This window comes from Notamacropus eugenii, chromosome 6 (assembly GCF_028372415.1).
Source record: "Notamacropus eugenii isolate mMacEug1 chromosome 6, mMacEug1.pri_v2, whole genome shotgun sequence".
Lineage (NCBI taxonomy): Eukaryota > Metazoa > Chordata > Mammalia > Diprotodontia > Macropodidae > Notamacropus > Notamacropus eugenii.
This window is the reverse complement of record NC_092877.1, coordinates 196,117,810-196,189,898: the sequence shown is the minus strand read 5'-3', so window position 1 is coordinate 196,189,898 and position 72,089 is coordinate 196,117,810. Positions and strand designations below refer to the sequence as shown.

Genomic DNA, 72,089 nt, shown 5'->3' with positions numbered 1-72,089 from the left:
TCACAAATTCTTTTTATGATACAAATATGGTTTGACACCTGAACCAGGAAGAGTCAAAACAAAGAAAGAAAATTATAAATCAACTTTAAATAGGATTTTAGCAAAAAGAATATAGCAACTTATCACCAGAATAATACATTATGTTCAAGTAAGACTTATACCAGTAATGCAGGCTGGTTAAATATTAGGAAAACTATTAGCATTATTGATCATATCAACAACAAAACTAACAGAAATCCCATGATTATCTCTATAGATTCAGAAAAAGCTTCTAACAAAATGCAACACACATTCCTATTGAAAACACTGGAGAGCCTAGGAATAAATGGAACTTTCCATAAAATAATAAGCAGTATCTACCTAAAACTTCAGCAAGCATTATATGCAATGGAAATAAGCTAGATGCATTTCCAATAAGATCAGGGGTGAAACAAGGATGTCCATTATCACCACTATTATTCAATATGATACTAGAAATGTTGGCTGTAGCAATAAGAGAAGAAAAAGAAATTGAAGGAAGGCAAAGAAGAAACTAAGTTGTTACTCTTTGCAGATGATATGATGATATACTTAGAGAATCCCAGAGATTCAAGCAAAAAACTACTTGAAATAATAAACAACTTTGGCAAAGTTGCAGGTTACAAAATCAACCCACACAAATCTTCTGCATTTCTATATATTATTAACAAAGCCCAACAGCAAAAGATAAAAAGAGAAATCCCATTTAAGCTAGGGTAGACACTATAAAATATTTGAGAGTCTACCTGCCAAAACAAATTCAGGGACTATATGGACACAATTACAAAATATTTTTCACACAAATAAAGTCAGATCTGAATAAGTGGAAAAACATCAGCTGTTTGTGGTAGGCCGAGCCAATATAATAAAAGTGACAATTCTACCTAAAGTAATTTACTTCAGTGCCAACCCAATTAAACTAAATTTATCTGGAAGAACAAAATGTCCAGAATATGAAGGAGACTAATGAAAAGAAATGCTAGGGAAGGTGGCCTAGCACTACCAGATCTGAAATTGTATTATAAAGCAGCAATCATCAAAACCACTTGGTAATGGCTAAGCAACAGAACAGTAGACAAGTGGAATATGCTAGGTACTCAAGACACAGGAGGCAATGCATATAGCAATCTACTGTTTGATAAACCCAAGGACCCTAACTTCTGGGATAAGAACTCACTTTTTGAAAAAATTTGCTGAGAAAACTGGATAACAGTGTGGTGGAAACTAGGCATAGACCAATGCCTGACACCATACACAAGAATAAAGTCCAAATGGATATATGATGTACGTATAAAGATTGATACTATAAACCAATTAGTGGAGCAAGGAATCATGTATTTATCAGATTTACAGAGAATGGAAAATTTTTTGACTAAACAAGAGAGAGAAAACATTAGGAAGTACAAAATGGATAATTCTGATTACATTAAATTTAAAAGTTTTTGCACAACCAAACCCAATGCAGCCAAGATTAGGAGGGAAGCAGAAAACTGGGAAAGAAGTTTTGCAACCAGTGTATGTGATAAAGGTCTCGTTTCTAAAATATATAGGAATAGTGGAAGATGACTGAGGTTGTGGTGCTCTTAACATGAGGCTTGAACTGCCATACATTGAACATCCCCAGACCATCGGTTATTTACACCCCTATGATGCTCAGGCCTTTGGGAGTGTATCTTCCATGACTGGACTGAATGTAGCTACAGAGCCTGCGCCCTCACCATCACCACTATCATCTGGGTGATCTGGCCATCTCACTGGATCTTGTTGCTTTATTTAAAGACGCTGGTATTTGAAAGGTCTACAGCTACCACATATGTATGCTATAAAACTACCCTACTCTTGATCAGTGGGCTCCACATATAAATCAGGCCCTTTCTGTGGCTGAAGAGACCCTGCCCCCAAAGAAAGCATCTACTCCATTGATATTACAAGGATCCCTACAACTTCCTTAGTCAGAGTTTGATGTCTGCAAGCCTAGGTCACTCTTGAAATGGGTAGATCAGACATGTGATCAGTAGTAAGCATTTGCAAAAGGCTGTTGTCCCCAAGTGCGTCAGACACCTGGCTTCAACCATTGGAATGACAAGAAAACCCAGGTCTCAATCCCAGTGAGAAGAAATCAAGGTTCGAAGGGAACGACTGTACAAAGCTGTAGGCAACCCATATACTGGCGTCTCTGACCAGTGGAAACCAGGATTCGAGGCCGTTGACAGTTCTTGACTACTGGGGTGAATTTAGGGTTAGAATTGGAGGGTTAGGATTAGCGTTCTAGCTGTTCTCCACCCTGGGCAACCCTCTCTCTGGGGTCTCTCTCTGCAGAGGAAACCGTATGTAGAGGGGGGATGACTGCACTTGACTACAGGCAGCCTAGACCCTGGAGTTACCCCTTTTCTTTTGGAAACCTTGGCACTTCCTGCTCCAGTGGGTTGGAGTGCACAGCTACAGAGTCAGGGGGCACCTGGGGTAGGAAGGAGTTGGGAATCCCAAAAGAAATTTTCTGGTTGAATGAGTAAATGTACTCATGCTGCCACCTTGCGGTTGAATATGCAAACACTGTCTATCAATTGAATCCATTCCAAAAGGGAACTATTTACTTCATGAGCCAGTAGGATTCCTGTCTCAAAAGGTTTTCAATCTATATGAGTGACAGATTGTTAGGGTTGTTGTACATGGTATTCTTATGTATAAAATTGTAAGTTTTCTTAGGAACATCTAGTTCTTTGAAAAATTCTATTTGTATATTTTACTGTATTATCATTAAATTCCCTCACCCTGTAGACCTCACCCTCTCCAAATCATGATATTTTGGTCATTTTTCTTTTATCCATCCCTACCATGAACTTCACCATCAATGAGCAAATTTTTTTCAAACTCTGAAACCAATGCCTTAAATACTTGAATACATCGTCTAGCAAGACAAATCCCCCTATTGGCCATGTCTAAAAATATCTTTTTCTTACTTCATTTTAAATTCCTCATCTTTTGATAAGAGGAGTGTGTCATGTTTCATTTTCAGTCTTCTGGATGTGTGATTGCTCACTGACTTGACTAGAGATGTAAAGTCTTTCAAAACAATTTTCTCTATAATGACTTTATCATTATGGAAATGGATCTGATTCTGTTTCCTTTCTTCTGTTTCCTTATTTCATTGAAATCTTCTCAATATTCTCTGAAATTGTACCTTTTGTCAATTCCTTTTGCATAAGAATATTCCACTACAATATTAAGGTACAATTTTGCCATTTCCCAATAGTAATGGCACTACATTAGATTCCAATTTAGGCTACATGAAATAAACAACTACAGATATTATTGTAGATATGAGTCCTTTCACTTACATTGATTTCTGTGGGGTATAGGCCGAGAAGGAGGTACCTCCACATATGATATTCTGGGATTCTAGAGATTCCATTAGGAATAATAGCCTGCACCATAATCAATCACCTCAAGCTTTACTTGCTTCTAGTATATGGGAGCCAAGTTTAATATCAAGGGACAGATTCAGGTTTCATAACTCCTCTGCTTGGAGTTTTTATAGGGTCACCCTAAGTACAGGATGTTAATCTGGTGCTAGGGCTGAATGTGATCTTTTCCTCTTGTAAATAGCATAGCAGTACCTGGGAACTTGTGAATCCTTGCTGATTAGCAAATAAGGATTTAAAGCTGAGAAACTCAAAGTCAAGAAGGCAGAGGTCTGTGTCCACAAGAATGAAGTTTTCTAAAATGCATATATGATGTAAAGATAGAGTTGAGTGAGTGAATGGAGACAAAGGCACTCACCAGCAGCAGGATGGTTTGGATTGCCCTGATCTTAAGGAGGTTCTGGAAGAAATGGAGCAAATGGGATTTTGTCGGACTGGCTTGTAATTTCTATGCCAAAGAAATATCATGTAGCCACTTCCACAGGCCATGAGCCCCAAACACACAGCATCAGGAAAAGAGAATATGATTGAAAGCAGGATAGCTTGATATCTTGGATCAGATACATAACAACAAAATTCAAAATGTTGAACTTTAATGCTATTCCCAGTGTGCCTTGTTCCTTTCATTCCCAAAGCAATGAAGACATTTAAAAGTAGGTGGAAAGTCCAAGAAAAGAGACTCGAGTGAATTATGTACTTTGAAGCTCTAGTTTTACACTGTGCTAAACTGAAACTTCTAGGAGTAAGGGTGATGGCCTGAAAGACACTCAGGAGGCAAGTCATGGTGAGGAAAAGACCCCAGGATACTCTCTGAAGGGAGAAGATGATTTTATACTCAAGATCATCAAGGAAATTCTTCAGAACCAAAGTTGGCATTATCTGAAGGACTCCTTTAGGGAGAAGTACCAAGCAGTAGGCCAAGGTGATCTCAGTGAGATTAGTCCATGGGTCTCAGACTGTCCAGTGAGATATATGAAGATGAAGAGAGAAGTAAGAAAGGAATTCCCTAGGACCCCAATTCCTGTCTGAAAGAAGATGATACTCATAATTTCTCATTAATATTCATGTTCCTATTGTCTTGAGGAGAAGAAATGAGACTACAGTCAGAGGGAACTGTAGAAAAACACAGACAGTGAGCATTTTCAAATATTCTCCTCACCCCCTTGATTTCACTTGATCCTGTTGGGAATGCCTCCTTCAGGTCTTTACAGAGATGTTCTCACATACCTTTGCCCTACAGGGCAGGAAAGTTGGTGTTAGGGGTAGGATGTTGTTCTTTTAAATTCTACTCATTTGGGAAATGGTTCATGACATATTGAACTAATTATCTATATACAGTTACAGTCTTACCACAGACAAGGGCTCCCAGTGACCATTCAGGGACAGGAGGGAGACCTGTGGTGTCAGGAGCATCAAACACAACTTCCTGGAGGGGCTTTGAAGACACTTTTCTAAACCAGCACTGGGAATCAATCAAATAATCAGTATTAATAAATCAGTTAACAAATATTAATAAAACTACTTATGTCCCAGGAATTGAGCCAAGCACTGAGGGTAGAACACAAGGGAACCATCTCTGCCCTCAAGGAGTCTAATGAACTAAGAAAAGGGTCACTATAGAAACACATAAAATGAACTGGCATCACTGTGCAGGGAGCTGGATTACATCAGGGAGATCTTCTTCAGCCAGGAGCACCTACAGAATCAGGGTGCAAAGGGCTTCAAGTCTCTTACAATACCAGGGTTTGTTTTGTGCACATTTGTGTGTATTTGATTTTCTGTGGAAATGCACTCGCTGTCAGAAGTTCTTAGCAATGGTTGGCCCTCATGAGATCTTAAATGTTTGGTGCACGGATAGATACGCCAATAAATATGGTATGTATTTCTGCACATGTAAAAGGAAAGAGGGGACAGGAAGAGAATGAAAATCATCATCTGTTTCCTTCTCCCTTTTCCCTAAACTACTCTCTTTAGTTTAACGCTTCATTGCCCTTCACGTAGGATACTCAAACAACTTTTGTAACTAAAATTTTTATTTTGCTTTCCTGCTTCATCCTCCTCCTATCATTGAAAAAATAAAAACAAGCCCCTTGTACTCGATATGCATAATCGAACAAGACAAGTACTCACAATGGGTCATGTCCTTAAATGTACAATTCACTGTGTATCTTGATTGAGACAGTGGGAGCATTTCAATAGCTTTCCAAGGGAACTCTCCACCTCATCTTTTCCCTCTCTATTTCACGACACTTCCTTGTTCAAAAACCTTCACTACCTCCTAATGGTTATAAAGCAAAAATGTCCACAATCATTCCTCCAATTCCCTTTCCTATCTTGTTTCATTTTATCCCCTTAATATAATCTTCATTTATAGCAAAATGACTTGTTAACTTTCCTTTGTAGACTTTCTTGTTTCCACTCCTGTGGTCCCCTTCTACAAGTGATGATTTCCTTCCCTAATTCTCCATTTTGAGGAAGCCTCAGGGTAGCCCTCTGTCCAATCTTTTCTTGATTCTGATTATCCCTCCATAGACTTGACCATCATGCCCCTGCTGCCTTTTCACCTTCTAAGTTCTCTTAATTCCTGTGGCCTTCTCATGCTGAAAATTCTCTCTGCCCCTTTGGTCCCCTTCTCCCATTAAAACCTCCATTTTGAGGAGGACCCCAAGATGACCACTATTTCTTCTCTTGACTCTCTGTACTCCATCACCATGCCTCATCTGCCTTATGACTTCAAAAGTTCTCCTCACCCAAATAGCCTTCTTATCCTTGAAGTTCCTTCTGTTTTCCAGTCCCTTCCATTGGTTAGTTCCTCCCAGAACTTCCACTTTGAGGAGGGTTCTGGGCCAGCCATTCTTCATTCCTCTCCCAAATCTGCCTCTTATTTTTCACTCCCGTTATCCTAGTGAATAATCTCAGTATCCTAATGAGCACCTTCCTGCCCCACTATGCAGCTTTTCAAACACCTTCTCTATATTATGTTTCCTAAAGCATATGGTTTTTTTTTTCAAAATTTGTGATCAGAATAGCCCATTTTATCTTGTGTTATACTTTCTGTCCCTTGTTTGGTTATAGATTCTTCTTAAATTGTAAGATACAACTGGTAATTTCTCCCCTCTGCTTTAGTTACTATGTGACCTTTTATATGTAAATCCTATATCTTTTTTTTTTATCTTATCTTTTTGTATGGTGCATGGTAATGGCTTCTACCCAATTCTTTCAAGTTGCCTAGCATTTTTTGTTTTTATTTTTTTGTAGCATAGTGTGTCCTTATTACAGAAGCTTGTGTCTGGGTTGTTGGAATACCTGACTATTGTTTCTCTGATCAATATCTCTACTTCTTTAACTGTTATCAGATAGCCATGGTGATTACTTATTTGTAGTATAGTTTGAGATCTGGTCCTGCTAGATCTCTTTCACACTTCTTTTTTTCATTTTTACCTTGATATGCTTGACCATTTGGGATTCCAGATGAATTTTATTGTACTCAATCCATAAATAACCATTTGGTATTTTCATTGGTTAGGTAAATGAATTTTTGTTGTATTTTCATTCATTTTGTACAAGTTTAATTTTCTTACAAATAATATATCTCCATTTGTTCAGATCTGCTTCGGTTTTTGAACCAATATATGCTGAATAAACATCTAATAAGCACCTACTATGTGTCAGACACTGTGCTAAGCACTGGGGATACCAAAGGAGGCAAAAGACAGTCAGTACCTCAGGTAGGTTCCCATCAATTGGAGGAGACAATAGGCAGACAAATCAATGCAAAGTAAACTATATATGGATAAGTAAGAAAGAAGCTTTCTACAGAAAGTCAAATTTGAGTTAGAAGGGAAATAAAGGAATTCAAGGAAGCCAGGGAGGTCGGCAATCAGAGTGAAGGAGAGTGTTACAGACTTAGGGGAGAGCCAGAGAAAGGACCTGGAGTAGAAAGATGAAGCCTTCAGATTGTGGATCTGCCAGGAGGTCAGTGCATGGGGTCAAAGAGTCTATCTTGAGGACTAAGGCATAAGTCTGTCTTGGGGATCAACTGGAAAGGTCAGAGGGGACAAGGTCCTAAGTGGCTACAACTGCCAAACATACTATTTTGTATTTTCTCATGGAGGCATTAGAGAGCCACTGGCATTCATTGAGTAGGTGGGAGATATGGTCAGACCTGTGATTTAGGAAAATCACTTTAGTGGCTGGATGGATGAGAATGGGAAGGGACTTGAGTCAGATAGATCCACCACCAACAGCTACTACAGTAATCAAAGTGTGAGGTGATGAGGGCCTACTCCAAAGTGGTGGCAATGTCTTAGGAAAGAAGGAGGAATATTAGAGGGATGTTGCAGAGGTGAAATCAATAGGCCTTGGCACCATATTGGATATGAGGCAGGGGAAGAAGCGAGATAATGAGGCACCCAGGATGACTCCTAGGTTGTGACACTGAGGGAATGGGAGGATGGTGGTGTCCCTTATAGCAATGGAGAAGGGGGGAGGTGTAGGGGAAAAGATAATATGTTCTATTTAAGACACCTACTGGCCATCCAGTTTGAGAGTCAACAGGAGATGAGAGATTGGAGGTCATCAGAGACATTGAACTAGGACATTGAGAATCATCAGCATGGAGATGATCCTTAAATGCATGGGAACTGATGAAATAGCTAAGTAATGTAGTATAGAAGAGGACCCAGGACAGTACCCTGAGGGAGAGCTACAGTTAGAAAGCATGATGTGGAGGAGGATCTAGCAAAAAGGAAAGGTCAAAAAGCTAGGAGAAAATCCAGGAGAGAATGGTGTACTGAGAAACTAGAGAGTACAAAGGAGAAGAGTAAACACGTGTCAGAGGCTGTATAGAGGTCAAGGAGCAGGAGGGTTAAGAAAAGCCCTTTGGGTTTGGCAACAAAGACATCATGAGTGGCCTGGAACAGTTTTGGTGGAAGGATAAGGCCAGAAGCCACATTGTAAGGGGTTAGAAGAGAGTGAGAGGAGCAAAAGTAGAGGCCACTACTATAGATGGCCTTTTCAAAGAGTTCAACTACAAAGGAGCCAAGGTGATACAGGATGGAAGAATAAAGAAAGGGGTTTTCAACTTAGAGGAGGCACAGGCATGTTTATAGGATATAGGAAATGAGCCAACAGAGATTGAAAGTAAGTGAAAGTTTGGGGATGACAGAAGGGATAATCTGTTGGAGGAGGTGGGATGGAATGGGGTCATTTGAATAAGTAGGTGGGTTATCCCAGGCAAGGAGTAAGACTACTGCATCATGTGAGATAGGAGTGTAGCTACAAGAGGCACCTAAGTGACAAGAGATGAGGAAGAGAGGAAAAGAATGTATTGGTGGTAAATGGCCTTAATTTTTTCTGTGAAATATGAGCCAAGGTTCTCAGCCATGACAGTGAGCAAGTGGTTTTTGCTGTAGTTATATAATGCTCAGGTGTATTTTGGTAAGTAGACTACTTCATATTTTATTCATTGTGTAGTTATTTTACATAGAACTTCACTTTCTATTTCTCCCTAATGGGTTTTGTAGGTAATGCATAAACATGGTGTTGATTTATGTACATTTATTTTGTATCCTGTAACTTTGCTGGAGTTGTTAGTTGTTTCAAATGATTTAATTTTTAGTAAACTTTTTCTGGTTTTCTAAGAAATCAACACATTATCTTCAAAAAGTAATAATTGGGGGCAAGGTGAGAGGCAAGATGACAGCACCCTTCACCTAAATGAAATTTACTGACATTCTCCTCCAAAAATCTTTAAATTAATATATCAAATCAAATTCTGGAACAACATAGCTACAAAGGGGGTGAGATATTTTTTATAGTCCAAGACTACTTAGGGGGTGAAAAGAAGTAGGGTAGTCCCCAGAGGAGGATGAAACAGCAGGAGCAGAAGTTTTGGGTGCTCTCAACTTAGAAATAATAAAGGCATTGAAAAACTGAGTAAAAAGAAATTATAGGAGAATGCTGAGATGATACTGGCATAGGATCAGCATTTGCAAATGTATTTTTTCATATGCATTTCTGGATCATAGTTTAAGGGCGGAGAAGAGTGCTTGTGGTCATTTACCAAGAAGCAGGAGACATGGCAGTAACAGAACAGGAAGCAACACTAGAATTCACAGTCTTAGGGAAGCAAACCATCTGGTCTAGGTCCTTCTGTGGTAAGAGGATCAATAGTACTTACAGCTGCAAGGGAGCATGGTCTTTTTCAGGTAAAGACCAGAAGAGAGGAAGCACACCTCTCCCTGCCTTGCACGACCTCAGAAGAACTGAAAACTTTCAGATGCTCAGCACTTAATCTGAAAAAATAATAGAGAAAGAACAGACTAATGAATTGGGATGCAATTAAAAAAACTAGAAAAAGAACAAACTAAAACTAAAACCAAACCAAAATTGGAAGTCTTAAAAATTAAAGGAGAGCATAATAAAATTGCATGCACAAACCACAGAATTAATAAATACTGCTAGGAGTTGGTTTTATTAAAAAATAAAATGAACCATTAGTATATTGGATTTAAAAAAAAGAGAGAACAAAATTTCTAGTATCAAAAATGAATAGGGTGAATATACCACTAACAAAGATGAAATTAAAACAATTATAAGGAGTTATTTTGTCCAATTATAAATCAACAAATTTAACAATTTAAGTGAAATGGAAGAATATTTACAAAAATCCAAATTACCTGGATTGACAGAAGAGAAATTAGAAGATCTAAATTGACTGAGTTTTAGCAAAAGAAGTTGAACAAGCCATATGTTGAGCTTCCTAACTAAAGAACACCAAGGCCAGACAGATGTACAAGTGAATTCTATAAAACAATTAAAGATTAACTAATTCCAATATTAAATATATTATTTGGAGTGATAGCAAAGAAGGGATCCTCCAAATTCCTTTTATGAAACAAACATGCTATTGATATCTAAACCAGAAAGAGTGAAAACAGAAAGAAAATTTTCAACCCCTGATCCTATGACCTGGACAGCTGAGGCTGGTCAAGTTTGTGGAGGGACGGCACTCACCTAAGATGGGGGCCTGTGGCTCCCAGAGGCCATTCCCTCTGACTCCAGGTTTGGGCCAGACCTCCATCCTCTGCAGACTGAGGTGGGGAGGGAGAAGGACCCACGGAGTAAATATCCTTCCCTTCCCCTTTCTAGGCAGGAGGCTGGTCTACAGGAATTTACAGGTGAGGACCTGCCCTCAGGGGAAAGACTCCAACCTACGGAGGGAGGGTCAGGCTCTAAATGGGGAGACTACTTCCCTCCCTCTCTTCTGCGTTCTCCCCTCCTGGGATCACAGATGGGATGAGAGCAGTCGAGGCCTCAGTGACCCCTGAGTCAGAGCTCTGCCTCCACCTGCACCCCACTCCCCAACACACACAACAGACTGACTGATGTAGGAAGGAGGAAAGCCAGGGATCCAGGGAATGACCAGGGGAAGCCAGAGACTGGGCACTTGGGAAGAGGAGGGGCAGGGAGGGTCTGGGAAGTCAGGGACCCTGGAGGGGTAGCTGGGTCATGGCATTTAACTAGGAGCCCGGGGACCTCCTGGGACCCCTGGAGAGCAGAGGAGCCAATGCCTGAGATCCAATGGGGAAAGCAGTCTAAAAGTCAGGGTCTGGATAAAGGAGGCAGACAGGAACATCCTAAGTGGGGTCCTGGAGTGGGAGGAGGAGCTGAGCTGCGGGGGGGCAGGGCAGTGAGACAGGACATGTGTGTCCATACAGGGCTGCACCAGGGGAAGGGAGAGTTCTGACTCTGATATCCAAGTTTGGTCACTGGGGTGGGTCCTTGGGCTAGGGGAGGGCTAGGGAAATGTGACACCCAGGACTGCTGAGGGACTGAAAGGGGAACTTTGGGGTCCCCAGGGGCAAAGTTGGAAGGTTGGAGAGGAGTCACTGAGGGTCCAGAGAGGACTCGGGAGTGGATGGGGGGGCAGGGGGTAGTCCAGTGTCCAGGCCCAGGGAGAGGCATGCACCTAGCAGACCTGCCCAAAACCTACCAGGAGGCTTATGTTTTGTCCTTCATTCTCAAGGAGGACCATGACATCAGGATGATGACATGACTTGCAGTTGACTTTGACTTGCAGGAGGGAGGGCTGTGCAAGGTCACCAGCTTCACTTTCTCCTCCTGAGCAATCTGAGTCCAGTATCCTGATATTTATCAGAAAGACTGGAGATGGCCCAGAATGCAATGGGAGACCCTGGACCTTTCAGGCTAACGTCTTATCACATTCTCACTGAGTGAGATACACCCATTCAATGACTAGGCTTCTTTAAGTTACTCAAGGGATGCCCCTTTAATGAAAAAAAAAATCAAAATGGGAGGAGAAGACCCTCAAGGTTTCTGGGTAAGAGAGAAGCAATGACTACTTAGTTATTACATCCACTCTGTGCTAGGTGGGTGGGGACTTGCTGTCTAGTCTATGCCTCCAGAGTGACCCACCAGGAGGTCAGAAGAGGAGGAGAGCCAGGGGCACTGGCTTCTGGGAAACAGTGATGTCAGCTCCGGACTTCCCACCAGCCCACTCTGGGAGGGGCCTCCTAGTCCCAAGAGTCCCGCCCCTCCAATCAGGACCCAGTGGCAAGTGCTTAAAGGGACCCTGGTCCTCACTAAGCAAGTGGACATCACATTTTCCTCAGGATCTGAAATGCCCCCTGCCCTCCCAGGGCCCTATTGGTGGAGCCTTGGATGCCTGATTTGACAATCTGGAGACTGAGTACTTAGACATTCTCAGGGCACTGTACAAAATACAGAATTCCTTCAGTTGACCTATGGCCCATAACCTCAAAGAAGCCAAAATGAGATGTCAGCAGCACTGGGAGAACAAGGGAAATCTCCAAGACTAGGTGGTCACAAGATTGATGGGCTGCTCCTACGACAACTCCAATTCTGGTGGGACCTAGACAAGGGATGAATTGCTCTTATCCTTAATATCACCTGATTGAGTAGATATGGATTACTAAATGATTGGATTCTAAGAATTGCTAACAACACCCTTTTAAAATCATCAGGAAGTGACTCATACTGATTAGAGTTGGAGAAGAGGTCCTTAATGAATCACCTCTTTCATACTGTATATAGGGACAGCAATAATATTGGAAGATTACCTGGAAATGACAAAGCTATTCAGAATAATGGGAAAATTCAGATTGATTGGCAAACACTTGAAAATGCAAAAGGCCATCCACCTCCAGATTCAGAACTCATCTATACATTCTATATGGCTCTCTCTCTCTCTCTCTCTCTCTCTCTCCATATATGCACATGTGTGGGTCTATGTAGACATACAAGCATAGCAACACACAGGTCCCTTTCCATACATAATGTTGGAAGCCGATGTGAGGTTTGGAGAGAGGAAGACCAGTGCTTACTCAAAATGGAATGAAAAAAAATCATCCGAATGTTCTCAAAATTCTGACAATCTTCAGGGCTTTTCTTGTTGGGAAGAACTATCTGCGTCTGCAAGAAGGGGGAGCAGAAAATGTTAAATAATGACAGTAACACTAACACAGAAAATGCTGACCAACCTCCAGGGGAAAAATGTGAATAAGAAAACTAGGCATGATTAAATGTGGCAAGCAAGGACACGTCCCTTCTTCAATCCAACTCAATGATAAAGCTAATGGCACTCTGGGACACAATGAGAGCCGCCTCAACAGAGCCTCACTGTAAGGCATTCACATTTCCACCACACAAAAATTAGCGCAGTAGTTACAACACTGATCCTGGAGTCAGGAATATCTGGGTCCAAGTTACGCTTCAGGCTGTGTGATCATGGCTAAGTCACTAGACCTGTCTGTGACTCAATTCTCTTGGGTAATGGCACAGATGCATTGATACAGATAATTGTACGTATGCAATGGAGGTAATTTTCAATCAATTAATAAAGATTTCTTGGGTGCTTACTATGTTCCAGGAACTGAACTGGGCCCTGGGGATGCAGGAAGAGGCAGAGGCCAGTCTTGCTCCCAAGGAGCTCTCAGTCTAATGGCAGAAAGAGCATGCAACAAATACATACAAAGTGAGCTATATACAGGATACATAGGAAATCATTAACAGAGGGAAGGCACTGGAATTAAGACCAGAATTTCTCCCACTCATGCATCATAGCTCCACATCTTCCACAGCCCCATGCCCAAAGTTATTTACCCTATTACTTCAGTAGCATAACGTCACTATGGTAACTGACTCCTCCTCTTCTTGCCTATTTCATTTATCCTAATTAGACCTTGGGCTATTTCATATTAGAAATTAGAAAACTGATCCGCTTATTACAAGCCTCAAATTTGCCAGCTACACAAATGTTGATACCCTGGACAATCATGTTGGGTAAAACAAACAAACAAAAAACCCTGGGGTTGGATGGAGCGGGAGGACCCCGAGTACTGGGAGTGGAACATGGGGAACTTGAGGGCAGGTTTTCCTAGTGGGCCTGGAGAACCTTCGCGGCTACTTCAATCATAGTGTGGGCGGTGAGTGACGGGGGAGGGGCAGCGGGGTCCCACCCGAGGCCCCTGAGGATGGGGAGGAGCCCCTTGGGGGGTGGAGCCCGAGATCAGCCAGAGTCCGTCCATAGTGACCCGGGTCGGGGGCGGGGCAGGCGTCCACACTGTCCAGTGCATGTCAGGCTGTGAGCTGTCCTCCGACCTCACCTTCCAGTGAGGGTTTTTCCAAGACGCCTACGACCCCAGGGAATTATTTTTTTGGAAATTATCAAGGAAAACTGCCCTTTGCAACTGACCTTTGCCTCCAGACCCACCCTCTGCCAGAGTGACCCGCCACACTGCCCCCCATGGGGAGGTGACCCTTTAGTGCCCGGCCCAGGCTTTTTACCCTAAGGAGATCTCCCTGACTTGGCTGAGGGATGGGGAGGAACAGGTGGGAGAGAAGGAAGGAAGGAAGGAAGGAAGGAAGGAAGGAAGGAAGGAAGGAAGGAAGGAAGGAAGGAAGGAAGGAAGGAAGGAAGGAAGGAAGGAAGGAATTTTTCATGGGTTTCTTTGGTTGGGAAATCGACTTGACATCCCCCAGGGTGCTGGTGGTGCTACCCTGTGATTTCAGTTAAAGATGCTTTTCTCTTCATGTCATGATTTTGATTGATTTCAGGACACGACATTTTGTACAAACCCATTGTCTATACATTAGTTCACTTAAACTTCCTAAGCTTAATTAATTACTATTAATAGATATTTATTGTCCCCATTTTAACAGAATCTTCACTGCACATACAGAAGCTCATTTAAACTTCACAGGTCTATGAAGCGTTATTTTCATGTACATATTTTTAATTACTCCTGTTTTCTAGATTTTGGAGGCCCAGGCAGATGAAATGACTTCCCCTGAGTCACATAGTAGGAGAGAATCTAGACAACATCTCAGTTCAGGTTTTTCTGTCTGGACAAAGATATGTTGCAGCTTTTGATCTGACCCTCAATCATACTTCTAGAAGTAAATGAATACTTGTCAGGTAGATTGTCGAGGGTATTTTTATTTCGGGCAGTGAACAGAGCTCTGGATTTGGAGTCTTATCGCCTGTGTTCAAAGCCTTGCTCTACCATTCATACTGCCTTGTGAGATCTTAGGCAAGTCACAGCCTCCATGGACTCTAAAATAAGGAGGCTGAATTTGATGATCTTTAAGGTCCCTTTCATTCCAAATCCAAGGAAGTACACCTCACCTGAGATTCCTTTCAAATCTGATACACTGTGGTTCATTGATTTCTGAATTTCATCAATCAAACAACATTTATAAAGCACCTACTATATACCAGGCACTATACAAGACAGTGGGAATACAAAAAGAGGCAGAAGACACTGCCTGCCCTGGAAGGAGCTCACATTCTAACAGAAGAGACTACGTGCAAATAACCATATATAAAGCAAGCTATGTACAGGATAAATTAGGAATTAAGAGTGGAAGCACCCTGATTAAGAGAGATCTGGCTAGGGAACCATCCCCAAGTCCCCATAGTCAGGTTGATCTTCATTCCTAGAGGGAGGATCTTCTCATAGGAGTTTCCCAACTGAGAAGAAAACAGTGGTATGGACAAAAACCAAAACCCAGCTTCGTTCTGGGGTGCACACACTGGACACACTTTAGAAGTGCACATTGGGGGGGCGGAGCCAAGATGGCGAAGTGAAAGCAACGACTCACCTAAGCTCCTGGAAAAACTCCTCTGGATATCTCTGGGGGGAGAGTATGACCAGACTTTGGAGGTGTAGAATCCAGTGGGTGACGGACTTTGACGGATTCGGAGCCCAGGCTGGACCGGAGGGTCCACGGGAGGGATCTGTTCCGCGGGGGTAAGACCCTGGCGCACAGCACAGCGCGGTCAGCGCGGCAGGGCGGAGGGGACCAGAGGAGCCCGAGAGTGGCGGGCGAGACCAGCGGAGCAGGAGATAAGCCAGGCCGAGCCAGTGAGAGCTGCTGAGTGCCAGACATCAGCACAGCAGCCCTTGAAATCTTCAGCCTGAAGACGGACTTCGGTGGGTCACTACTTGAACTTCCAGGAACTGGGATGGCAGAGTGATCAGTAAGTGCTCTCTCCTCCCCCCTGATGACCCTGAGGGAACCATAAAATTCTTCCCCAGATTAATCCTGGATCAGTGGGAACAGCAGAAGGGGGCGGGTGGTCTCATAACACCAGAGGCTGGAAAAGTGGCAAAGGGGGATTCTTCCTACTGTGGTGGAGGCGATCTGGAGGGACAGACGACCCAGGGCAGAGAAAATTCGCACTGAGACCCAGGCAAGCCTCAGAGCCGGGAGACGAGCCCCAGGAGGGGCGGGAACACGCGTTAGCTTCTAGGCGTGCCCGAGCCATCCAGGGGAAAAGGGAAGACAATAGGGAAGCTGGGATCACCATCCCCTGACCTTGCCTTTGCCTCAAGTCAGCTGAGGAGATATCCTGAGGACAGACCACCCCTCCCACATACCTAACAAGCTAACCCCAGGGTTGATCGGGGAAACAAAAAACAAAAGCCTGCTTTTAGCCTAGACACACATCAGCTCAACTTAAAGATCTGTACCTTCTGACTGAAAGAACCAAAAGCTACAACACTCAGCCAACATCATGAATCGGAAAAAGCAGACGAAAAGTGAAAAAACCATAGAATCTTTCTATGGGGATAAGGACCAAAACACAAACACCAAAGAGGTTAGAGCTGAGACTGTACTTCCATCTGAAACCTCAGATGGGACTATGAATTTCTCGCAAGCACAACTAGATTACCTGGAACGTCTGAAGAAGGATATAAAAGAAAAACTGGCCAATGATTTTAAAACTATAAAAAAAGAATTCACTGATGAGAACATCACCCTGAAAAAGAAAATTGAAAAAATGGAAAAGGAAGTTCAAAAATTAACTTGAGAGAATAATTCCCTAAAAAGAAGAGCTAATCAAAAGGAAAAGGAAACCCAAAACCTAATTGGGAAAATTGATCAGATGGAAAAGGAAACCCAAAACCTAACTGGGAAAATTGGTCGAATGGAAAAAGAAGTACAAAAATTAAATGGAGAAAATAGCTCCTTAAAGGGAAAAATTGGTCAGATGGAAAAGGAGATGGAAAAGCTAACTGAAGAAAACACTGTGATGAAGATTAGAATTGGGCAAGTAGAAACTAATGACTCAATGAGGCAACAAGAATCAGTCAAACAAAATCTAAAGAATGAAAAGATAGAAGAAAATGTAAAATATTTAATTGGAAAAACAACTGACCTGGAAAATAGATCCAGGAGAGAAAATCTAAGAATTATTGGCCTGCCAGAAACCCATGATGAAGAAAAGAGTCTGGACAATATCTTCCAGGAAATCATCAAAGAAAACTGTCCAGAAGTACTAGACCCAGAGGGCAAAATAGTCATCGAAAGAATCCACCGTTCCCCTCCCGAAAGGGATCCCAAACTCAAAACCCCAAGAAATATAGTTGCCAAATTCCAGAGCCATCAAGTGAAGGAGAAAATACTACAAGCAGCCAGAAAGAAACAATTCAAATATCAAGGACACACAGTCAGGATCACACAGGACCTTGCAGCTTCTACATTAAAAGATCGAAAGAATTGGAACCCAATATTCCATAAGGCAAAGGAGTTGGGACTTCAACCAAGGATCAACTACCCAGCAAAGTTCAGCATAACATTTCAGGCAAGGAGAAAGTCATTCAACGAAATAAGGGATTTCCAGAGCTTCCTGACCAAAACACCAGAACTCAATAGACAATTTGATCTTCAAATGCAGGTCTCCAGAGATTCATAAAAAGGTAAACAGAGGGGAAAAAACAAAAACAAAAACTTGCTACTCAATTAGGGCAAACTGTTTACCTCCCTATAAGGGAAGATGATACCTGTTAATCTTGAGAACTGTGCAGCTATTATGATAAAAGGGATATATGTAGAGGGAACGGGCATAAAGTAAATGATGTCATGTCAAAAATATGATTTAAGTATGAGAAGGGAATGTAATAGGAGGTGTGGAAAGAAGGAAGCAGAAAATGGCAAATTATATCACAGGAAGAAGTACAAAACTATAGTAGAGGGAAGGAGGGGAGGGAGATGAGCATTGTTTGAGAGATACTCTCATCTGATTTGTTCAAAGGAGGGAACAATAATCTTAAGTAGATAAGCCTAACTAGCTCTATAGGTAGTAGGAGGGGAAGGGGGAAGAAAGGGGAGGGTGGCTAAAAGGGAGGAAAGAAGCAATAAGAGTAAAGGGAACTAAAAGGGAGGGGGGTCAAAAGAAGGAGGGGAAGGCTGCAGGAGGAGGGGGAGAAAAGTGAATACTATTGAGGAGGGGAAGGGAGACGGGAGAGCTAAAAGCACAAATGGTGGGAAAGAGGTTGGAGGGAAATACACAGATTGTAATCATAACTGTGAATGTGAATGGAATGAACTCTCCCATAAAACGGAGACGGATAGCAGAATGGATTAAAAGCCATAATCCAACAATATGCTGCTTACAAGAAACACATTTGAAACGGGGGGATACACCTAGGATAAAGGTCAAAGGATGGAGCAGAATATATTGTGCTTCAGCTCATGTAAGAAAGGCAGGAGTAGCAATCCTAATCTCAGACAAAGCAAAAGCAGAAATAGATCTACTCAAAAGGGATAAGGATGGAAACTATATCCTGCTAAAAGGCACCATAGACAATGAAGCAATATCATTACTAAACATGTATGCTCCAAGTGGTATAGCATCCAGATTCTTAGAGGAGAGGTTGGGGGAGTTGAAGGAAGAAATTGATAGCAAAACTATACTAGTGGGGGACCTCAACCTCCCCCTCTCTGAACTCGATAAATCCAACCTCAAAATAAACAAGAAAGAGGTTAAGGAGGTAAATAAAACTCTGGATAAGGTAGATATGATAGATCTTTGGAGAAAATTAAATGGGAATAGAAAGGAATATACTTTTTTCTCAGCGGTACATGGAACATTTACAAAAATTGACCATGTACTAGGACATAAAAATCTCACAATCCAGTGCAGAAAGGTAGAGATAATCCATGCATCCTTTTCAGATCATAATGCATTAAAAATTACATGTAATAAAAGGCCATGGAATGAGAAACCAAAAATCAATTGGAAACTAAATAATCTAATTCTAAAGAAGGGTTGGGTTAAAGAAGAAATCATAGAAACAATCAACAATTTCATTCGAGAGAATGACAATAGTGAGACAACATACCAAAACTTATGGGATACTGCAAAAGCAGTTATTAGGGGAAGTTTTATATCTCTGAATGCTTACATAAATAAAATAGAGAAAGAGGAGATCAATGACTTAGGCTTGCAGTTGAAAAAGCTAGAAAAAGAACAAATTGAAAATCCCCAAGTAAATACCAAATTAGAAATACTGAAAACCAAAGGAGAGATTAATAAAATTGAAATTAAGAAAACTATTGAATTAATAAATAAAACCAATAGTTGGTTTTATGAAAAAACTAATAAAATTGATAAACCTTTGGTCAATCTGATTAAAAAAAAGAAAGAAGAAAACCAAATTACTAATATTAAAAATGAAAGGGGTGAACTCACCTCCAATGAGGAGGAAATTAAAACAATAATTAGAAACTACTTTGCCCAACTTTATGCCCACAAATTCGATAATCTAAATGAGATGGATGAATATTTTAAAAAATAAAAATTGCCCAGATTAACAGAAGAGGAAGTTGATTACTTAAACAACCCCATCTCAGAAAAAGAAATTGAACAAGCCATCAATGAACTCCCTAGGAAAAAATCTCCAGGGCCAGATGGATTCACAAGTGAATTCTATCAAACATTTAAAGAACAGTTAATTCCAATACTACATACACTGTTCTTGAAAATTGGGGAAGAAAGAGTCCTCCCAAATTCTTTCTATGATACAAATATGGTTTTGATACCCAAACCAGGAAGAGACAAAACAGAGAAAGAAAATTATAGACCAATTTCCCTAATGAATATAGATGCAAAAATTTTAAATAAGATTCTAGCAAAACGAATACAGCATCTTATCACGAGATTAATACATTATGATCAGGTAGGATTCATACCAGGACTACAGGGCTGGTTCAATATTAGGAAAACTATTAGCATTATCGATCACATCAACAACAAAGCTAACAAAAACCACATGATTATCTCAATAGATGCAGAAAAAGCTTTTGACAAAATACAACATCCATTCCTACTAAAAACATTGGAGAATGTAGGAATAAAGGGAACTTTCCATAAAATAATAAGCAGTATCTATCTAAAACCTTCAGCAAGCATTATATGCAATGGGGATAAGCTAGATGCATTCCCAATAAGATCAGGGGTGAAACAAGGTTGTCCATTATCACCACTATTATTTAATATGGTACTAGAAATGTTAGCTGTAGCAATTAGACAAGATAAAGATATCCAAGGAATTAAAATAGCCAAAGAAGAAACTAAGTTATCACTCTTTGCAGATGATATGATGATTTACCTTGAGAATCCCAGAGATTCAAGTAAAAAATTACTAGAATTAATAAACAACTTTGGCAAAGTTGCAGGGTACAAAATAAACCCACACAAATCTTCTGCATTCCTATATATTAGCAACAAAGTCCAACAGCAAGAGATAGAAAGAGAAATCCCATTTAAAGTTAGGGTAGGCAGTGTAAAATACTTAGGAGTCTACCTGCCAAAACAAACCCAGGGATTATATGAACACAATTACAAGACACTTTTTGCACAAATAAAGTCAGATTTAAGTAAGTGGAAAAACATTAGTTGCTCATGGGTAGGCCGTGCTAATATAATAAAAATGACAATTCTACCCAAATTAATATACTTATTTAGTGCCATACCAATTAAACTATCAGACAATTACTTTCTAGAGCTGGACAAAATAATATCAAAATTCATTTGGAAAAACAAAAGGTCCAGAATATCAAAGGGACTAATGAAAAGAAATGCTTGGGAAGGTGGCCTAGCGCTACCAGACCTCAAACTGTACTATAAAGCAGCAATTATCAAAACCACTTGGTATTGGCTAAGAAACAGAGAGGTAGACAAGTGGAATAGACTTGGCACTCAAGATGCAGTAGGCAAGGAATATAGCAACCTTCTGTTTGATAAACCCAAGGACCCCAGCTTCTGGGATAAGAACTCATTGTTTGACAAAAATTGCTCGGAAAACTGGATAACAGTGTGGCTGAAATTAGGCATAGACCCATACCTGACACCGTACACAAGAATAAAGTCCAAATGGGTACATGATTTAGGTATAAAGATTGATACCATGAATAAACTGGAGAAGCAAGGAATAGTGTATTTATCAGATCTATGGAGAAGGGAAGAATTCTTTACTAAAGGAGAGATAGAATGCATTATGAAATGCAAAATGGATAACTTTGATTACATTAAACTGAGAAGTTTTTGCACAACCAAACCCAATGCAACCAAAATCCGGAGGGATGTAGTAAATTGGGAAAGAATTTTTACAGCTAAGCTCGGGGATAAAGGCCTCATTTCTAGAATATATAGAGAACTGATCCAAATGTACAATCATACAAGTCATTCCCCAATTGATAAATGGTCAAAGGATATGAACAGGCAATTTTCAGAGGAAGAAATTAAAGCTATCTATAATCATATGAAAAAATGCTCTAAATCACTATTGGTTAGAGAGATGCAAATCAAAACAACTCTGAGGTACCACATCACACCTATAAGATTGGCAAACATGACAGAACAAGAAAATGATAAATGCTGGAGAGGATGTGGGAAAGTTGGAACACTAATTCATTGTTGGTGGAGCTGCGAGCGCATCCAACCATTCTGGAGAGCAATTTGGAACTATGCCCAAAGGGCCACAAAAATGTGCATACCCTTTGACCCAGCAATATCGCTACTAGGACTATATCCCCAAGAGATCATAAAAATGGGAAAGGGTCCCACATGTACAAAAATATTTATAGCAGCACTCTATGTAGTTGCCAAAAACTGGAAGTCAAGGGGATGTCCATCAATTGGGGAATGGCTGAATAAATTATGGTATATGAATGTAATGGAGTAGTATTGTGCCATAAGAAATGATGAACAAGAAGACTTCAGAGAGGCCTGGAAGGACTTATATGACCTGATGCTGAGTGAAAGGAGCAGAACTAGGAGAACTTTATGCACAGCAACAACCACAGTGTGTGAGAGTTTTTTCTGGTAGACTTAGATTTTTGTAATAACACAAGAACTTCTTACCAAAAAAAAAAAAAAAAAAAAAAAAAATCCCAATGGAGGATCTCAAGGCAAAATGCCTGCCACACTCAGAGAGAGAAATATGGAAGTCACTCACATATTGTAGCAGATCATGTTTGTGTATGTGTATGTGTTTGTGTATCATGTTCTGATTTGTTATACGATTTCTTTCATTTATCTTAGTCTGACTACATAGCATGACTATAGTGAAAATATACTCAATAGGAAAGTATATGTAGAATCTATACAGAATCGTATGCAGTCGTGGGGAGGGAGGGGGGGAGTGGGGGGTAGGTGGGGGGGATAAAATCACAATTGTATGGCAGTGATTGTTAAGCATTACAAAATAAAAAAAAAAGAGAATTTGGATGTTATACGAATGTGGTACATGTATGTTAAGTACTGACATTAATTTTCTATGGTATTTTCTCTCAAAATATACTTTCCCTGATAATCTTCTTTAATGGCCTATTTTTTTGCTTTCCTTTTTTCTGAGGTCATGATTGCTACCCTTGCCTTTTTTATTTCAACTGATGTATAATAGATTCTGCTCCAGACTCTTAACTTAAGTCTGTGTTTGTTTCTGTTTCAAGTATGTTTCTTGTAAGCAACTGTAATAAGAGTTTAAAAAAAATCTTCCTGTCCATTAATAGACTTCTGGTGTGGCTACTGAGGGAGGCTTGATTAGGGGAGACTTGTTTTGTATGAAGGCAGGTGCTGGATCAGTAAGGGTCCTACCCTCTGGCTCTGAAAGGTGTAGGTATACCCTGAGGTGAGGTTTTCTTTTGGGGCTTACACTTTGGAAGAAGGTTTTTCTGCCAGATGAGACTCTAGGTAGCTATTAAGAAGCTACCCAGCTTTGAAAGCCCAGATGTTGGTGCTTGTCTCTCTGGTCATGAATTATGTATTGCCTGTGGTCAGACAGTTAGAAGCTGTGTTTGCTTTTAATTTCTACTTGTAATTTTTGTTTGTATTTTCTCTGAAGTTCAGGGTGCTGACTTTTCACCCCAAACGAAGTGAATGAAGTATGAGTTTGATTAAAGCAAGATTGTTTACCCCTCTTAAAGTTGCATTCCTTCTAGAACAGCAGATCTGAGAACCTGTACTAGAAGGTCATCCTGGGTGCCAGGGTGCTTGCTGTTACAACAATATATTTTTAGATTCTAATTTCTAATCCATTCTATTATCTTCTTTCATTTTAAGGATGAGTTCATCGTATTTCCATTCAGTTATAATTGCTAACTGTGTATTGCTCCCCACCTTCTTCTCTTATTTTAATTCTTCTCTTTTTCACCCTGGCCCCTCCTCAAAAGTCTGTTTTGCCTCTAACTGTTACCTTTCTTAAACTACTCCCCCTCTTATTCTTTCTCTTAACAACTTAATCTTGTAGCACCAAAACGATATTCACAGCGCTTATGGTTGCCATGAATATCCTAGTACAATTCTGAATAACGAAATACAACAGACTCTCTACGTGGAAGACAGAACCAAAACATACAATCAGACACCAGAAAGCCAAGTCCATCATACTCTATACACAATAAAAATGCAGAGGACAATACCACCCCCAGGACTTCCCCCTGCTAGGCTTCCTACAAACCACGTCCATTACACTCATCACAAGCAGGCTCCCTTACACAAAATCACAAACAAGTTCTCTCACTCACACTAGCCAGCTGCCTGCTTGCCTGCATCGTTCCTAGCCCTGACTAGACTCTGCCCAATTTCCTCTTAGCTCTGCTCTAGCTCTGCCTCTTCTTTTTCCACCTTCCCTGTTCCACTGGTTCACCACAGGCTCCATGTGCCTTAGATTCATGTGACTCAGGCTTCCATGGGACCAGGTCACATAGGCCTGTTAATGAATGGAAAAGATCTTCCCATTTAAGTTACCAGTACAACCCTCCTATATTCCCTCCTATTTCTCTTCAATATGCCTCTTTGCAGTTTCTTTCAGCTGTTTTTAGTTCTATCTTCTTGGGCCAAGCAAAACAAGAACAACCCTTCAACATCACAATCCTTCATGTATTGGATGACAGCTCTCAGGTTCCACTAAAGCCTCCTCTGCCCCACTTTAGACATTCTTACTCCCTTCAACTGTCTTCATCTAATATAGTCTCCTTCCACTGAATACATGTTAAGAGGCCTCAGAGTGCCTAAAATATATAATAGATGTTCAAAGAACATTCTTTCCTTGATGCGTTGAGAAAAAGTGCTTTCAGTAGGAGCTAATGCCATTTAAAATAAAAATGTCATGGAATTAGGGAAGTTTAGAGTCATCTAGTCTTGTTCCTAAGTGAAGCATAAATCCCTTCACCATAAGAAGATTGTGACCATCCAGCCTCCATTGGAAGATCAAAATGCAGAGCAAAACAAGTAGAATGTGGAGGATAACATATACAAAGATCACAATAACCTGGATAAGGTAGTCAGGCTCAGATCAGTCTCAATAATCAGCCTTTGGAGAGTACATAATGAACCATATCTGACAGATAGCTAAGGGTCTATGGGGGTAGAATATACATATACTATTGGACCACTGTTTTGTCAATGGATATGAATAAATTTTGTTAATTGAAGAGAGATTTGGGGTGGGTGGAGAAAAACAATTGTGTAAAAACCAAAGGCACTGCTAGATATTTTAAGGATTCAATATAGGTAACATTTGAATTATTTGTGGTTTTGACAGGTTTTTTGTATTTTCTGTTACCTTGTTAATTTTTCTTGTGTTTTTCTTATTGTATAATTACTTTATAAAATACTTAATATTTATTTTGTGTATTTATACGTACATCTATATGTACACATACATACAACCACAAATATATGCATGCATATATATACATAGATAGATAGACAGACAGATAGATAGATAGATAGATAGATAGATAGATAGATAGATAGATAGATAGATAGATGGATAGATAGATGGATAGATAGATATTTTCTTTTGATTATTTCCTATCTCTAACCAGATTATTCAGCTGTATGGAGGGAAGGGCCATGTGAACACGTAGCAGGTACTCAGTGATTCCCTCCTAGCTTGACCTAAGCAGCAACCTCCATGGCATCACTTACATTTTATTTTGTGATTCTCATATGTTACTTTGGATCTTGAACTCCTCTCTAACTCACAGCCAAATTTCTTTCCTTTCTCCAAGCATAAATGATGTGAAAAGCAACACCTACAACAAAGCAAAATGTTTATTGTTCAAAGGTACAAAGCGTGCAGGCACAACTTTGTTTTCTCTTTAAAAACAAACTCCTATGTCTCTTCCTGTAAGGAAAAGAAAGCAATGTATTAACAATGGTCTTTTGTGAATCAGGCAGATCAAAGCAACATCCCTAAAACTGTATTCTATAAATACCTGGCTTTAGGTGAAACCAGCCAAGGAATTCTTTGTGGAAACAAAGTTGGAATGGTTGTCAAAAAAAAAAATACCCTTATCAAATTCTTATGTTCTGCTCTCTGTGCCAGAGGTGCACAATTTGTGTAATAAGCTGATACAGATATTGATTGAAAATTTATTGGACTCCCCACAATTGTTGAATACTTTTAAACAGAATGTGATTCAACCAAGAACATGACTGTTGGTTTATCTCAGCAGAGTTCAAGTAGGATAATCAGTGGCCATTTATACTCAAGCGTTCAACATTTCTGAGAGCTAAGCACTATGCTAAGTGACAGGGGTGTAAAATAAGGCAAACAATCGTCCCTCCTATCAAGAATCTTACACTCCAACGAGAGCAATGTCAGAAAACAGGTGCACACAAGTTACATATGGAATAAAGAAGAGGTAATCTTAATGGAGCAAGCACTAAGTGCTGCAGTGCTTAGAAAAGGTCTCTTGCAGGAGTATGCATTGGATATGAGACATTCAGGAAGTCATGGAAACTCAAAGTTGGAGGTGAGGAGGGAGGACATTCTAAGCAAGGAAAGTAGTATGTGCAAATGTAGGTGGAGTGCCAAGTGTGGGAAGCAGCAATGAGGTCAGTGTGGCTGGATTTAGGGCATGTCAAAGGGAGTAAAGTGTTTAAATGCTAGGAAGATAGGTCGGGGCCAGGTAGTGAAGATTTTGCGTTTGAGATGCCCATGTACTGACACCTTTGAAATGTCCCCATTAGGCAGCTGGTAATGTGGGACTCAAAGCAAGGGAGAGATCTCTGCATAGAGGCGATGATTAAACCCATGGAGGCTGATCACATCCCCAGTGTGGCAACACAGAATTAAAGGGCAGAAAACCCAGGAGAGAACCTTGAACTATACTAGTCATGTAGGCATAAGATCTGTGAATATCATTACACCAATATCCATCACAATTGAACAAAATGACCATGATAAAAGATAATAACCCTAGCTCTGATGGAGCTGCAGATATTTGTGCACCTGATTCAAGAATCAAATGTGAAACTGAACTCCTGGTGAGTTGGTGGCCCTTGCTAGATTCTTCAAATCTCACTATATATACAATCACGTTCATGTCTCTTAACCTTGGTTTCTTCATCTGTAAAAGAAAGAGGTTGGAATAGACAACTTCTAGACCAGACAATCTCTAAAGCCCATGCTAGCCCAGGGCCTGACACTTAGTAGACAATAAATGTGAAATGAACTCCATTTAATTAAAGACTCTTCCAGCTCTAAGAGTCTGTGATTCTATGGAAAGAATAAGAGCTCTGGAGTCAGGAGGACCTGAATTCAAATATGGCCTTAGACATTTACTAGCTTTGTGATTCTGAACTAATTTGTTCAGTTAACTCTCAAGACACTTAACCCTGTTTGCTTCAGTTTCTTCATCTTAAAATGATCAGGAAATGACAAACTTCTTCAGTATCTTTGCCAAGAAAACCCTACATGTGATCAAGAAGAGTCAGACATGACTGAAAATGACTGAACAACAACTTTGTCTTCCCAAGAAGTTCAAAATAAGTTTGTTTTGTTCTCTTTGTTCTGCCTTGTTTTTCCAGCAAGGAACAGGAGTAGTCTGATTCAAGTTGAGAAGTTTTTCTAGAAGGAAAAATGATCAGCTATGAGTTTTATTTTGAAAAAATTGCAGCTTACCTCAGTATTCCATAAAATCAGTGGTCTCAGTATGTATAGGCTCTATTGACCCAGATCTCAACCTAGTCACTCGGTCCGTTGTTCCAGTCCTTGTGGAGCCTGGCTCTGTTCTACTTCTATGTGGACTTCAGAAAGCAAAGACCAAATCAGCAATCTTCCATCACTCCAGGGCAAAGAGCTTAAAGTCCAGAAGCATGGCCCACACAGCACTTATAGCCTGTATAACCTGGAGAAGATATTTCCCATTACTGGGCTTCAATTACTATCCTTCTTGTTACATTCATTTTCAGTAGCCTACTTTTCCGAATTTTTTAAAATCTATTTTCCTTCCTTTTTGAGATTCTATATTCCAGTTAAAGGTAAAATGTATTTGCTGACTTTTGAAGGAAAATGATGATTAAAAATTTTATGAAATTGTTGTCCCCAGGTTGAAGAAGAGCTAAAATACACTCAAAGACAACTTGCTCACGAGCAGAGAGCTATAACTTTGCAAGAGTCAACTCTGAATAATCTTCTTTGGAAGTAGAAAGAAAAAGAACCAGTTGCTTCCAAAGCGACTGAGACTTCTGAGGTATTCACTTTGGTCATTTTCCAATTTAACTACGTATTTGTAAAGTCAGGATTTCTGTTCCTCATTTTGGAACATATTTGTCATCCTCAGTCACGTCCATCTGTCTGTAGCAGACAGGTTGGGACATACGTGGTGACCAAAATGAGCACAGGTTGTTTTGCTTGGTTGTTTCTTTTCTTTGAATGGCATGATCGCCCCAGAAACTATAGGTTATTCCTACTGAAAAAAATCGCTGCTTCTCAGTAATGCCTTGGCCCTTTCTCGACATGGGAAAAGGGCAGCTATTCAGGGTCCCTAGGGTGTGAAAGGAATGCAACCAGGCAGAAGGGGACACCTCATACACAAATCACTTTTCTTCCTTGATTAAGTGATTTCTTCTGTTTCTGCTTTCCAGGGCAGAGAGGAAGGGTTACAACAAACCATATGTTAATAGTTTGGTCTACTTCACATTGTTGTCTCGCTCATGTTTCATGAAAGAGAAGGAGTAAAAGTATTTTCAGAAAGAATGAATTTCACTTAGATTTCTGACATAAGGCTCTATCCACTACAAGGATTCATTCATTTGCGTTCATCATTGCTTAGCATGATAGAAACACATGTTCATCAAATGGCAAATTTAGAATTTTTCATTTTCTTCTTTTTTTCCCCAGTGGTTTGAGGTAAATCATTTGAGTTTTTGGTCCTTAGTAATCCTTTGGTTCCTGGGCACTGGAGAGCTTCATTTAACTCAGCTGCTACCTCTTCACACAATCCCCCTTGCCTTACAGAAGGGATCTCATAGAATGGGGCTTCTTAGGTTTTTGATATACCTCTTTCCACTGGTCCTGAATGGGGACCAATGCTCCTGGACCAGTTTTACTATGATGGGAGTGCAATATCAACTTTTTATACTTTGGCCTCAACAATTCTTTCATTACTCCTTTAAACTGCATGGCTAGGCCTAGGTTACCTGCTACTGACCACACTCCAGGTCTCACTTTTCCCATCCCTAAAATGAGCGATTTGGACGAGAAAATTGAAATCAATGATGCTATGAAGATGCTATGGATCCATCAAAAGACCGATTTTTCCCACGACTTATACTAAGAAGTTTTAAGACTGGGATGCAGTGGCTTTTGTCTGCATCTTGGAATCAGTTCAAACCTCTAGTTATTCAGGCAATGCCCACTCACATAGCCTTCGTGAAAGTTCCCAGGATGGTGGTTCGAGACACAACTGCCTGGACAGTGGGCAGAATCTGTGAGCTGCTCCCTGAGGCTGCCATCAGTGGTGTCTACCTTGCTCGTTTGCTACAGTGTTTCTGAGAGGGTCTCAGCGCTGAAACCAGTGTGGCTTGCAACGTGTGTTGGGCTTTCTCTAGTCTGACTGAAGCTGCTTGTGAGGCTGCAGATGTAGTTGATGATCAAAAAAAAACCAACTACCTACTCTTTATCTACTTCATTTGAACTCATGGTCCTGAAACTTCTAGAGACAACGGACAGACCTAACGAACACCAGAATAACTTGAGGAGTGCTGCATATGAAGCCCTGATGGAAATAGTGAAAAACAGTGCCAAGGACTGTTATTTTCCAGTCCAGGAAATGACTTTGGTCATCAAGGAATGACTTCAGCAAGTGCTAGAGATAGAGTCTCACATACAGAGCACATCAGACAGAATTCATTTCAATGACCTTCAGTCTTTGCTCTATGCTTCTCTTGAGAATGTTCTCTGGAAAGTGCAGCACCAGGACGCTTTTCCGATTTCTGATGTGGCCATGAATCCTTGCTGAGGATGTTCCAGAGCACAACTGAGTCTGGGGCAGAGTTAAGAAGATGCCCTGATGGCCGTGAGCACATTGGTAGAAATGTTGGGTGGTGAAATCCTGAAATAGATGGATGCCTTTAAACCCTTCTTAGGCATTGGTTTGAAGAATGATGCTGAGTACCAGGTTTGTTTGGCTGTTTTGTGCCTGGTGGAAGACTAATGCCAAGCGCTACATTCCAACATTTTACCTTTCAGTGAGAGGTGATGCAGTTGCTATTGGTGAACTTGAGAAATGAAAATGTCCATAAATTTGTCAATCCACAGATTCTGTCAGTATTTGATGAAATTTCCCTTGTGATTGGAGAAGAGTTTAAGAGGTATCTTGAGGTGGTAGTGAATATTTTTTAGGAGGCTTCCTAAGCCCAGGTGGACAAGTCACACTACGACATGGTGTATTATCTGAATGAGTGAAGGGAAAGGTATTTGGAAGCCTACACCAGAATCATCCAGGGATTAAAGGGACACCAGGAGAATGTACACCTGGATGCGAGCCTGATGCAGTCCAGAGTAGAATTTATTCTTTCCTACATGGATCACATTGCTGCAGATGAGGATCACATAGATGTAGTAGTAGCTTGTGCTGCTGGACTGATAGGACACTTAGGTACAACTTTGGGAAGGATGTGCTGAAATTACTGGAGATCAGACCCCTGATCCATGAACTGATAACTGAAGGACAAGATTAAGGTAAAAATTTGCAGCAGAATATATTGCGCTTCCTCTGATGTAACAAAAACAGGGGTAGAAATTATAATCTCCTACAAAGCTAAAGCAGAAATAAATCTAATCAAAAGAGATAAGTAAGGAAACAATATCCCGACTAAAAGACAAAGAAACCACAAAGCAATACCATTAATGAACATATATTCTCCAATTGGTATAGCATCCAAATTCCTAGAGGAAAAGTGAAGGGAGTTACAGGAAGAAATAGAAAGCAAATCTATACTAGTGGGGGACCTCAACCTCCCGATCCCTGAACTTGACAAATCTAACATGAAGATAAACAAGAAAGAAGGAGTTGAATTCCACTCTTGATAAGGGGGACATGATAGGTCTCTGGAGAAAATTGAATGGGAATAGAAAGAAATATACTTTTTTCTCAGCAGTACATGGCAAATATACAAAACTTGACCATGTACTAGGACATAAAAACCTCATGATCCAGTCTAGAAAGGCAGAGATAGTCAGTTCATCCTTCTCACATCATAATGCAACAAAAATTATACGTAATGAAAGGCCAGGGAAAGATAGAGCAAAAAGTAATTGGAAACTAAATAGTCTAATCCTAAAGAAGGAGTCGTTTAAATAAGAAATCATGGAAGCCATCAACAACTTCATTCAAGAGAATGACAATGATGAGACAACCTACGAAATCTTATGAGATACTGCAAAAGCATTTCTTAAGGGAAGCTTTATATCTTTGAATGTCTACATGAATAAAGCAGAGAAAAAAGAAATCAATGAATTGGGCATGCAACTGAAAAAGCTAGAGAAAGAAGAAATTGAAAATCACCAAGGAAATAATCAGATTAGAAATACTGAAAACGAAAGGAGATATGAATACAATTAAAATTAAGAAAACTATTAAACTAATCGATAGCACTAAGAGTTGGTTTTATGAAAAAAACAGTAAAACTGAAAAACTTTTGTCAGTTTTTATAAAAAAAAACAAAGAAGAACACCAGATTACCAATATCAAAAATGAAAAGCGTGAACTCACCTCCAATGACTCAGAAATTGGAATAATAATTAGAAATTACATTGTCCAACAGTATGCCCATAATTTCGACATCTCAATAAGATGGAGAATTACTTTAAAAAAATATGAATTGCCCAAATTAATAGAAGAGGAAGCTGAAGGCTTAAGTATCACTTTCTCAGAAAGAGAATTTGAAGTAGCCATCAATGGAGTCGCTAGCAAAAAGTCTCCAGGGCTGTATGGATTCAAAAATGAATTCTATCAAGCATTTAAAAGAGAGCTAATTCCAATACTATGTAGATCATTTGAAAAAATTGGGGAAGAAGGAGTCCTCCCAAATAGTTTTTATGATACAAATATGATTTTGATGCCTAAAACAAAAAGAACCAAAACGGAGAAAGATATTTGTAGACGAATTTCTCTAATGAATACACTTGAAAAACATTTTTAGTAAAATTTTAGCAAAGGAATATAGCAACTCATAACAAGAATAATACGTTATGATCAGGTAGGGTTTCTACCAGGAATGCAGAACTGGTTTAGTATTAGGAAAACTATTAGCATTATTGATCATATCAACAACAAAACTAACAGAAACCGCATGATTATCTTAATAGATGCAGAAAAAGCGTTTGACAAAATACAACACCCATTTCTACTGAAAACATTGGAGAGCATAGGAATAAATGTAACTTTCCATAAAATAATAAGCAGCATCTACCTAAGACCCTCAGCAAACATTACATACAAGGGAGATAATTAGATGCATTTCCAATAAAACCACAGGTGAAACACGGATGTCCATTATCACCACTATTATTCAATATGATACTAGAAATATAAGCTGTAGCAATAAGAGAAGAAAAAGACATTCAAGGAATTAGAATTGGAACAAAAGAAACTAAGTTATCACTGTTGGCAGATGACATGATGATGTACTTAGAGAATCCAAGAGATTCAAGTAAAAAACTATTTGAAGTAATAAACAACTTTGTCAAAATTGTAGGTTACAAAATAAACTGACACACAACTTCTGTGTATCTATATATTTCTAACAGAGCCAAGCAGAAGAGATAGAAAGGGGAATGCCATTTATACCTAGGACAGACACTCTAAGATATTTGGGAGTCTACCTGTCAAATCAAAACCAGGGATTATATGAACACAATCAGAAAACACTTTCCACACGAATAAAGTCAGTTCTAAATAAGTGGAAATATATCGGTTGCCCATGAGTAGGCTGAGCTAATACAACAAAAATGACAGTTCTACCTAAATCAATTCACTTATTCAGTGCCATACCAATCAAACTATCAGATAGTTGTTTCCTAGAGCTAGAAAAAATAATATCAAAATTCATCTGGAAGAACAAAAAGTCCAGAATATCAAGGGAAGTCATGAAAATAAATGCTAAGGAAGGTAGCTTCGCTCTACCAGATCTGAAATTGTAGTATAAAGCAATTATCAAAAGTACCTGGTATTGGCTAAGCAACAGAGGGGTCGACAAGTGGAATATTTCTAGGTACTCAAGACACAAAAGGAAATGAATATAGTTCCCTACTGTTTGATAGACTCAAGGATCCCATTTTCTGGGATAAGGACTCACGCTTCGACAAAAATTTCTGGAAGAGCTGGATAATAGTGTGGCGGAAACTAGACATAGACCAGTGCTTGAATCCATACACAAGAAGATACTTCCGATGGTTAGATGATCTAGGTATCAAGATTTATACTATAAACAAATTAGTGGAGAAAGGAATAGTGTATTCATCAGATTTATGGAGAAGGGAATATTTTTTGACTGAAAAAGAGATAGAAAGCATTATGAAGTGCTAAATGAATTTTTTTTTTGATTACATTAAACTGAAGAACTTTTGCGCAGTCAAACGCAATAGGACCAAAGATTCAGAGGATTGCAGAAAACTGGGAAAGAATTTTTGCAGCTAGTGTGTGTGATAAAGACCTCATTTCTAAAATGTATAGAGAAGTGAGTCAAATTTACAAAAATGCAAGTCATTCCCCAATTGGTAAATAATGAAAGGATGTGAACAGGCATGTTTCAGAGGAAGACATTAAAGCTATCTATAGTCATATGAAAAAATGCTCTAAATCGCTATTAATTAGACTTGCAAGTGAAAATCTCTGTGAGATATCACATCAAACCTACCAGATTAACTGACATGACAAAACAGGAAAATGATAAATGTTGGAGAAGATGTGGGAGAGTTGGAACACTAATTCATTGTTGGTGGAGCTGTGACCTCATCCAACCATTCTGGAGAGCAATGTGTAACTTTGCCCAAAGGGCTATAAATATGTGCATACCCTTTGACTAAGCAATACTGTTTTTAAGACTGTATCAGCAAGAGATCATAAAAGTGGGATCGAGTCCCACACATACATAAATATTTACAGGAACACTCTATGTGGTTGTCCAAAACATAAAATTAAGGGGATTCCCATCAATTGGGGAATGGTTGAATAAATTGTGGTATATGGATGTAATAGAATACTATTTCACTATGAGAAAAGATGAACAGGAAGATTTCAGAGAGGCCTGGAAAGACTTATATAAACTGATGCTGAAGGAAAGGAGCAGAGCCAGGAGAACTTTGTGTTCTCACACACAGAGTGTGTGAGGATTTTTTTGGTAGACTCAGAACTTCATTGCAATGCAAGGACTTAAAAAATTCCCAATGGTCTCTTAAGGCAAAATGCCTTCCACATCCAGAGAAGGAACTATGGAATTTGATTGCAGAATGCAGCCGATCATTTTCTTTTGTGTAACATTTTGATTTGCTCTGTGATTTCTCCCATTCATTTTAATTCTTCTATGCAACATGTCTAAGGTGAAAATGTATTTAATAGAAATGTACTTGCAGAACCCATATAAAACTGTATTCTGTCTCAGGAAGGGAGTGGGAAGGTAGGGGGCAAGGGTGGGAGGGAGGGGAGAAATCAAAGGGATATAGAAGTGATTGTAGAACAGTGAAAACAAATAAAACAAAAAAAGAAAAGAGTGCTAGATTTGGAGTCTGAAGACACCTGTGTTGAAATACTTCTTAGAATACTTAGTAAGTGTGACAATGGACAGGTCCTTTAATAACATTTCCTCATCTAAGTCCTCAGTGTAACATCGAGAGAGTAATATGAATATTTCCCTTGTAAGTATGTTGCAAGGCTTTGGTGAGACAATGTATTGAAAGTACTATGCAAAGTACCTTATTAGGTACTAATATGTGTCCATATTAGATGTTGTTATTGTTATTGTAACAGCATGAGTAGCCAGGGTGGGATAGAATGGAGAGAGCAAAGGAAATCAAATATGCTGAATGGCAGACAGATTTGGGGCCCCAAAATAGAGTATATATGTTCTGATTGATGAAACACTTTTAAGAACTGTTCTTTGGGAAAATTGAGTCTGACAGAAATGTGATATTAGTGAAACTCCCTCAATTTACTTTTTCTTTCAATGTGCTATGCTTTTTGGCACCTTGTGCTTTATTTTGAAATAGCAAGGACAAATCAGAATGCATAATTATATTTTGAGTATCATTTTTTTCCTGTTTATTTTGTTTAGGTTCCTGAAAGCAATGAAAAAGAAAAAGATCTGTCGGATAAAAATCAAATCCTACAGGATGAAGTTGTCATGCTCAAACTGGAACTACACAGAGTAAAAATGGAGCTTCAGGGAAAAGAAAATCAATTTACAGAAGACACTGAAGTTTTAAAAGAAACGATTTATGAACTTCAAAGGAAATTACAACTGAAGGAAGAAGCATTAACAAAAATCACCTCCCAATACAGAGGACAACTAAACGTTCTGACAACGGAAAATGAAGTGCTAAATTCTAAATTGGAGAAGGCAAAACGAAGCAGAGACAGACTAGAGACAGTAATTGATTTATATCGTTCCCGTCTGACTTCTGCTCTTCACGATCATGAACGAAATCAGATATCAAATCCTATCAAATCTAATCAAGACCTTGAACAAACCATTCAGCGAGAACGAGACGAGTTGCTTCGTTTACAGGACGAACTAATTCATCACTTGGGTAGTCTAAGAGAGAACAATGGTGTTCTTTCTCAAAAGCTCTGGAAGGCTGAAGGTAAAACCAGCAGTTTAGAAAGGGAGCTAAACTGTGTACATGATTCCCTCAGAGAAAAGACAGTCACTTTAGAAACTACACAGAGAGAATTAAACCAGGCCCAACACAAAGCAAATGAACTTGAACATCTAAATCAAGTAGAAAAGGAAAAAAGGGACAAATATATTTTCAAACATGAATCTATCAAAAAAGATTAGCCCAACTCGAGAATGAAAATGTGTTACTTCAGCAACAGCTTGAAGATGCCCAAAACAAATATATCGTTAAAGAAAAGGTAATGAGTGAGAGCTGAGGACAGTTTATGGATCGCTTCCATTAGGTTCGTGGTGATAGTGGAAAGCAAGCTCTTATGAGAAAAGAGAGAAATAAAGAATGAACCAGGGAATATAACTACTTAAGAGAGAAGATGCGCAAATATAAAAAGGAGAAAGCAGAAATAAAAGTAGGTCTTTAAATAATGTCATTTGATAAGTATTTAACTTTTTGAAATGAAAATCAAAGCAATATTCGTGAAGATAAATTATGAATTTGAATTTATAGCCGGCAGATGATGTGACTAACTTTCCTTGTAAAAATTCTGACATGTAAGAAAGGAGAATAAGAATCAATAGTAGGATGTAGACCATAATAAAATAATGAAACACAAATATAACAATTATAAAATTGGTAACACAATGCAATAAAATCAAAAGAATTGATTGAAAAAATACATGAGAATAATAATAAATATCAAAATAATAATGTAAAATAAATTAAAAATGAAATGATTAAATCATCTTTTAGATAAGATGACTCACTCTACCTAAAGAAATTATGTAGTCCATGCAATTTTAATTTAGTAAATAGGTTAGTTACTTTTCCATAAATACTGATAAATTTATCATTCCAATAATATGCCTAATATTCCAATTTAATTATACAATGGGATAAATAATTTGACATGATAAAATTTAAGAAAAATCCTACAAAATTTTTCTTGTAACAATATAACAATTCAAGTCAGACATCTCAATTGAACTACTGTGAAATATTAGTTACCCTTTTTGTAAATGTTTATTTATTTTTCGTTTTCAGTATTCATTTCCGCAAAATTCAGAGTTCCCAATTTTCTCCCCATCTTTTCCCTCCCCACCCGAAAAAGCCGTGCATTCTGATGACCCACTTCCGCTAGTCTGCCGTCCCTTGTATCACACCCCTGCCTTCCCTTATACCCCTCTTCTCTCTTGTCTTGCATGGCAAGAAAGATGTGTATGCCCCATTACCTCTATTTATAATTTTCCAGTTGTATGCAAAAGCAATTCTCAAAAATAGTTCCTAAAAGTTGGAGTCTTAGTTTCTCTCCCTTCTTTGCTCCCCACCCATCCTCACTGAGGAGACAAGCAATTCAACACAGGCTATATATGTGTAGTTTTCCAAAAGGCTTTCATAATGGTCATGTTGTGTAAGACTAACTATCTTTCCCCCCATCCTATCCAGCCCACCATTTGTTCTGTTCTCTCTTTTGACCTTCTCCCTCCCCAAAAGTGTTTACTTTTAACAACTCCCTCCTCCCACTTGCCCTCCTTTCTATCATTCCCCCACCACACTTCTCCCATTCTCCCCCACTTTCTTGTAGTGGAAGATATATTTTCATAGCAAATTGAGTGTGCTTGTTATTCCCTCCTTAAGCCAATAGTGCTGAGAGGAATCTTCACCTTTTCCCTCTCACCTCCCCCCTTTTCGCCTTCATTGAAAAAGCATTTTCTTGCCTCTTTTATGAGAGATAATTTGCCTCATTCCACTTCTCCCTTTCTCCTCCCAATATATTCCTCTCTCATCCCTTAATTTTATTTTTCTGGATATCATCCCTTCCTATTCAATTCACCCTGTGCACTCTGTTGATAGATATATGTATATAATCCCTCCAGGTACCCAAATACTGAAAAATGTTTCAAGAGTTAAAAATATTATCTTTCCATGTAGGAATGTGAAGAATTCGACTTTTGTAAGTTCGTTATGATTTCTCTTTTCTGTTTAGCTTTTCATGCTTCTTTTGATTCTTGTGTTTGAAAGTCAACTTTTCTATTCAGTTCTGGTCTTTTCATCAAGAATGCTTGAAAATCCTGTATTTCATTGAATGACATTTTTTCCCCTGAAGTATTATACACAGTTCTGCTGAGTAGGTGATTCTTGGTTTAAAGCCTAGTTCCTTTGACTTCTGGAATATCATACTCTAAGCCCTCGATCCTTTAATGCAGAAGCTGCTAGACCTTGTGTTATCCCGATTGTATTTCCACAATACTCAAATTCTTCCTTTCTAGTTGCTTGCAATATTTTCTCCATGACCTACGAACCCTGGAATTTGGCTACAATATTCCTAGGAGCATCTCTTTTCGAATCTCTTTCAGGGGGTGATTGGTCGATTCTTTCAATATTTATTTTACCCTCTGGTTCTAGAATAGCAGGGCAGTTTTCCGTGATAATTTCATGAAAGATGATATCTAGGCTCTTTTTTTTTTTTTTTTTGATCGTGAATTTCAAGTAGTTCAATAATTTTTAAATTGTCTCTCCTGGATCTATTTTCCAGGTCAGTTGCTTTTCTCATGAGATAGTTCACATTGTCTTCTACTTTTTCATGCTTTTGGTTTTGTTTTGTAATTCCATGGTTTCTCATAAAGTCATTACTTTCCATCTTCTTCATTCTAATTTTTCAAGAAGTATTTTCTTCAGTGCGATTTTGAACCTCCTTTGCCATTTGAGTAATTCTACTTTTGAAAGCCTTCTTCTCCTAATTGTCTTTTCAGACCTCTTTTACCTTTTGAGTTAGCCTACTTTTAAAGGTGTCATTTTCTCCAGCATGTTCTGGGTCTCCTTTAACAAGAAGTTGACTTGCTTTTCATGATTTTTTTGCATTGCCCTCATTTCTCTTCCCAGTTATTCCTGCAACTCTCTTACTTCATATTCAAAATCTTTTTTGAGCTGTTCTGTGGCCTGAGACCACTGCATGCTTATTTTGCAAGTTTTGGATCTTAGTTACCCTTTTTATAACTATTTAACCATACTCATCAGTATGACTAGTTTTAATTCAAACTGCTGTGAACTACTTTTAGAAACATCTGGATCATAGTTTTAATGAAATTCCAAAGATCAATTACTAGTTTCCTTTAAAATTTAGGACAATAATTCTATTCAAAAAGGATATGATTATGCATTAAGCATTAATTTTTTTGCCTGTGGTACTAATTCCATTTTTCAAAAAAGTTGTTTTTGCTTCCCTACTAATTTCTTTATTTATCTCCACTTTTAAAAATGTTTTACTAACAGTTCTTACTCAGTGTGCAAAATTAGAGTTTCTGGAATCACTGATTTTATTTGTTGATGATGAAAAGTTTTACAGTCTAATAGATGTTCTCATTATATGTGCTTTTTCATATATGCAATGGCTAGCAGGTCTACCAAATATTACACTGGGTAACAATTTTATATAAATATTTTTTCAAATTTTGCTTAATTGTGTATGATCATGTATTTGAATCTAGTCATTCCATAAAAGAATTTAATTTACTTGTAGAAATTCAATTAATTATGTCAATTTTATCCTTCACAACTGTACATTAGTTTTGCATTTGCATTAAAAAAGTTTATCAAACTTTAGTTAGATTTATTTCTACAAGGGACTTAATCTTATCTAAAAAGAGAAAAGTTTTGATTTCTTTTGATTTTTTTCTTCATTTGTTATAAGTAATTTTGGAATCATTTGCTTTGCTGTGTAGTGAAAACCAACAGGGTTTTTTGTAGCATATCTGTATATACATATACAAGTGTGCATTTCTGTGTGTACATATTCATGCATACATATGTAAATATATGTACATATATGTATGCTTGAATACATGTATGTACGTCTTCCTTCTAGGATAGAAAATGAAATGGCATGCCCTCTTTCTACAAAACTGAGACCCTGCACTATACTATATATACATAAGTATGAGAACTACCATATTTTCGATATTTTCCTCTTTTTCTGTCCATTGACTGCTACCAGGAGTGTAATTCCTATCAGAACAGAAAAAGGAACAGCTTTGAAGACTTGGCAAAGACAGTGGAAGATGTGAAGTGTAGCCTTCACCTTAAAAAACCTTATTTTTTCTGGTTATTTTGGCTTTGGGCAGACCAGATCATTCATATCAAGTGCTTTTACCAAGCCTGACAAGCATATCAGAGCTTATGTTCATTCTCCAGGGGAAACCATGAGAGCAAGGAAAATGAAACCTTTTCTTACAGTTGCATAGAAATAAGGTTGCTACCTTTTCTCAAAAATAGAAGGGGAAACTCCTAATGTTTCTCTCAAGTATAAGAAACTACATATTCTTTCCTACCCTATTCCATCACCTTCCATGTGAATTGTGCATAAAAAAAAAAATAGCTCCTAGGAAGCTTTGGAGGTGATATAATTCTTCTCAAAAAGAGATAATGGGGAAATCATGCTGAATGAATTGCTTTATGAGGAGTGTACTCAGCAGGTCGGAGGACAGCATTTGATCCATGCTGAATGGAGGGTGAGTGATATAGTCAAAAGAGTTTTGCAATCTCAGAAGGCAAGTTCCAATCCTTTCCTTTATTAACTATTACCATTATGACCTTGGATAACTCATTTGACCTCTTAAGACTTAGTTTTTCTCCTCTGCAAAATGAGGTAGCTTAGTTAAATAGTCCCTTGAATTTTTTCTAGCTCTAATCTATGATAATTATGAATAGGTTGATGAAATTAAGGTGCATGTGAGAATATTGATATCAACTAATTTTGTAGGTATATTCATTTTATATGAGGTGATATTGATTCATGAAATCAGTAACAGAAATTATTTGGACATATTTCTATCAGATTACAGTACGGAGGCAACAGGAACTTCCTGATTTCTTAAAAGAACAATACATAACCAACACTTCACTAGAGGTTACATCATTTGTTCGAAATGATTTTGAAGTTGAGAAAAAACTACCGAAGGAAAGAGATGAAGCCAAAAACAAAGTATACATGCAAAAAAATCAGTAACTTCCTGTTTATGAAAAATGTGTTCAGCGTGATATTTCTTTCTTCACCAATATTACATATTTTATGAACTCTGTGCCTTTCATTTAAACTGACAGAACAAAACCTATAACCTCCACCATTTGTACACTGAAATTTTAGTAATTTTATTCACTTTTTATGGGGTTCACAATTTTGTTTATCCATCCTGACACAAAGAAGGAAGTTTTTCATTTCTATCCTACTTTATATTTAGAAAGCCCTTTACATTCATTTTCTCATTTAATCTCCAAAACAGCTCTGTGAAGTAGAAGTTATTTCTATGCTTTTATTCAAACTACTCCTCGAAAAAATGGAAAATGATATTTCTTCACAATTTGTAAATATAGAAATTATGCATGCAAAGTGAAATTGAGAATTAAAGTAATTAGATGGATATTCTCATAATTATCCTCTAAATCAAACTGATCTCACCTTCTTGATTCCCATCTCCCTAACTTCATCATGTTTTTCTTCTTGATTAGTTACACCTCCCCATGTATGCTGCCTACCCACCTGCACCTCCAAGAAGCTTTTGAATCCCAAACTTATTATTCTCTTGCCACAAGTCTGTTGTGACTTTTCAGCCCTATTGATTTCTTAATCTTCTGAGCTCCACTTTTTCATTGTCAACATATAGGTTAGTATTTGACTCTATATTGATTTTCTTGTGATGTTCACATCTGTTCTCAAACTCATTTCCTGTGTCTAAGTCTTGTTTACACAACTAGATTGTAATTTCATGAGGACAGGGATTTTTTATGCTCCATTATTTTTGATAGAACTTCCTTTTCACAGCATGTAGGTAGTAAAAATAATTGTTATTATTGTACTAGGAGTAATAGTAGTGGAAGTGGTGATAGTGTAGCAGTAGAAATGGTACTAGTAGTAGCAGCAGCAGCAGCAGCAGCAGCAGCAGCAGCAGTAGTAGTAGTAGTAGTAGTAGTAGTAGTAGTAGTAGTAGCAGTAGTAGTAGTAGTAGCAGTAGTAGTAGTAGTAGTAGTAGTAGTAGTAGTAGTAGTAGTAGTAGTAGCAGTAATAGTAAAAGAAGAAGATAAAGGAGAAGAATAGTAAGAGGAAGAAGAAGAACAAAAGTAGAAGAAAATGAAGAGGAAGAAGAAAACTAAATATCCATTTGTTGACTTTGCCATGAGTTGAAGTTTTGACTGAAATTAAAATTTCTCCAAGGTGATATTTGGACTAAAGCACTTTGACAATTTCTAGTCTGACTTTTTATAAATTTTCAATTTCCCAGAGTTCCCGAAGGGCAAATAGAAATTTAGCATTAAATTATTTTATTGTTATTATTAAAAATCATTAGAATGAAAGCAACGTTAAGCATAGAAGAGTTTCGGTCAAATTCTCCTAAAGTGTTCCTTTTATTATTATGGAATATATTTTTCCATCATCAGTTGCTGTCTGACACTTATAGGCAGTGAAAGGTGTGGCATTCTTCATTATACCAGCCCAAAAGTACAGAAATGGATATTTCTGATATTCTCCAAAACACATTTTCAAGCGAGTACCCATTACCGATGGTAAAGTCATCGAAATCTATGCCAAAGTAGCCCAAAATAGTTTTTGATGATGAGCTTTTTCTCCGCTTAGAGGTACCTTGAGGGAAAAATGGATGGAATATTGGGTGTGGGGTTAGAAAGTCCTGACTTGACATGTGACGTCAGATCCTTATATATCTGATCCTATGCAAGTCACTTAATCTTTCTTACTTTCCTCAACTATAAAATGAGGATTATAAAACCTTCGGTTTCCCAGGGTTGTTGTGAGGATCAAATGATTATAATTGTAAAAGTGTTTGCATGGTGCTTGGCACATAGTAGGCACTTAATAAAGTCTTGTTTCTCTGCTCTGAAAACATAAAGGCAAGTGTCCATTATATGCAAATAATCATTGCCTCCCACATTTTGAGAAGTTCCTCCTAATGTTCCAAAAGTGTTCTCTTACTTGATTAGCTTCAGTATACTTGTCTTATCTAAGAAATAAACGTGAGATCCAATCTCATTCTTCTGCAGACTTCTTTTCTTTCTTATTTTTATGCTTGAGAAATTTTTCTAAATTTCAGAAGACAGTATTGGAATGAAATAAGTTTTGTTTCCCAATTACCCCTCCTGCCACTCATTCTCTTTCTTTGCCTCATCGTCTTTTTGACCCATACTAATTAAAATATTAACCTTCAAAAGCTTTTGGCATCAGGCTGCAGTCAAGAAACTAGGTGTGAAGTGAGCCCTAGAATATATAGCAAGGAAGCAATAAGTTAGAGTCCATCTTTAGCAATATGAATTAGCACAGTTAATTGGAATTCAGGGCAAACTGACACCATTGCTTTTCTAATTTCCCTGACAATTTCCACTACAAGATACTTAATCCAAATGACTATTTCTTCGTGGTTCAACACTTCATTCACTCGTGAATGAAGGGCAGCTAGGTGGTGCAGTGGATAGCGCACCAGTGCAGGAGTCAGGAGGTCCTGAGTTCAAATCTCACCTCAGGCACTTGAGACTCATTAACTGTGTGACCTTCGGCAAGTCACTTAACCCCACTTGCCTCATCTTGGGTCATCTCCAGTCATACTGATGAATATCTGGTCACTGGATTCAGATGGCTTTGGAGGAGAAATGAGGCTGGTGACCTGCACAGATCTCTCTCACTCAAAAAAACAGAGTGAAGTGCAAGTCATGTCATTATTTCTCTGAGGGCATGGTCTGCTTTGTCAACAAAGGAGGGACAACAATTAGTGAATGCCAATTATGTAAATTATCCTATGATAGGAGAAGACTGGGTTACCAAAATTATGTGGAAGACATGTCCTCTGTCCTTGAAGAATGTGCATTCTCACTAGGATGCCAACGCAAAATATAGGAAGTCCCTTTATAATAAGTCGTAGCATATTAACAATTGCTAACTGAATTGTAAGCATGTAAGTATTTATAAAAAGTAGAGATCACTATAGCTGGAGATTAGAGCAAATGGTATTTAATCCAGTCCTGCTCTTCTCAACACAAAATACTACTCAATGCAAATTTACTGACTTAGCAACTCTACTGGAACAAGTGACAAATAGGTAAATTCAGTTTATGTTTTACACACACACACACACACACACACACACACACACACACACACACACACATACACACACACGTATAAAACCTACACCTGAAAGTGAATTTTTCCCATATTTTGAGCCCTGCCTCAGGACCTTGCCATCCATATGACTTTGACAAATGGTTTTCTGTCTTCAGGCTTCAGATTCCTCGTTTATAAAATGATGTACTAGCTCAACACTAGGGCCCCTTTTTGCTCTAACACTCTGACGATCGTAAGGGAGTTTACTGCAGTTGTTGCTCCTTACTTCTAGCCTAGTCAGCTCATGTAAATCTATGGTTCAAAAGTATTTATTGAATTCCTGCTATATTCTTACACAATATATCACCTATAGATACTGAACTAATAAAAGATGTAAGTGAGTAATGGTACAAAATTTCAAAACTAACAAGAATGGCATACTCTCTGTGTGCTGCCGAACAAAATATCCAAGAATATGGTGAAGGCAAGGATCATTGTTGCAAGATACCAAGAAAAGCTTTGAAGAAAGGTTAGAAATATGAGTTGCCTTTGAGAAATGGGAAGGGATCAACAGGACAGATGTGCAGTAAAGTCCAGGAAACTAGAAGAAGCACAGGAGGGTGAGGAGGGTTGCTGTAAAGAAACTAGAAGTAAAAGTTGGGAAAAAAAGAATGAGGTCAGATTGTAGACGAAAGAAGGCAGAGAATTTTAGCCTCAATCTCCTAGCCCATACATAGCAGTCCCAATATGATCTAAACAGTGTTTTATAACGATTTCCTTAGCATCTTGTAGTAAGGATTGGTGTAGGGGTAAAACTAGAACAGAAAGACCCTGTAGTCCTTTTGTTTTTAATTAAACCATAGACGAGTGACAACATCGTTGTGCTTGCTTCCCAATCTGGAAAATGAGAAGGTTGGATTAAAATATCCGCCCCCCTCAATTTTTAATCCTCTCTTTGAGGTACTAGTCCAAGACTAAAGTGGTAGTCATGAGATATAAGAGGAAAGAAACACTGTGAAAGGATAATAAATGACAAATCAGATAAGAGCAAGAGAATCCTATGTTTCAGTGAAGTCATGGACTTAGAAGAAAGATTTTTGGCACAGAGAACTTGTGCCTATTGGGAATGCATTTTAAGTAGTGGGGAGGTAATACAGATTTCCAACGCTAACATAAGTGACGGTGTGAACCTGGGCCAGCCTTGTAACCTCTGGGTACTCTAAGTCATTCGCTAAGACTCTTAGAGTTGCAGATTCTCAATTGCAGGTTGAGGGCAGGAATTCCTTGCCTTGAGAGATGGAATTTTTCACTGAGAATTCCGCATACCAATTAAATCACAGTACATACGAAATAAATAAGTGAACAATCCTAGGTAAATAGACGAATGAAATAGGAATAAGAGATGAAGAAATGGCAGCTGTTGTAATCATTCAGTGGAGAAGTGTGGAAGCAAAGATGAGAAATAGGAGTGAATCTAGAAAGGGTAGCAGAATTCAGAAGAATGAGGAGGGTCCTTTTTCCTTTGTACGGCAGAGAAGATTACCTGGCTCACAATCTAAAACAATTGACGGGTTCCATCTCACTTAGTCAAATAGAAAGAGATTTGGAGAGTAGTTTTCCAGCCTTACCTTAGAATACATCTATAGACATCTCAGCACAGGAATGCTTACAACATGGGCCAGTTGCACCAACATTAAGGGGGAATGAAGATGAAGGGAACATTTCCACTGGCTTTAGAGAAAGGAGAAAAGCCAGCGTTCCACCATACTGTGGTATGTTGGCAAACTTGACCCACTTTCTATTCATACTATGCATTTCCACCATTTTTAAATTTATTAATATTATTAGTATAGGTAATATTTTTATTGAAATCAAATGAGAACTTTCATTGATGTAAAAAGCAAAAAAAAAAAAGAAAGAGTTTGTTGTGAAATCTCAGGAAAGCTTTGTTGTTTAAAGTAAGATGAATCATTTTCAAATCTCCTCATATTTGTTCAGGTTTTACAAACTATGGTTTAACTAATATTTACAGTTGTATCTGGAATTGATGAAAAGCATCCTCTTTAGAAATGTCAGTTGAGTTGTAACATTTTTCTCTGTAAAAATATTTTTACAGCCTTATACTGAAAGGGAAAAGTTGAAGAAACTCACTGAATTAAACCAGTCCCTGGAAAATCGTCTAGAACGAGAACTGAAGAGAAATGAAGAATTACAGAAAGACCTCAGTGGGTAAGACTCCCTTTTGTAGGCTTTTTCATCCAAACATTAAGTAAGCAAGGACTTAATTATTTTGTTACATCCTAAGTACAAATTCATTTTATATATGAACCATTGCATCAACAATTACAATATGTATAACTCGAAGTGAAGAATGAGTTTTTCACTTTTATTTTATTCACTAAATTACTGCTGGAAAACAAGCCTTCTGCCCTGCGACTTTGAAGCTATAGTAAAATTCTGTATAGCACTTGTACCTTAAAGTGTGTTTTCTAGAATTATACTAAACAGCATTTCGCACTCTCTTGTTAAATATATTGTTTCTGCACATAAATGTTTCCATCAGGTAAGCCTCTAGGTTTTCCATCCTAATTTATTTCCTTCATTGTTTACTTCATTTTGTTCATTTGCCACTCATTCAAAAAGTATTATTCAACATCTCTTGCATATGAAGAACTATATTTGTCTCTGGAGGGACAGAGGTGGATGATTTAAGCAGTTCCTGCTTTGAAGGTGATTCTAGTAAAAGAGGTAACGTAGGGACTCAAATAAGATGTTCAAATAAGACTGAGGTAAGTGCTTAAGATTTTTCCGAAGAAAATGAAGTCAGAGACTGAAGGAGACATAGGCTTCTTCTGACATTGTAGGATCAGCAATATTCCATTAAGGATATGATTTTTGAGCTAGACTCTACAAAATATCTTGCCCTGGAAATGAAGACCCTTCAGAATGTGGCAGCAGCCTGCCTTTCCACACTTAAATTATGTTATTCCCTCTTCTACAACTTAAGGTCCTGTGAAACTGTACTATTCTCTGTCCTTGAAAACATACCCTGTGCTTTCCCATCTCTGCCCTGTGCCTGTGATATTCACCCATGCCCTCTGCACTCATCATCCCCCAAGTCCACCTCTTCCTTGCGGCCTATTCTGATCTCTGTTGTTGATGATGAATAACCTTTATCATCAGATTTGACATCAAAATATCTCTTACACTCCCCCAAAGCTCTTACATTTTGTTCTATATCTCAGTTATCTACACATATATCTTACATTTCACTTGAATGAAAGCATGAACTAGGGTCTGTCTACATTTTGTATTTCATCACAACCTTTAAGCATAAGCATTTAATGATTTCTAATTGAGTTACAATAGATGAATTTTAATTGAACAGGGCAAAAACCTATCACTGTTGAGATGTAAGATCCTCTGACCACAGGCTAGAGGCTGCCATTTCATTGGTGGAGGAGAGTTTCTAAATCATCATGCATTTTCCAGGACAGTAATTCAGTTGTGTTATGGTTAAATTAGGTTTTGGTGGGCTTCTATTGAACTCCTTTTTGGAGTACTAGTTCCAAATGCATTTCCTGTTCTAACGAGTCAATTAAGAGAGTAACTTTTCGGATAAAATTGACTTTTCAAGTTAGGGACTACCTATATTTATATCACTAAAGGAACATTTTAAATGAAATTTTGCATTCTAATATTAAATGATATTATTAGTGTTTTGTGGACTGAGACCGCTTAATACTTCACCAACTACTTTACAGAGATCTACAGTTAAAATGACCAAGGCACAACACAATACTGCAAAATATCTGTTTTTCAAAATAAATGTATTACTGGAAAGTATCCCTCTTTCGGCAAATATGACAGCATAACCAATGATCATTTAGCGAATATTCTACAGTGAAGTTATGTTAGTCAGGAGCTGAGGATGAATATACATCTTTTGAAATAGAGATGAAGCGATTAGTGCGGCGTCTGTTTCTCTGCTTTGGTTAACAAAATACTGTCCGTTGAGTTGGGTGATGTCAAGAACTCTTTACGGATTTATTTTCCCTTCTATGACTGAAAATAATTTAAGGGAGTGGGTCAAAAATAAGACTTTTTTGTATAATATTTAAATTATAAAAAGTTTCACTAAATTTTTCTGTTCATTCTCACAGATATAAAAGCCTATGTATAACAACAAACAATAAATTAAGAGAATATGAAGCGATCTTTTCTTCACTTTCCTCATCTTCAAAGCTATCATTGTCTTCATCATCATCACCTACTTCATCATCATCTTCATCTTCTTGAGACAGTTTTATTTTCTCTGTGGAATCTTGCTAGCAACTCCCGGAGCAGATCGTTTGCCAGACATATTAAAGACTTTCATAACATCTTCCTCTTTATCATCTGATTCTGCATCTTCCTCCAGAGAAGAAATCTGTTCGTGATGTTGCAGCAAAAAAATGCACAAAAATCAAATCAAAATGGAAAAGATTCAAAGCCCTCCACAACAAAACCAAAAGGTCAAGAATCCTTCAAACAGCAGGATAAGACTCCCAAGACTCCCACAGGACCTACTCTTCGAGAGGATATTAAAGCAAAAATGAAGATAAGCATTGAAAAGGGTAGTTCCCTCCCAAAAGTGGAAGGCAATTTCATCCACTATGTAAAGAATTGCTTCCGGATGTCTGATCAGGAGACTATTCAAGATCTCTGGCTGTGGAGGAAATCTCTTTAAGAAATTAAGTTTGAACAGATTGTTAAAATTTTCCTTCTTATTTCTGTAACAGTTGATATTTGGCTCTCCTTTTCTAAGAGTGAGAACTTTCCCTACCGAGTCTGAAATATGTCATCCAGATTACGTTGCCAAGAATGTGTTGTCCAAAATGCTTGTTTAGTTTTCAAAGATGGAACTCCACCCTTTGCTTCATTTAAGTATATATTGAATGTTATTTTAGGGCATGGTTGTAGTGGTGGTCAGACAAATGGAAATGGTGGGGAGACAAAAGTATACATGTGAAAGAAAGTCAGTATTTTAATAAAGTAATACAAAAAGAGGGTGAGAATATGAAAAAAGAGATGTTGTTTCCCAGAGGGGTGTGAAGCAACTATAAACAACTTCATAAACACAAAACACTTTACCCACAGGAACACACCCTCTTTTTTTCCCCAATACCATAGAGAAATTTTTTACAAAGTGATCTCATGTAGTATGAAGAATTATTTCCTAATTTAGTTTTCTTAGTTCATATTTGTATAAAGACTTTCGTCAACTAGGGTTAGAAGTTTAGGAGATATTGGATGTCTATGACATCTTTCTGTCCCTTTTGGAAAATATGCCCATTTCTAAGAACCTCCCAGTACTAACAAGCTAAATGTCATACAGTAAACATTTAATCCAGCAAATGTTTAGATTTTTTGATGACACTGCTAAAATGCCCCAAAAATGTAGATATTGAATGAATCGATCAATTCATCAAGATGAAAGGATTAAACTTTTGAGGTCAACAACTGTATCATTTAGATATGATAACGAAACATGAATGTTACTTAATAAACCTGTCTTCCCTGTGAAGACTTAAATTAAAATATTCATTTTGAAAAGCAGTAGTTTTGCAATTTTGAGTAAAATATGCCACGTGAAAGTCTCCTTCTTGACGATCAGTTGGCCACTTTGTTTTACTTTTACATAGACAGGAATTATATTTACTCTTTTGCTTTGAGAATCACCCTGTGCACTTTGTCGATAGATACATGTGTATAATTCCTCCAGCTACCCAAATACCGAGAAAAGTTTCAAGAGTTACAAATATTATCTTTCCATGTCGGAATGTGAAGAATTCAACATTTGTAAGTTCATTATGATTTCTCTTTCCTGTTTATCTTTTCATGCTTCTTTTGTTTCTTGTGTTTGAAAGTCAAATTTTCTATTCAGTTCTGGTCTTTGCATCAAGAATGCTTGAAAATCCTGTATTTCGTTGAATGACAATTTTTTCCCCTGAAGTATTATACACAGTTCTGCTGAGTAGGTGATTCTTGGTTTAAAGCCTTGTTCCTTTGACTTCTGGAATATTATACTCTAAGCCCTCGATCCCTTAATGGAGAAGCTGCTAGACCTTATGTTATCCTGATTGTGTTTCCACAATACTCTAATTCTTCCTTTCTCATTGCTTGCAATATTTTCTCCTTGACCTGAGAACCCTGGAATTTGCCTGCAATATTCCTAGGAGCTTCTCTTTTCGAATCTCTTTCAGCAGATGATTGGTCGATTCTTTCAATATTTATTTTAGCCTCTGGTTCTGGAATAGCAGGGCAGTTTTCCTTGATAAGTTCATGAAAGATGATGTGTAGGCTCTTTTTTGATCATGCATTGCAGGTTGTCCAATAATTTTTAAATTGTCTCTCCTGGATCTATTTTCTAGGTCAGTTGCTTTTCCCATGAGATAGTTCACATTGCCTTCTACTTTTTCTTGCTTTTGGTTTTCTTTTGTAATTCCTTGGTTTCTCACAAATTCATTACTTTCCATCTTCTCCATTCTAAATTTTCAAGAACTATTTTCTTCAGTGAAATTTTGAACCTCCTTTTCCCTTTGACTAATTCTACTTTTTAAAGCATTTTTCTCCTAATTGTCTTTTCCGACCTTTTTTATCATTTGAATTAGCCTATTTTTAAAGGTGTCATTTTCTGCAGCATTTTTGGGGTCTCCTTTAAGAAGCAGTTGACTTGCTTTTCATGATTTTCTTGCATGGCTCTCATTTCTCTTCCCAGTTATTCCTGCAACTCTCGTACTTGATTTTCAAAATCCTTTTTGAGCTCTTTTGTGGCCTGAGACCATTGCATGCTTATTTTGCAAGTTTGGGATCTTACAGTTACCCTTTTTATAACTATTTAACCATGCTCATCAGTCCGATTACTTTTAATTCAAACTACTGTGAACTACTTTTAGAAACATCAAAGACTGGATCATACTTGTAATGAAATTCCAGTCACTACTTTTCTTTAAAATTTAGGACAATAATTCTATTCACAAAGGGTATGATCATACATTCATCATTATTTATTTTTTGCTGGTGGTACTAATTTTATTTTTCAAGAAAATTGTTTTTTCCTTCCCTACTAATTTCTTTATTTCTCTGCATTTTTAAAAAATGTTTTACTAACAGTTCTTGCTCAGTGTGCAAAATTAGAGTTCCTGGAATTACTGATTTTATTTGTTGATGAATAGTTTTGCAGTCTAATAGCTGTTCTCATTATGTGTACTTTCTCATGGATGTAATGGTTGGCAGGTCTACCAAATATTATACTGGGTAACAATTGTGTATAAAGTTTTTCAATTTTGTTTATATTGTGTATGATCATGTGTTTGAATTTAGTCATTCCATACAAGAATTTAATTTACTTGTAGAAATTTAATTAATTATGTCAATTTTATCCACCACAACTGTACATTGGTTTTGCATTTCCATTAAATAAAGTTTGTCAGACTTAAGGTAGATTTATTTTTACAAGGGACTTAATCTTATTTAATAAGAGAAAAGTTTTGATTTCTTTTGATTTTTGGCTTCATTTGCTATTAGTAATTTTGAAATCATTTGCTTTGCTATACAGTGAAAATGAACAGGGTTTTTCTGTAGCATATCTGTATATACATATACAAGTGTGCATTTCTGTGTGCATAGGTATGTATATGCACATATGTATGCATGAATACATGTATGTAGGTCTTCCTTCTAGGATCGAAAATAAAATGGCATGCCTTCTTTCTACAAAACTGAAACTTTGCACTATACTATATATACATAAGTGGGAGAGCTACCATATTTTCCATAGTTTCCCCTTTTTCAGTCCATTCACTACTACCAAGAGTGTAATTTCTATCCTAACAGAAAAAGTAACTGCTTTGAAGACTTGGCAAACACAGTTGAAGATGTGAAGCGTAGCCTTCATCTTAAAAAACCGTATTTTTTTGTCGTTATTTTGGCTTTGAGCAAACCAGATCATTCATGTCAAGTGCTTTTACCAAGCCTGATAAGCATATCAGTGCTGATGTTCATTCTCCAGGAGAAACCATGAGAGCAAGGACAATGAAACTCTTTCTGACAATTGCGTAGAAATAAGGTTGTTAACTTTTCTGAAAAATAAAAGGGGAAACTCCTAATGTTTCTGTCAAGTATACGAAACTATATTTTTCTTCACTCCCCTATTCCATCACCTTCCATGTGAATTGCACTTAAAAAAAAAATTAGGTCCTAGGAAACTTTGGAGGTGATATAATTCTTCTCAAAAAGAGATAATGGGGAAATCAGGCTGAATGTATTGCTTTATGAGGAGTATACTCAGCAAGACCGAGGATAGCATTTGATCCATGCTGAATTTTGTAGGTATATTCATTTTATACCAGCTTATGTTAATTCATGAAATCCGTAACAGAAACTATTTGGACATATTTCTATCAGACTACAGTACGAAGGCAACAAGAACTTGCTGATTTCTTAATAGAACAATCCATAACAGAAACTTCACTAGAGGTTAAATCATTTGCTCGAAATGATTTTGAAGTTAAGAAAAAACTACCGAAGGAAAGAGATGAAGCCAAAAGTAAAGTATGTATGCAAAAAAATCAGTAATTTGTCATTTATGAAAAATGTGTTCTGTGTGACATTTCTTTTTTTTTTTTTACCAATATTATACATTTTTTGAACTCTGTGTTTTCATTTAAACTGATAGAACAAAACCTATAACCTCCACCATTTGTACACTGAAATTTTAGTAATTTTATTCACTTTTTATGGGGTTGAAAATTTTGTTTATGTATCCTGACACAAAGAAGGAGATATTTTTCATTTCTATCCTACTTTATATTCAGAAAGCCCTTTACATTCATTTTCTCATTTAGTCCACAAAACAGCTCTGTGAGGTAAAAGTTATTTGTTTGCTTCTATTCAAACTACTCCTTGAAAAACCGGAAAATGATATCTCTTCACAGTTTGTAAATATATAAATTATGCATGCTAAGTGAAATTGAGAATTAAAGTAATGAGATGGATATTCTCATAATTATCCTCTAAATCAAAGTGATCTCACCTTATTGATTCCCATCTCCATAACTTCATCATGCTTTTCTTCTTGCTTAGTTACACCTCCGCATGTATGCTACCTACCCACCTTCACCTCCAAGATGCTTTTGAATTCCAAACTTATTGCTCTTTTGCCACAAGTCCTTTTTGACTTTTCAGCCCTATTGAATTTCTAAATATTCTGAGCTCCACTTTTTCATTTTCAACATATAGATTAGTATTTAACTGTATATTGATTGTCTTATGATCTTGACATCTGTTCTCAAACTATCATTTCCTGTGTCTAAGTCTTGTTTACCCATCTAGATTGTAATTCCATAAGTACAGGGATTATTTATACTCCATTATTTTCGATAGAACTTCCTTTTCACAGCATGTAGGTAGTAGACGTAATTGTTATTATTGTACTAGGAGTAATACTAGTAGAAGTGGTGATAGTGGTAGTGGTAGTAGCAGTAGAAATAGCAGTAGTAGTAGTAGTAGTAGTAATAGTAGTAGTAGTAGTAGTAGTAGTAGTAGTAGTAGTAGTAGTAGTAGTAGTAGTAGTAGTAGAAAAAGAAGAAGATAAAGGAGAAGAAGAATAGTAAGAGGAAGAAGAGGAAGAAAAGAAGAAGAAAATGAAGAGGAAGAAGAAAATTAAATGTCTATTTGTTGACTTTGCCATGAGTTGAAGTTTTGACTAAAAGTAGTATTTCTCCAAGGTGATATTTGGACTAAAGCACTTTGAGAATTTCTAGTCTGATTTTTTATAAATTTTCAATTTCCCAGAGTCCCCAAAGGGCCAATAGAAATTCAGCATTAAATTATTTTATTGTTATTGTTAAAAATAATTAGAATGAAAGCAACATTAAACATAGAAGAGTTTCAGTCAAAATCTCCTAAAGTGCTCCCTTTCTTATTGTGAAATATCTTTTTCCATCGTCAGTTGCTGTCTCACATTTATAGGTAGTGAATGGTGTGGCATTCATCATTATGCCAGCCAAAAAGTACGGAAATGGATATTTCTGATATTCTCCAAAACACATTTTCAACCTAGTACACGTTACCGATGGTAAAGTCATCGAAATCTATGCCAAAGTGGTCCAAAATAGAGTTTTCGATGATGAGCTTTTTCTCTGCCTAGAGGTACCTTGAGGGAAAAATGGATAGAATATTGGGTGTGGGGTTAGAAAGACCTGACTGCAAATGTGACGTCAGATCCTTATATATCTGATCCTATGCAAGTCACTTAATCTTTCTTAGTTTCCTCAACTATAAAATGAGGATTGTAATAGCTGCTATTTCCCAGGGTTGTTGTGAGAATCAAATGATTATAATTGTAAAAGTGTTTGCATGGTGGCTTGCACATAGTAGGCACTTAATAAACTCTTGTTTCTCTGCTCTGAAAACATAATAGCAGTTTTCCATTATATGCAAATAATCATTGCCTCCCACATTTTGATAAGTACCTCCTAATGTTCCAAAAGAGTTCTCTTACCTGGTTAACTTCAGTATACTTGTCTTATCTAAGAAATAAACGTGAGGTCCAATCTCATTCTTAGGCAAACTTCGTTTCTTTCATATTTTTATGCTTGAGAGATTTATCTAAGTTTCAGAAATCAGTACTGGAATGAAATAAGTTTTCTTTCCCAATTACCTCCCCTATCACTCATTCTCTTTCTTTGCCTCATCTTCTTTTTGACCCATATTGATTAAAATATTAACCTTCAAAAGCTTTTGGCATCAGGCTGCAGTCAGGAAACTAGGTGTGAACTGAGTCCTAGAATACATAGCAAGGAAGCAATAAGTCAGAGTTTATCTTTGGCAACATGAATTAGCACAGTTAATTGCAATTCAGGGCAAACTGACACCATTGCTTTTCTAATTTCCCTCACAATTTCCACTACAAGATACTTAATTCAAATTACTATTTCTTCCTGGTTCAACACTTCATTCACTAGTGAATGAAGGGCAGCTAGGTGGTGCAGTTGATAGTGCACCAGTGCAGGAGTCAGGAGGACCTGAATTTTAAATCTCACCTCAGACACTTGAGACTCATCAGCTGTGTGGCCTTGGGCAAGGTACTTAACCCCAATTGCCACATCCTGGGTCATCTCCAGTCATACTGATGAATATCTGGTCACTGGATTCAGATGGCTTTGGAGAAGAAGTGAGGCTGGTGACCTGCACAAGTCTCCCTCACTCAAACAAACAGAGTCAAGTGAAACTCATGTCATTATTTCTCTGATGGCATGGTCTTCTTTGGCAACGAAGGATGGACAACAATTAGTGAATGCTAATTATGCAAATTACCCTATGATAGGTGCAGACCAGGTTACCAAAATTATGTGGAAGACATTCCCTCTCTCCTTGAAGACTGTGTATTCTCACTTGGAAGGCAACGCAAAATATAGGAAGTTACTTTATAATACATGGCAGCCTATTAACAAATGCTAACTGAATTGTATGCATGTAATTGTATACGTGTATTTATAAAAAGTAGAGATCACTATAGCTGGAGATTAGAGCAGATGGTATTTAATTCAGTCCTGCTCTTCTCAACACAAAATACTACTCAATGCAAATTTACTGACTTAGTGCTTCTACTGGAACAATCGAGAAATAGATAAATTTAATTTATGTTTTACACACGCACACACACACACACACACACACACACGTAGAAAACCTACACCTGAAGGCGACTTTTTTGCAGATTTTGAGTCCTCCCTCAGGACCTTGCCATCCATATGACTTTGACAAGAGGTTTTCTGTCTTCAGACCTCAGATTCCTCATTTATACAATCATATACTACCTCATCACTAGGGCCCCTTTTTGCTCTAACAGTCTGACGATCCTAAGCGAGTTTACTGCAGTTGCTGCTCCTTACTTTCTAATCTAGTCAGCTCTTGTAAATCTACGATGAAAAAGTATTTATGGAATTCCTGCTATATCCTTATATAATATATCACCTATAGATACTGAAATAATAAAAGACGAAAGTGAGTGATGGTACAAAATTTCGAAACTAACTAGAATGACATACTCTCTATGTGCTGCCGACCAAAATATTCAAGAATATGTTGAAGGCAAGGATCATTTTTGCAAGATACCAAGAAAAGCTTCTGAGAAAGGTTAGAACTTTGAGGTGCCTTTGAGATATGGGAAGGGATCAACAGGACAGATGTCAGTAAAGTCCAGGAAACTAGAAGAAACACAGGAGGGTGAGGAGGTTTGCTGTTAAGCAACTAGAAGTAAAATTGGAAAAAATAGAATGAGGTTAGATTTCAGAGGAAGCAAGGCAAAGAATTTTAGCCTCAATCTGGTAGCCCATACGTAGCAGTCCCATTGTAGGTTCCTGGGTAAGGCATTAATATGATCTAAACAGTGTTTTATAATGATTTACTTAGCATCTTTTAGTAAAGATTGGTGTAGGAGTAAAACTAGAACAGAAAGACTCTGCAGTCGTTTTGTTTTTAGTTAAACTGTAGGCGAGTGACTTAATATCATTGTGCTTGTTTCCCAATCTGGAAAATGAGAAAGTTGAATTAAAATATCCACCCCCCTCAATTTTTAATCCTCTGTTTGAGGTACTACTCCAAGACTAAAGTGGCAGTTATGAGATAGAAGAGGAAAGACAAACACTGTGAAAGGATAATAACTGACAAATCAGATAAGAGCAACAGAATCCTATGTTTCAGTGAAGTCATGGACTTAGAAGAAAGGTTTTTGGCAGAGAGAACTTCTGGCTATTGGGAATGCATTTTAAGTAGTGTAGAGGTAATACAGATTTCCAACGCTAACATAAACGGCGGTGTGAACCTGGGTCAGCCTTGTAACCTCTGGGTACTCTAAGTCATTCGCTAAGACTCTTAGAGGTGCAGATTCTCAATTACAGGTTGAGTGCAGAAATTTATTGCATTGAGAGATGGAGTTTTTCTCTGAGAATTCCGTATACCAATTAAATCACAGTACATACGAAATAAATAAGTGAACAATCCCAGGTAGATAGACGAATGAAATGGGAATAAGAGATGAAGAAATGGCAGCTGTTATGATCATTCATTGGAGAAGTGTGGAAGCAAAGACGAGAAACAGGAGTGAATCTAGAAAGGGCGGCAGAATTCAGAAGAATGAGGAGGGTTCTTTTTCCTCTGTAAGGTAGAGAAGATTACCTGGCTCATAATCTGAAACAATAGATGACCACTAAAAATAGAATGACGAAATATGAATTTACACAGGTTGCATCTTACTTAGTCAAATACAAAGAGATTTGGAGAGTGGTTTTACGGCCTTACCTGAGAATACATATATAGACATCTCAACACAGGAATGCTTACAACATGGCTCAGTTGTGCCAAGACTAAGGGGAAGTGGAGATGAAAGGACCATTTCCATTGGTTCTAGAGAAAGGAGAAAGGCCAGTGTTCCACCATGGTGTGGTATGTTGGCAAACTTGACCCACTTCCTATTCATACTATGCATTTCCACCATTTTTAAATTTATTATTAGCATAAGTAATACTTGTATCGAAAACAAATGAGAACTTTTATTGATGTAAATTACAAAAAAGAGAAAGAAAGAAAGAAAGAAAGAAAGAAAGAAAGAAAGAAAGAAAGAAAGAAAGAAAGAAAGAAAGAAAGAAAGGAAGAATTTGTTGTGAAATCCCAGGAAGGCTTTGTTGTTTAAAGTAAGATGAATCATTTTCAAATCTCCTCATATTTGTTTTGGTTTTACAAACTATGCTTTAACTAATATTTATAGTTGGATGTGGAACTGATGAAAAATATCCTTTTTAGAAATGTCAGTTGAATTGTAACATTTTTCTCTGTAAAAATATTTTTACAGCTTTGTACTGAAAGGGACAATTTGAAGAAACGCTCTGAATTAAATCAGTCTCTGGTAAATTGTCTAGAACGAGAACTGAAGAGAAATGAAGAATTACAGAAAGAGCTCAGGGGGTAAGACTCCTTTTTGTAGGCTTTTTCATCCAAACATTAAGTAGGCAAGGACTTAATTATTTTGTTACATTCTAAGTACAAATTCATTTTATATATTAGCCATTGCATTAATAATTACCATATGTATAATTCGAAGTCAACAATGAGTTTTTCACTTTCATTTTATTCACTAAATTACTGCTGCAAAACAAGCCTTCTGCCCTGAGACTTTGAAGCTATAGTAAAATTCTGTATAGCACTTGTAGCTTAAAGCGTGTTTTCCAGAATTATACTATACAGCATTTCACAGTCTCTTGTTAAATATTCTGTTTCTGCACATAAATGTTTCTGTAAGGTAAGTCTCTATGTTCTCCATCCTAATTTATTTCCTTCATTGTTTATTTAATTTTTGTTCATTTGCCACTCGTTCAAAAAGTATTATTCAACATCTGTTACATATAAAGTACTGTATTTGTCCCTGGAGGGACACAGACAGATGTTTAATGTGCAGTTCCTGCTTTGAAGGTGATTCTAGTAAAAGAGTTAACGTAAGGACTCAAATAACATGTTCAAATAAGAATGTAGTAAGTGATTAAGATTTGTCCAAAGAAAATGAAATCAGAGACTCAAGGAGAGATAGGCTTCTTCTGACGTTGTAGGATCAGCAATATTCCATTAAGGATATGACTTTTGAGCTAGACCCTACAAAATACCTTGCCCTGGAATTGAAGGCCCTTCAGAATGTGGCAGCAGCCTGCCTTTCCACACTTAAATTATGTTATTCCCGCTTCCACAACTTAAGGTCCTGTGAAACTGTACTATTCTCTGTCCTTCAAAACATGCCCTGTACTTTCCCATCTCTGCCCTGTGCCTGTGATATTCACCCATGCCCTCTGCACTCATCATCCCCCAAGTGCACCTCTTCTTTGCGGCCTATTCTGATCTGTGTTGTTGATGATGAATGATCTTTATCATCAGATTTGACATCAAAATATCTCTTGCACTCCCCCAAAGCTCTTACATTTTGTTCTATATCTCAGTTATCTACACATATATCTTACATTTCACTTGAATGAGAGCATGAATCAGGGTCTAAATTTTGTATTCTATCACAACCTTTAAGCATAAGCATTTAATGATTTCTAATTGAGTTCCGATTGATGAATTTTAATTGAACAGGGCAAAAGCCTATCACTGTTGAGATGTAAGATCCTCTGACCACAGGCTAGAGGCTGCCATTTCATTGGTGGAGGAGAGTTTCTAAATCATCATGCATTTTCCAGGACACTAATTCAGTTGTGTTATGGTTAAATTAGGTTTTGGTGGGCTTCTATTGAACTCCTTTTTGGAGTACTAGTTCCAAATGCATTCCCTGTTCTGACCAGTCAATTCAGAAAGTAACTTTTGGGATCCAATTGACTTTTCAAGTTAGGGACTACCTATATTTACATCACTAAAGGAACATTTTAAATGAAATTTTGTATTCTAATGTTAAATGACATTATTAGTGTTTTGTGGACTGAGACCGCTAAATACTTCACCAACTACTTTACAGAGGTCTACAATTAAAATGACCAAGGCACAACACATTACTGCAAAATATCTGTTTTTCAAAATAAATGTATTTCTGGAAGGTATCCCTCTTTCTGCAAATATGACAGCATAACCAGTGATCATTTAGGGAATATTCTACAATGAAGTTATGTTAGTCAGGAGCAGAAAATGAATATACATCTTTTGAAATAGAGATGGAATGATTAGTGAGGCCTCTGTTTCTCTGGTTTAGTTAACAAAAACCTGTCCGTTGAGTTGGGTGATGTCAAGAACTCTTTATGGACTTATTTTCCCTTCTATGACTGAAAATAATTTAAGGTAGTGGGTCAAAAACAAGACTTTTTTGTATAATATTTAAACTATAAAAATTTTCACTATTTTTTTTCTGTTCATTCTCACAGATATAAAAGCCTGTATATAACTACCAACAATAAATTAAGAGAATATGAAGCGATCTTTTCTTCACTTTCCTCATCTTCAACGCTATCATCGTCTTCATCATCATCACCTTCTTCATCATCATCTTCATCTTCTTGAGACAGTTTTATTTTCTCTGTGGAATCTTGCTAGCAACTCCCAGAGCAGATCGTTTGCCAGACATATTTAAGACTTTCATAACATCTTCCTCTTCATCATCTCATTCTGCATCTTCCTCCAGTGAAGAAATCTGTTCGTGATGCTGCAGCAAAAAATGCACAAAAATCAAACCAAAATAGAAAAGATTCAAAGCCGTCCACACGAAAATCAAAAGGTCAAGAATTCTTCAAACAGCAGGACAAGACTCCCAAGACTCCCACAGGACCTACTTCTCGAGAGGACATTAAAGCAAAAATGAAGACAAGTATTGAAAAGGATGGTTCCCTCCCAAAAGTGGAAGGCAATTTCATCCACTATGTAAAGAATTGCTTCCGGATGTCTGATCAGGAGGCTATTCAAGATCTCTGGCTGTGGAGGAAATCTCTTTAAGAAAGTAAGTGTGAACAGTTTGTTCAAATTTTCCGTCTTATTTCTGTAACAGTTGATATCTGGCTGTCCTATTTACCGAGTCTGAAAAATGTCGTCCGGATTACGTTGCCAAGAATGTGTTGTCCAAAATGCTTGTTTAGTTTTCAAAGATGGAACTGCACCCTTTGCTTCATTTAAGTATATATTGAATGTTATGTTAGGGCATTGTTGTAGTGGTGGTCAGACAAGTGGAAATGGTGGGGAGACAAAAGTATACATGTGAAATACAGTCAGTATTTTAATAAAGTATTATAAAAAGAGGGAGAGGATATGAAAAAGGAAATGTTGTTTCCCAGAGGGGTGTGAGGCAACTATAAGCCCAAACAGAGACACTTAAAATGGTCCATCAACTTCTCAGATTGCTTTAAAAGCTCTCCATGTTGATTTTTAACAAATTCGTGATGCACAAATAGATGTCTTCATTGGGAAATCAGTATTAGATGCAGAGATTCTATATTTTGGTACATATTGGTAAACTAAATATTTTTTTTTAATTGTTAACTAAGTAGAAAGGAATGCAGTGTGGTACATTGGCAAAATGGTGCTCTTGTTGTAGAGGCAGAGGATATGACTTCACATCTTGCCTTTGATGCTTATGACCTTCAACAAAGCACGTAACCTCCCGAGACCTCAGTTTTTTTTTCATCTCTGAAATGAGCATGCTTGATTAGGAGGCTTCTGAGATCCCTTTCAGTTCTCAATAAATATATAATCCTATTAAATTATTTTAAGCATACCATATTTTTTCTTTTTACCGTCCACTACAGATTAGTCCTTCTAGGATGAAGTAAATATTTTGAACATTAGAAAATCATTCTCATTTCATTAAATGACAACACTTCAAAGTCTAAATTATTTCTGGAAATGTATGACAGGACTATAGAAATACGTAACGCTTTGTAAATAATGTTCTCCCAATGGTGACAAGCAGAACTGAAGAATGCAGGGACATCCTATTGACCCACAGCAAGTCAAACCGGGTCCCTCAATTGCCCTACTGTCTAATCCCTTCAGTTTCTATACAGATGAAAGCTCATCTAAGGAATTTATTGGAGGGGAAGGAACAGAAAGCAACTATTGCAGGAGGTTTTAGATTGGAGTTTTGGACAGTCAGAAGACACTATTTTTCATGAAAAAGTTTGGAGCAATCTTCCTTGCTATAAATACTGGTGACAATGGTTCGTAGGTATTACAGGCTGCCTATACAGTTCAGAGCCTCAGGAATATATTTTAGCCTCGGCTGAGTCACCTCCTTTCCCCCCAAGAGACTGAATCCCTGAGTCATTTGGTGCTACTTGAATCCTGGGAGAAAGACTGCACAAGCACTGCCTGGGATAATCACCCCGATTTGCTACCCTGAAAACCAACCGACTGATTTCCAATATCAATTTATGGAATGCAAGTTTGACGGTTTCTTTTTTTTTTTTTTTTATTAATTTTTTTATTTTTTTTAATGTTTAACAATCACTGCCATACAATTGCGATTTTATCCCTCCCCACCCACCCCCCACTACCTCCCTCCCTCCCCATGACTGCATACAATTCTGTATAGATTCTACATATACTTTCCTATTGAGTATATTTTCACTATAGTCATGCTATGTAGTCAGACTAAGATAAATGAAAGAATCCGTATAACAAATCAGAACATGATACACAAACAGATACACATACACAAACATGATCTGCTACATTATGTGAGTGACTTCCATATTTCTCTCTCTGAGTGTGGAAGGCATTTTGCCTTGAGGTCCACCATTGGGATTTTTTTTTTTTTCAGAAGTTCTTGTGTTATTACAAAAATCTAAGTCTACCAGAAAAAACTCTCACACACTGTGGTTGTTGCTGTGCATAAAGTTCTCCTGGTTCTGCTCCTTTCACTCAGCATCAGGTCATATAAGTCCTTCCAGGCCTCTCTGAAGTCTTCTTGTTCATCATTTCTTATGGCACAATAGTACTCCATTACATTCATATACCATAATTTATTCAGCCATTCCCCAATTGATGGACATCCCCTTGACTTCCAGTTTTTGGCAACTACATAGAGTGCTGCTATAAATATTTTTGTACATGTGGGACCCTTTCCCATTTTTATGATCTCTTGGGGATATAGTCCTAGTAGCGATATTGCTGGGTCAAAGGGTATGCACATTTTTGTAGCCCTTTGGGCATAGTTCCAAATTGCTCTCCAGAATGGTTGGATGCGCTCACAGCTCCACCAACAATGAATTAGTGTTCCAACTCTCCCACATCCTCTCCAGCATTTATCATTTTCTTGTTCTGTCATGTTTGCCAATCTTATAGGTGTGATGTGGTACCTCAGAGTTGTTTTGATTTGCATCTCTCTAACCAATAGTGATTTAGAGCATTTTTTCATATGATTATAGATAGCTTTAATTTCTTCCTCTGAAAATTGCCTGTTCATATCCTTTGACCATTTATCAATTGGGGAATGACTTGTATGATTATACATTTGGGTCAGTTCTCTATATATTCTAGAAATGAGGCCTTTATCCCCGAGCTTAGCTGTAAAAATTTTTTCCCAATTTACTACATCCCTCCGGATTTTGGTTGCATTGGGTTTGGTTGTGCAAAAACTTCTCAGTTTAATGTACTCAAAGTTATCCATTTTGCATTTCATAATGCATTCTATCTCTCCTTTAGTAAAGAATTCTTCCCTTCTCCATAGATCTGATAAATACACTATTCCTTGCTTCTCCAGTTTATTCATGGTATCAATCTTTATACCTAAATCATGTACCCATTTGGACTTTATTCTTGTGTACGGTGTCAGGTATGGGTCTATGCCTAATTTCCGCCACACTGTTATCCAGTTTTCCCAGCAATTTTTGTCAAACAATGAGTTCTTATCCCAGAAGCTGGGGTCCTTGGGTTTATCAGACAGAAGGTTGCTATATTCCTTGCCTACTGCGTCTTGAGTGCCAAGTCTGTTTCACTTGTCTACCTCTCTGTTTCTTAGCCAATACCAAGTGGTTTTGATAATTGCTGCTTTATAGTACAGTTTGAGGTCTGGTAGCGCTAGGCCACCTTCCCAAGCATTTCTTTTCATTAGTCCCTTTGATATTCTGGACCTTTTGTTTTTCCAAATGAATTTTGATATTATTTTGTCCAGCTCTAGAAAGTAATTGTCTGATAGTTTAATTGGTATGGCACTAAATAAGTATATTAATTTGGGTAGAATTGTCATTTTTATTATATTAGCACGGCCTACCCATGAGCAACTAATGTTTTTCCACTTACTTAAATCTGAGTTTATTTGTGCAAAAAGTGTCTTGTAATTGTGTTCATATAGTCCCTGGGTTTGTTTTGGCAGGTAGACTCCTAAGTATTTTATACTGTCTACACTAACTTTAAATGGGATTTCTCTTTCTATCTCTTGCTGTTGAACTTTGTTGCTAATATATAGGAATGCAGAGGATTTGTGTGGGTTTATTTTGTACCCTGCAACTTTGCCAAAGTTGTTTATTAATTCAAGTAATTTTTTACTTGAATCTCTGGTATTCTCTAGGTAAATCATCATATCATCTGCAAAGAGTGATAACTTAGTTTCTTCTTTGGCTATTCTAATTCCTTGAATATCTTTATCTTGTCTAATTGCTACAGCTAACATTTCTAGTACCATATTAAATAATAGTGGTGATAATGGACAACCTTGTTTCACCCTTGATCTTATTGGGAATGCATCTAGCTTATCCCCATTGCATATAATGCTTGACGGTTTCTTTAAAATCAGGTTAGTAAGGAATCTCAGATTTACACGTATCTTTTTGGTTTTTTAGTTTTTAATTTTCCGAGGACAGTATGAAAACCTTTTTCTTGACTCAATTTTTTTTATGTCATTCACTGGGAAAGCACCTTAAGGGAAATAGCTCAGTTATGCAAAAACTTTAATAGCCTACATACTTTAATTCTTTTCAGTAGTTTTTTGCAAAAGTCACACAATACTGATAGCAGTAATTAAAAAAACCACCAAACATTTACGAAAAATTCTAACCGTTTTTGTGCTTGCAAATGTTCAGAGTACTAAGGAGAGGCTAGCTGAAATGAGAACAACAACTCGTGAAATTTAGTATACTCTACTGGAAACCAAAAATCTCCACAAAGTAGTGTGGATGCTTTCTTGGCAAAGGTTAGTCATTTGGAATTTTTTGTCTTCCTTTATATTAAAGCTATAATCTAAAGTAATTAATCTTTGGTAAATTTCCTGGTTAGATATTTGAATGCGTCACACTGATTTTTGTGAGATATTAAAATGTTCTTCTAAATTTTGTCCTTTTACCTAATAATATTATGAAATGCTAGATCTTGAGTATTAAAACTTTTTTTAGATCTACAACTATCATTGGTGAACTTCTCAGATATAGTTATACCTAATTTTGCTCAATTTATTTAACCTTGACAAGTGGCATTCATATAATTATTCTTTGCATGGAATACTATTTCCCTACCAACCAGTACTTAAAGAGAGGCTTCATGTCCTCCTATTTAATTTCCCATGGCAATGGCATCTTAACACTTAAAATACAGTCTACCTGTGATGTTTCTGTTTTTTTTTTTTTCAGATCTTCTTAAACAACTACATAAACACAAAAAACCTTACCCACAGGAACACACCCTCTTTTTTCCCCCAATATCATAGAGAAATTTTTTACAAACCGATCTCATATACTATGAAGAATTATCTCCTAATTTAGTTTTTTTAGTTCATATTTCTATAAAGATTTTCTTCAACTAGGGTTAGAAGTTTAGGAGATATTGGATGTCTATGACATCTTTCTCTCCCTTTGGAAAATATGCCCATTTCTAAGGACCTCCCAGTACTAACAAGCTAAATGTTATACAGTAAACATTTAATCCAGCAAATGTTTAGATTTTTTGCTGACACAGCTAAAATGCCCCAAAAATGTAGATATTGAATGAATCGATCAATTCACAAAGATGAAAGGATTAAACTTTTGAGGTCAACAACTGCATCATTTAGATATGATAAGGAAACATGAATGTTACTTAATAGACCTGTCTTTCCTGTGAAGATTTGAATTAAAATATTCATTTTGAAAAGCAGTAGTTTTGTAATTTTGAGTAAAATATGCCACGTGAAAGTCTCCTTCTTGACTATCAGTTGGCCACTTTGTTTTACTTGTACATAGACAGGAATTATATTTACTCTTTTGCTTTGAGAGTCACCTCATCTTCACTACTTTTTTGCTCTTTTCACTGAATCTTTTGGTGTAAGATCTATGCATGTGTTCTTACTTCTTCAGCTCCTTGCTCAACAATCTGTTTTCCCCTTCTTAAGAGATTTTGAGTTCTGCGTATTATCTAGAGTTCGCTATTCCTCCTGTACTTCATTGTTCTGACTTACATTTTAATGTTATTTCAGATGCGGAAGGAGTATGAAGAAAGACTAACTAGGGAACTTAATGATGGTATGTCCAAATTGCTCACAGATAAAATGTTACGATTTGATGTTATACCTGATTTTTAAATACGCTGGAACTCTCTCACAAAGTTGTTGCTTCAGTGTCATCTCACTCAGCTTCATCACTTTGAAGTAACCTTGGATTCTTCTATGCAGGTGATTTAACAGGTTCTTTCCAATAAGCTAGCAGATGTTTTTCCAATAGGCTAGAATAAGAACGAGCCACCTTGTGTCTGTTTCCAGAAGACAAGGCTGGCCAATTACAGAGTGATGTAGATCCTGAAGACTGGTCAGTAGGTAATGCAGTTTTTGGCCACAGCATCCCATGAAACAGAAGAATGATCGGTTCTCAATTCTACGTAGCGCCTTCTGATCTTCAGATATGCAGTTACTCAGTGACTTTAGGAGAATGCAATCAAGATTGCCGTTCAAGGTTTGTTTGGCCTAGAGTGCCATTAAACTCATATTCATTTCTGAAATTCTATTATTCTATTTAATTCTGTGATTCCACTGTGATTTTACAGAGGAGGGTCATGAGAGGAGGAAAACGTACTAAGAATCTCACAACTCAAAAACCATCTACGAGTGTTAGAATCTTAAGTTATACTGGTTGTCCAGTGGCCAATACTCCTGAAAGAATAAAACAATATTCATATTGAAACCCTTGCTAACAATTTAACCAAAAAATAGAAATTGTACCTAAATGGAAGTGCGGTTCACATTTTCGTCAAAAAGTCAAATGAAACAGTTGTCCTGGATGGTCAGATTGTGAGCCCAAAGGTAAAAGTCAAGCAATTCGTTATGCTAATTGAGTAGGAAATACAGGTCATTGTCACCATAAGTAAACAGATCACCATGAACATATTTATAATTGTATTTCTCATTGTAATTTTTGCAAAGGATGACAAAGCAGTATTACATTAACAATTTGATGAATTCTTCCAAAATCAACACACATCTTAAGTGTAATCATAGTGACTGACATTATTAAAGCACTTTTAACTTTGCAAAGCATTATGCTGACATGATCTGACTTGAGTTTTGATACAACTCTGTACGGTAGATGGTTTCCAGGTAAACTTGAGTTCGTGTCTTCCCTATTCTATGATATATGCTACCCATGACACGATGGGCAAGTCATTTGACTTCAAAGTGTTCAGTAAACTCTAAGACGAAGTTGGACCATTGACCGTTTTCATGCTTCTCACATGCAGAATTTTTTAACATGAATCATTTGTTCCAAGCAAAATTTAAAAATTGCACACATACATAAATATGTTGTGTGTACACAGATATATAGATAGAGAGAGAGATACATGTGTGTGTGTGTGTGTGTGTATGACGTGAATTGTTCTTTTCTTCTCACTTTTTCCACCAGCTACTGATGAACTTTTTTTTTAATTCTTGAAGGACTTCTCCAATAGGATCGGTGGATAAATCCTCCAGAATTCCAAAGCCAAATCAAGATCCAGAATAATGCTCACTTGAAAGGAAGAAATAATGTTAATTTTTGTAATGAACTATGTTTAATAATGTGTAATGATTTTCCACTAAGAATATGAATGTGAAAAAATACTAATGTATTTTAAAATATGTTGTGTCATTTTAATATGTACAATGTGTATATATTTGTATTCATATGTATGTACAACTGTTTATTAAAAGCTTTTATTTCTTTATATTTGTAATACTCTCCCCCAAGTTGTTAATTGTTACTAGTACTCTACAAACCGCTAAATTGACTAAAATACTTTAGTCATCTATCTTTAAAGGTTGTAATGTGTTTTATATTTAAGAAAGTAACAAAGAAGATAAGCAGTTTTACTAATTATTGATATATAACTGCTAAACTAATTGCGAATTTTAATTGAAGATGAGGACGAGCTTACTTACAGATGTTTTTCTCTTCAATTTTGTCATTGCTGGAGAAGACTGGGCTGACATCTATCATCGGCCTGCTGCTGATTGAGAACATCTCAGTGGATCAACAGAGGGTCCCTCAGAGCTGTTTTGATTGGCCTCTCTCTAATCAATAGTGATTTAGAACATTTTTCCATACGACTATGAATAGCTTTAATTTCCTTTTCTGAAAACTGCCTGTTCATACCCTTTGAACATTCGCCACTTAAGGAATGACTTCTGTTCATGTAAATTCGACTTCTTTTTCTGTACATTTTAGAAATGAGGACTTGATCACAAACACTAATTATAAAAATTCTTTCCGAGTTTTCTGCTGAAATCTTTCTGCTTTCTTCCCTATTCCCCCCAAAACAAAAGCCCACAAAAACAGAATAAGTGGGGAGGGGGCTGTAGTCAAGGTGATGAAGTGAGAGTACGTACTCACCTAACTTCTACCCCAAATTTCTTCAAATATCACTAAAAAAGAGTATCCCAACAAATTTTAGAGTGACAGAATCTGCTAGCAGACAGGAATGTGGCAGATTTCCAGCCCAGGACTGGCCAGAAGGTAGACAAGAAGGATCTGTAACACAGAACGGGGAGAGCCCAGAGTGCACAGGCCATACTAGCAGGAACCTCAGGGGCAGATAGAAGCAGAAACAGCAGTGCAGATTCTCAAACATATCAGTCAAGGAGAGGAATGCAGCAGAACTGAGGGAGAGAGAAGCACGGAAACTCAGGTAACGTCAGCTCGTCCTGAGACTATAAGCCCACAGATAAAATGTAAGTCACCTGAACTTCTGGGAGCTAAGATAGCAGAGTGATCTGTAAGTGTTTGGACACTCCCCTTGTTGACTTTCAAACACCCAGAGAATACTTCTCCAGGAAAAATCCTGGAATTAGTGGGATCAGTTGAAGGAATGAACAGTCTCCTAGTTCAAGAGACTAGGAAAATCATAAGGAGACACCCCGTTGCTGTGGCTTAAGGGGAACAATGCGGGACCCAGAGCTGTCCCAGATGGCCCCGCTCAGAGAACCAGGAGGAGATCCTGAACCCCAGAGGGAGTGCAACCCATAAGCACCAACACCAGGACCCCAGGTGTACCTTATTTCAGCCACGGGAATTGAGAAGACAGTAACGCAGAGTTCACCAACCACTGAGCCTGCCTGTACTCTAGTTCAGGAGAGGAGGCCCACTGCAGTCAGACCATCCCTCCCTCACACCACATGCAGTGAGCTCCAGGGAAACTCAGGCCTCTATTCAGGTCTGTGCTCTGTACGAAGTTGCTGTACACCACTTGACCTCCTGTTGGCCCTTCTGCAGACAACAAGAAAGGACTTATGTCCCCTCCACCATCTGTTGGGATGGTGCTGGGAGCAGTGAAGGACAAGGCAGCCGAACCTGTCTCTGGTCCTGTCTGAGTATCCCATACCACTAATGTGGCTTTTCAAGACTCACTAGATCCTTGGCTGAGTGTGGGCTCTGCTGCAGCCAAGGAGCATGGAGGTTTATGGGAGTAACCATGGTCAATCCAGAGAATCTCTCAGATGGAACTGATGTTCTATGGGAAAACATATTGTTTCTCTGGGAGTCTCAGATTTGAGCCCATTCCTGATCATGGCCACAATGAGAAGAGTACCCCAAATGGTCGCTGAGCCTGGAGGGATTTCCTCAATAACTCTTTCTTGCAGTCTTTGAAACAGAATCTCTCACTGTGGAGTGAGTCATGTGGATGCTGATAGACTCTGTTGATTTGCTTGTCACATCAGACCCACTAACCCACAAACTGTGTCCCTGGAAGAGAATGCTCCCAGCAGAAGAGTTGGCTAGTATGTGTGCAGATCTGGTGTTATTCTGGCAGGGATGTCCATTTCCTCTCAGAGGGATTCTTTCTTTCCTTGGGATAATGCCTAGTCTCGGACTTCACTTTCCTCTCCAATATACATCATGGATACTTCATCCTGGAAAAGCCTTTCATCAGCCCTGCTAGGACCTTGAAACTAACCTCTGGCCATTTCTCCTTCAGCCACTTTACTGCCCTGATGCCCACACCAAAGGCTATTCTTGACGGATTCGTGCTTTGCCCCTAGAAAGTCTGCCCTGAGGTGACAGGAGCCAGAATGACAGAGTAAAAAAAAGCACATGCTCTAGCTCTTCCTCCATAGCCCATAAAGTACCTGTTAAAACTGACAAGAAATTCTAGAGCATCAGAATCCACAAAACGGCTGAGTGAAAGAGATTTCTAGCTCCCTGCCCTACTAAAACTCCTGGGGGAATTAAGCAACTGATCTTAATTGTAGGCTTGAGCACGAATGTGGGGCATGACAGAGTTGGAGGTGGCTATGGAGAGGGAATTCTACTACTCACAGATTCTGACAGAAAAGATTTTGCTTACTCCCAGACCAGTGCACAGGCCAGGAGAGGACTAAACTCCCTTCCCTAGCTTATACTACCTTGGACGAAGTGAGAACTTACATGTCCCCAGCATATACCCTCCTCTTGTCAAAAGATTCAAAAGTCAAGTAACTGGTTGAGAAAATACCCAAAAGAGCAGAAAAAAAATAAGACTATAGAGGGTTACTGTCTTGGTGAGGAAGTATTTTCTTCTATCCTGTAGGATGAGGAAAAACAATGAATACTGCCACAGAAAGTCAATACTCCTGCATCTAGTACCTCCAAAATAGATATGCAATGGTCCCAGGCCATGGAGGAGCTTGAAAATCAACTCAACAACTTGCTAAGGGAGACCCAAGAATGCTCAAGAAAATAACACCTTTAAAAATAGGCTAACTAAGCTGGCAAAACAGGTCCAAAGAGACAATGAGGAGAAGAACGCTTTAAAAAGTAGAATTATCCAAATGGAAAAGAAGGTTCAAAAGATCACTGAAGAAAACAGTTCTTTAATGAGTAGATTGGAACAGTGGAAGCTAATGACTTTATGAGAAACCAAGAACTTACAAAACAAAACCAAAAGAATGAAAAAAAATAGAAGGTGATGTGAAGTATCTCATAGGAAAAACAACTGATCTGGAAAATAGATTCAGGAGAGACAATTTAAAATTATGGGACTCTGAAAGCCATGATCAAAAAAGAGCATAGTCATCATGTTTCATGAAATTATCAAAGAAAAATTACCTGATATTCTGGAACAGAGGTTAAAATAAATATTGAAAGACTCCACCAATTACCACCTGAAAGAGATCTGAAAAGAGAAAAGAGATACTCCTAGGAATATTGTACCCAAATTCCAGAGTTCCCAGGTCAAGGGGAAAGTATTGCGAGTATTCGGAAAGAAGCAATTTGAGTATTGTGGAAATTCAATCAAGATAACACAGGATCTGGCAGCTTCTACATGAAGGGATGGAAGGGCTTCGAATATGCTATTCCAGAAGTCAAAGGAGCTGGAATTAAAATCAAGAATCACCTATCCAGTAAAACTGAGTATAATACTTTCAGGGGGAAAAAATAGAGGACTTTCAAGCATTTTGATAAAAACAGGAGAACTGAAGAGAAAATTTGACTTTCAAACACAAGAATCAAGAGAAGCATGAAAAGAGAAATCATAAAGGACTTTCTAAAGTTGAACTGTTTACAATGCTACATGGAAAGATAACATTTGTAAAACTTGGGATTTTTCTCAACATTTTGGTAGTTGGAGGGATTGTACACAGAAACACATACACACATATAAACACAGGGCACAGTTTGAATTGAATAACAATGAATGATATTTAAAAAAATAAAATCAAGGGGTGACAGAGGAATATATTGGGAAGAGAAAGGGAGAAATGGAATGGGGCAAATTATCACTCATAAAAGAGGCAAGAAAAAGCTTTTTCAATGGAGGAGAAAAGGGAGTAATTGATAGGGAAAAAGTGGAACTTACTCTCTTCCCATTTGGCTTAAGGAGGGCATAACATGCTCACTCAATTTAGTATGAAAATCTATCTTACACTACAGGAAACTGTGTGTTTTCATCCTTCATTGCACCACCTACTTGTTCAGTGGATAGAGCACTAGTGCAAGATTCAGGAGGACTTGAGTTCACATCTCACCTCAGACCACTGACACTCACTAGCTTTGTGACCTTGGGCAAGTCATTTAATTCCAATTGCCTCATGCTGAGTCATCTCCAGGCATCCTGATGAATATATGGCTAGTTAATTCAGATGGCTCTGGAGGAGAAGTAAGACTGGTGACCTGCACAGCCCGCCATTCCCTCACTCCAAACAAGGAAGTAGGGGGAAAGGGATAATTGGGGTGAAGGGGATCCTAGAATGGAGGGCAAATAAGTGATGGGAGTAACTAGAAGTAAACCCTTTAGGGAGGGACAAGGCCAATTGAGAGAATAGAGTAAATGGGGGGCAGGATAAGATGGAGGGAAAGATAGTTATGATAGCATGACTATTTTGGAAGTCTTATGCTAAACTACACATATATAGCCTATATTTGATTGCTTGCCTTCTCAGTGGGGATGGGTGGGGAGGAAGGAAAGGAGAGATGTTGGATTTCAAAGTATTAGAAACAAATGTTGAGAACTGTTTTTGCATACAACTGGGAAATAAGAAATACAGGTATTGGGGTATAAAAACCTATCTTGTTCTATAAGAAAAGAGAGAAGATGGGGATAATAGAAGGATGGGGTGTGATAGAAGGGAGGGCATATTGAGGGAAGCGGTAATCAGAATAC

General features: G+C 37.8%; 1 long non-coding RNA gene and 1 pseudogene across 3 annotated transcripts; both read left to right on the top strand.

Moving 5' to 3' along the window:
- The first annotated feature begins 27,620 nt into the window (after window positions 1–27,620).
- On the top strand, window positions 27,621–67,738 carry LOC140512557 (uncharacterized). Of its 3 annotated transcripts, XR_011969815.1 has the most exons (9): window positions 27,621–27,761; window positions 34,846–35,816; window positions 51,957–52,103; window positions 57,406–57,518; window positions 59,453–60,021; window positions 64,097–64,206; window positions 65,461–65,506; window positions 65,743–65,932; window positions 66,910–67,738. It is a non-coding gene; the product is annotated as an uncharacterized lncRNA (long non-coding RNA). The 3 variants fall into 3 exon arrangements; XR_011969816.1 differs by lacking the exon at window positions 64,097–64,206 and having other exon boundaries at window positions 27,622–27,761; XR_011969814.1 differs by lacking the exons at window positions 64,097–64,206; window positions 65,461–65,506; window positions 65,743–65,932; window positions 66,910–67,738 and adding an exon at window positions 60,824–61,468.
- On the top strand, window positions 28,598–30,252 carry LOC140510849 (importin subunit beta-1 pseudogene; annotated as a pseudogene).
- Window positions 67,739–72,089: the final 4,351 nt, after the last annotated feature.